Source organism: Somniosus microcephalus, chromosome 8 (assembly GCF_052327205.1).
Source record: "Somniosus microcephalus isolate GS21.2 chromosome 8, FLI_Smic_1.0, whole genome shotgun sequence".
Classification (NCBI taxonomy): domain Eukaryota; kingdom Metazoa; phylum Chordata; class Chondrichthyes; order Squaliformes; family Somniosidae; genus Somniosus; species Somniosus microcephalus.
In genome coordinates, this window is record NC_140994.1 from 154576239 (window position 1) to 154648327 (window position 72089).

The window sequence follows — 72089 nt, forward strand, 5'->3', positions numbered from 1 at the left end:
TACACACATTTGGCCATTAGGGCACCCCATCACAACCCAGTTGTATTTGTTAACCGCAAGGGCTTCCACTCCTTTAATGTCCAGCTGGTGTGTAACCACAGGAAGAACATTATGCATGTTTGCGCAAAGTACCCAGACAGTTGCCATGACTCCTTCATCCTGCGTCAGTCAACTGTGCCTCAGCTCTTCAATCCACCAACCCAACTTTCTCAATGGCTACTTGGCAACAAGTGCTATCCCCGGAAAAAGTGGCTAATGGCACTGATGAGGAGGCCATCAAACGAGGCTGAGGAACGGTACAATTTGGGCCACATTTCCACGAGAAGAACCATCGGTTTGCTCAAAATGCGATTCCGATGCCTCAACAGATCTGGTGGAGCCCTGCAGTACGCACCAGCCAGGGTCATACAGCAGCGTGGCTTAGCGCTGCCTGAGGAACAAGTGGCTCAGTGCAGAGCCTCCTCCTCAGAAGAGGGGGAGGCCGAGGAGGAGGAGGAGAATGAGGACAAGGCCGAGGAGGAGGAGGCTCACCTTGTGGGGCCGGGTGTTGCCAATGCAGCAGCACTCGAGCACATTGCTGGCCGTGAAGCAAGGGAATCACTCATCCATGCCAGATTCACGTAAGCTTACGCTTCAACCACAGGTGACTGGCATATGGCTATGAATGTGTGGATGACCTTCTTAACACGCCATGCATCATGGGTGCGATTTTGCCAGCCCTGGGGAGGCGGGTATGGAGGCAGGACTGCCAGGAAAATGGCAGAATTTGGGGGCGGGTGCCCAACCTGCCGCCAACCCGCCTCCATGCCATCTTGCCAGGAGGTGGGTAGCCTTCCCGCGCCGGGTCCCGTCTCCTTGGAGGCCACATTTTGCCCACACAAGGCTCCGAACCCCGCCAGAGTCACCGAGGCGAGTAGTGGGTCTGCGGGGGTCGGAGGGGTGCAGAAGTGTGCTGTGGAGGTGAGTGATGGGTGCAAGTGTGGAGAGGTGAGTAACTGAGGTAAGTGGAAAGTGTTAGAAAAAGTTTATTTACCTTTGTTTCTTCTTGCAGGCTTCATAGAAAAAGTTTACTTACCTTTGTTTCTTCTTGCAGGCTTCAGTCAGTGGGTATGCGGAGAGTCTCGCACCTCCGCGGTAGAGATGACAGATGGCTGTTGCATTCTCCAATGCAACAACCATCTCATTTCAGCAAAAGAAAGAGGTTTGATGAGGTCTTGAATTCAAGACCTCATCAAACTACAGAGAATATCACTGTTTGACAGCTTCACAGAGATTCACAGAAAAAATGGACCTTGCGCTTACCTCCTCAGCAATGCACAGCCAGGCTGCCTTTGTTTGCTGAGGAGCCTTCCACCGGCCATCGGGAGGGAACAGAATCTCCCGGTGCCCTCGTACTCCCTCCACAAGAGCTTGGAGGGAGTCCTCATTAAACCGTGGTGCAGCCTTGGCTTTTGCAGCAATCATTTAGCCTGGGCCCATTCAAACACAAGAAGAAACAAGAAATGAAAGGCTAAGGCTGCATGGGCTCCTTAAAAACAACTGCAGCAATGACATCAACAGAGGCGATTAACAGACCCGATCCCACTCAATGGACCGGGCAGTGCGCACAATGGGACTTAATAGGCCACTCAAATTAAAATCTCAATTTGGGAGCAGCTGAAACCAATAGTGGGGCTGGAACCCGCCCACCAGGCAACCCGACTCCAACCCGCCTCCTCTATTAAATTCACGGCCTAACGGGGAAAAATTTGGTTGCTTTGCGCCTCCCATTAGTGCCCAAAGCAACCAACTCCCGGGCGCGGTTGCGCTAACACCTCCCACGAAATTCAGCAGGAGGTTAGCGGCGATTAAGTTATCGCCATGCACAGTGCCCCTCTCGCACCCCGGCCGCAAACTTGGCTCGCGCCCCCTGACCTACCGCCGGACGCTATGCTCGACAGGCTCAGGGGGGCATTTTTGCGGCGGGGTGGCGATAATTAAAGGGCAGGTGCCAGGCGGCCATTTTTTTGTGGGCTGCCTGCCAGCACCTGCCCCCTCTGGCCTCCTTCTGCAGGGTGCCGGCCACGAGTTATCGCTCCAAAGGGGGCATGACCCAATTCCCCCCCTAAAAACATATTGGCCCAGAAATTCGGGTCCCCATGCGTGAATAGCACTGGGTACTCACGCGTAGGCCCAATGAAAGTGCCGGTTTTGTGTATGCACTGCGCATGCGCGGGAGACCGGAACTTCCGTTCCATTGAAAGAAGGGGTTGACAGGTGGAACGCGTATGCCGGAGAGGCTGCGCGTGCGCATTGAACTTACGTTTTTTTTGAAGGTTTCTCCGGGAGGGTAAGTATCCAGCAGTTACACTTTTAAAAAGCAGTCTCAAGGCCTGCTTTTAACAAGGTAAGTGGTGAATTAATTAAAATGAAAACATTTTTTCCACAGGTTTATTATTTTTAAATACTTTAAAGAAAGGTAAGTTTATTTTTAGCCCCGTTAGAAAATGTATTTAATTTTTTCAAAAATTTAAATTATTGTTTAAAATAGTTTTTTCATGTAATTTATAGTTATTTTAAAAATGTGATTTGTAAAAAAAAATTATTTGAGGTTTTAGTGATGTTTTGGGGCTTATAGTATTTGTAGGTTTGACAGCTCTTCCTGTCAAATTTATGAATGAAGCATTCCCTGCTACCATTGGCTCTCCATGGCCCACGTGATCCCAGGGGACGCTTCGAACTAACTGCGCCCCTGAGATATGCAAGCACTGCGCGCCGGTAGTTGGAGGAGGCCCAGGATCAGAATACCACGCGGGCCCACAGCTCAACGGCCGGCGCGCTGGGTACGTGCAGGTCGGAGGCTTGCACCCGCGGGAAGCCTCCGACCCGAATTTCTGGGCCAATGACTTACAACTTAACTTTGCCCTTTCAGAAATAGGTGATGATATTTCAAATGAAGCAAAGAAAAAATGTCACAAATTGACAAGCAAACAGAAACTACTGTACAAGAAACACCACATAAATTCAACCAAACACACAGAACAAGCTGGATCCTCAAATAGTACAGAGGCTAATCTATAGGGAACAGCCAAGGCCCTCTGAAAAACAAACAGCAATAATTCAAACCAGGTAGAAAGAAAGTACAAATGGAAAAGGCTAAAAACATTTCAACAGCTACAAGAATACGTCTATAAAATCAAAAAACCATTACGACTCTAACGGACTACACACCACAAATATTATAGAAGAATAGATCAGCAGAAACATAGCACATCTGAACTCTTCCGTATTATATTTCAAGGTCTGTTTTTCTTTAGTTCCGAGAAAATGAATTGCCTGCAAATATATCACGCTCAGATTAATTTTGCCCTGCAGTTAGTCGCCTTAAAACTATAGACATCATAAGTATTTGAAAAGAAAGCTATTTAACAGGGGAAGAAAAGCAACGTACAACAATCACCACAGAAAATCAGCTGAAGCATATAAAACAGAAAAAAGGTAAGATGAAACAAACAACACTTCACATTTAAACAAAAATCTTTAATAAATTCAGACACAGAGAGAAAGGACAAAACTATCTTCAAGTTTATCATAAATCTTTGTCGCTGCTTTGTTTTTATAAGTGACTAATGGTAACGTCCCCTTTAGTAAAAAAAGTCATGATTACTTGAACCTTTTCAATCCTCGATTGTTGGATCATACCAGCTATTCAACAATCAATGCATATTATGTGAATATTCTCAGTCAGAAAGGGAATATCAGATACCAGACAATGTTTACAAAACTGCAATTTGAGGACTGATTTTCACAGTCTCTGCCAACAGCAATGAGAAAGTAATGCTTCACACCTCACGGGGAAGAATATACTGCCCTGTTCCTACTTCTGATCCGCCCACTGCCATTTTTGTTTGGAGTGTTCAGGCAGTCCAGGCACCTGCCTGTTTCAGGCAGGAGCCTCATTTATGTATGTATGGGACCACTGGCCCCACCAAAAATCTTCCCATCCACTGCTGGCCCCCCCTGAGCCAGTCCCTTTAAGTCTTTACTTCCAGCTTGGCTTTGCATAGGAGCTGCTGGATTTCCCATCCCTCCCGAATGGTGAGGACATTGGCCAGACGGCATGATCATACATTCCGTTGCCTGCCCAAAGTTAAAATTGGCTCTCTCATCAAGATTCAGAAGCCATTCTAACCAAGTTCAAAAAGTTGTATGTCAAAATAAAATTATAACCTTATAATCACTTCCACTTAAGGCTAAAGGGATCAAGGGATATGGGGAGAAGGCAGGGACAGGGTACTGAATTTGGATGATCAGCCATGATCTCATTAAATGGTGGAACAGGCTCAAGGGGCTGAAGGCCTACTCCTGCTCCTATCTTCTATGTTTCTAAATAGTTATTATTAGCAAAATAATGCATTCTATTGTGCTGTTGTAACTGATTACTGACATATTGGTGAAAGTAAAAGAGGCCAGACTGGAACAGTACCATGCCAAGAGAAGATCACAATGGAGTGGGACTGAGCACACATTACTGGCGGAACACTAATAAGAATAGCATGAGGGCATGGACCAACTATGAACCAAGCGAGGAAGGACAGCACCAGAAAATAGGAGAAAGCAGGTTCTGGGGAGATGGCAGATCACCACGGAGGTAACGGAGAAGGAAACAAGCAGGTAGCGAAGGAGCAAAAAACAGAAACAGGAGGCTTGGAAGGGGGCAGCAACTTAACTTCCAAAAAAATAAGAAGTTTAAAAATATATTTAAAATTTAAATTTAAAAAGCAAATGACTGACTTCAAAAGAAAAAAGAAAAAGGTGGATAGAATTAGCGAGAGATTTCAGGGACATGGACTACAGTGTTATCTAATGGGAAAAGCATACAGTTATATCATAATAGACAGCAGCTGACATATCAAAATTGCATTATAAAAGTTGACATACCATTTTTACACTGAATATGTCGACAAAAAACCACGCCAGTGGAGCGTTTTCCCCCTGATTCCCATTGACTTCAGTTTTACTAGGGCTCCTTGATGCCAGACTTGGTCAAATGCTGCCTTGATGTCAAGGGCGGTCACTCTTACCTCACCTCACCTCTGGAATTCAGCTCCTTTGTCCATATTTGGACCAAAGCTGTAATGAGGTCTGGAGCCAAGTGGTCTTGGCGGAACCCAAACTGGGCATCAGTGAGCAGGCTATTGGTGAGTAAGTGCTGGTTGATAGCACTGCCAATGACACCTTCCATCAATTTGCTGATGATGGAGAGTAGACTGATGTGGCAGTAATTGGCTGGGTTGAATTTGTCCTGCTTTTTGTGGACAGGACATACCTGGACAGTTTTCCACATTGTCGGATAGATGCCAGTGTTGTAGCTGTACTGGAACAGCTTGGCTACAGGCGCGGCTAGTCCTGGAGCACAAGTCTTCAGCATGATAGCCAGGATGTTGTCGGGGCCCATAGTCTTTGCTGTATCCAGTGCGCTCAGCCGTTTCTTGATATCACGTGGAGTGAATCGAATTGGCTGAAGACTGGCTTCTGTGATGGTGGTGACCTTGGGTGTAGGCCGATATGAATCATCCACTCGGCACTTCTGGCTGAAGATGGTTGCAAATGCTTCAGCCTTGTCTTTTGCACTCATGTGCTTGTTGCGTCCATGTATAATAAGACACGGACTGCGGAGAACGGTACAACAGGTGTTTACTCAACGTGGCTCACACTGCAACTGACCTGTACAGATTACTACTCAGTGCTATATACAGGTGTGGTCACTGCTGGTACTGCAGTATACATGAGCTGTAAAACATAGTTCCCCCCTTAAAGGTATACACATTACAATTCCTCCCCTTTTAGATTAACAGTACCATAACACTCATTTAACAATTAAATATCAAACTAATTACAATTAACACTTTTAACATGCAACATTAGCTGAAAATAGTCTATTTATATATTCAGTCTTTGGGGAGGCTTCCTGATCCTTTCTGGATAGCGCCTTTCCCTGTTGTGTATGTACCTTTAAGGGGAGAACTACTTTTTACAGCTCCTGTATACTGTAGTACCGGCAGTGACCACACCTGTATATAAACCCTGAGTAGGGATCTGTACGTTTAGTTTTAGAGTAACCCTCATCCAGTAAATACCTGTTGATTGTTCCTGCAGTCTCGTGTCTAGTTATTGAAGGACACACTACATCAAAAATACACGGATCTAACAGTGGCAACGAGGCAGATTCGAACCTACCTGCAACTCTGCATTACCTCCCAGGGATTCGCTCCTGGAGAACAGTGGAAGAAAGTTGAGGCCAGAAGCACGGGCGTCGACCACGAGCAACCGCCCAGTCATCCAGCAGAGATTGAGCATCGCAGGGGAGGCTGTTGAGAGCTGGGCTTGGTTCTCCAGTCACAGTGGTCCAGCGAAACGGGCTGGCAACAGGTACGGCGCAGACCCTTCCCGGACAGCGGCGTCTAGAGCCGACCGATGGCACAGAAAAGGCCGAGCAGCGTCGACGGGAGAAGAGAGAGGGTAGAGCACACAGGGCGCAGCCGGTGTTCAGGACCGAACGGCGTCGATGGGAGAAGAGAGAGAGGCGTGAAAGAAAACGCGCAGAGCGCAGCCGGTGTTCAAGGGACGAGCAGCGTCAGCGGGGAAGAAAGGGAAACGCGCAGAGTGCAGCCTGTGTTCAAGGGCTGAGCAGCCGCAGCGGAAAAGAAGGGAGAGCGCGGGAAACGCCATTTTGAGCCGCAGCAGAGAAGAAGGGAGAGCGGAGGAAAACGCCAGTTTGAGCCGCAGCGGAGAAGAAGGGAGAGCGCGGGAAAATGCCATTTTGAGCCGCAGCGGAGAAGAAGGGAAGCGCGGGAAAACACCATTTTGAGTCAGTCTAACCACACCCAGGGATGCCAAAGAGTGTCAGTATCACAGCGTTCGACAATGAAGTCGAAGATTGGACGACATATGTCGAATGTATAGAAGTGTACTGCAAGGCGAATGAAGTGCCAGATGAGAGGAAAGCGCTGGTATTGTTGAATTCCATGGGTGCAAAAATGTATGGCTTACTGCGAAACCTAGTAACCCCAGAGAAGCCAGTGGACAAGGATTTTGGAAACATAGTGTCAACCCTACAGAACCACTTAAACCCCACACCACTGCTGATAGCAGAAAGATTTAAGTTTCAAAAAAGGAACCAGCATAAAGATGAAAGTAATGCTGAGTATTTAACGGAACTGCGTAAGCTATCGAAACACGGCCAGTTTGGAGCAGGACTGGCAGATACCTTAAGGGACAAGTTTGTGTGTGGGCTTCAAAGTGAAGGAACCCAGAAATGGCTTTTATCTGAAAAGGACCTTACGCTGGACAAGGCTTTCAGCATGGCAGTATCACACGAAGCAGCCGCACGGGGCGCTGCAGAGATACAATGGAGACCGCAAGAATATGGCACAAATGAAATGTCATACGGAACAGTGAAGTGTTATCGCTGCGGCAGAACAACACACGACCATAATGATTGCTGGTTTAAGCACAAAGTGTGCAGACAGTGCGGAAAAGTAGGACACATAGCAAGAGTCTGCAGGTCGGGAAAGAAAACTAGCAGCAAGAAATCTCCACAGGAGAAGTACAAGAAGGTACATAAGGTGACGGAGAGTAGTTCAGACGAACAGAAAAGTGATAGACTCCGGAAGCAAGGAGCTGGGTTGTCTGAAACTACATAAGGTGATCCAAATGGAGGATCATCAGACTATCTGGGTCACGCTCAAGATAGCTGGAGTCCAAGTGAAAATGGAATTGGACACAGGATCAGCCCTAATAGTCATAAACCGAAGGGACTACAAGCGGCTATTCTCACATATACCCTTGAGAGATACAGAGATTGTCTTGAAGACGTACACGGGGCAAAAAGTCTACCCCAAAGGAAAAATAAGGGTGAACATTGTATATAACGGTAACAAAACACCAAAAATGGACCTATATGTATTGCCAGATAGAGGACCACCACTACTAGGACGTGAATGGATCCGGAAGATACAGCTAGATTGGTATTCCATACAAGCACTGACTGTAGATGCCAAAAAGGATGACGGCGCCACACCTGGACGACTGTCAAAAATGCGAACTGATGCACAAGAAGTGTTCCAGGAGGGACTTGGAACACTAAAAGGCATAACAGCGACGATCAAAATAGAGGAAAATGCAAGCCCAATGTTTTTTAAGGCCAGACCTGTGTCTTATGCGATCCGCCCAGCCGTTGAAGCAGAGCTGAAAGGTTTGGAACATTCAGGAATACTGTCCAAAGTGGACTGGAGCGAGTGGGCCACACCCATCGTTCCTGTAATGAAGAGGTCGTTGAGTAATACGCCTGGGGAACCAAAGAAAGTTCGCATCTGTGGGGACTTTAAGGTGACAGTGAACCCAGTTGTTCACATGGTACAATATCCGCTTCTGCGGATTGAAGATATTTTCGCCTCGCTATCTGGAGGGAAACGCTTCACTAAGATTGATCTGGCCCAGGCGTACCTGCAAATGGAGGTAGAAGAAGCCTCGAAACAGTACCTCATGATCAACACTCATGAAGGTCTCTACCAATACAACCGGCTGTTGTTCGGGGTAGCATCAGCTCTGGCTATTTGGCAAAGGGCAATGGATCAAGTCCTGCAAGGGATTCTAGGGACCCAGTGTTATTTGGACGATATCCTGGTCACGGGCGAAAATGACAGTGCTCACCTTGCCAACCTGGAGCAGGTGCTCACTAGATTGAAGGAATATGGGCTCCGAGCAAATCGCCACAAATGCGAGTTTTTCCAGAAGCAGATCTCGTATTGTGGCCACGTTATTGACGAAGAGGGGTTACATAAGTCCCCTGAAAAGATTGAGGCAGTAGTCAAGGCTCCAGCACCGGAAAATGTTTCACAACTGAGGTCGTTCCTCGGGCTGGTGAACTACTACCATAAGTTCTTGCCGAATTTGTCTACAGTACTACACCCACTGAACACCCTACTGCAAATGGGGGTACCATGGAAGTGGAATGACGAATGTAAACGAGCTTTCCAGAAGTGCAAAGAATTGATCACATCAAAAGAGGTGTTGGCTCATTTCAACCCAGCACTACCAATTCGGTTGGTGTGTGATGCATCACCCTATGGCATTGGAGCGGTGCTTTCGCACAAGTTCCCGGACGGCTCGGAGAGGCCGGTAGCCTTTGCGTCTCGGTCACTAACCTCAGCCGAGCGTAACTACACCCAGATTGACAGGGAGGCCCTCAGCCTAGTGTGGGGTGTGAAAAAGTTCAACCACTATCTGCACGGGCAGAAGTTCACCTTGCTGACGGACCACCAACCACTTGTCTCCATCTTTAATCCAAAGAAGGGCGTGCCGGTGATGATTGCGCAACGGCTACAAAGATGGTCGCTTTTTCTAGGGGCGAACCAATATGAAATCGAGTATAAGGGCACGAAACAGCATGGAAAAGCTGATGGGCTATCACGCCTGCCACTGCCTACTGCGGAGGAAGCACCAGCAGTGGACCCTGTCGAAATATTTCATTCGACTATAATTGAACGCTTGCCAGTAACTAACGCTGATATAGAGAAGGAGATCCGAAATGACCCGATGCTGTCTCGGGTATATGACTTGACGGTAAAGGGATGGCCAACACATGGCGACTCACTGTTGCCAGCATTCTCATCCAGAAGAGAACAGCTGTCAGTATGCCAGGGGACCTTGATGTGTGGATCCCGAGTGGTAATTCCACCCAAGTTAAGGGAGAGAGTGCTCAATGAGCTTCACGAAGGCCATCTGGGAGGGGTAAAAATGAAAAGCCTTGCTAGGGCTTATGTGTGGTGGCCGGGGATCGATCAGCAAATTGAGGACCTGACAAAGAGCTGCTCAGGATGCCAGAAGGTCCAAAATGCACCACCACATGCCCCTCTACACCCATGGGAGTGGCCCTCATCTCCATGGCAACAGGTGCATATTGATTTTGCTGGTCCATTCATGGACTCAATGTTTCTAATAGCCGTGGATGCGCACTCGAAATCGCCTGATGTGATCAAAATGTCGTCCACCACCACGGAGAAAACTATTGCAGTCCTACGGACCATATTTGCCAGGAACGGCTTGCCAGAGCAGATTTGCTCTGATAACGGACCACAGTTTGTGTCCGAAGAGTTTCGAAGATTCATGAAAAGGAATGGGGTAAGGCATTACACATCCGCCCCTATCATCCAGCCACAAATGGATTGGCTGAGAGGTTCGTACAAACCTTTAAGGAAGCAGTAAGGGCCATGTGCGATGACGACATTCCACTGCAGCATAAGGTGGACAATTTCCTGTTAGCCTACAGAAATGCGACACATGCAGTCACCAACCAGACCCCGGCCATGATGTTCTTTAACCGAAGGTTGAGATCTCGTCTGGATTTGCTCAGACCAAATGTACGAAGAGATGTTGAGAATAAGCAATTCCAGCACATCAATGAGAAGCCGACAAGAAGCTTCAATGTAGGGCAACCAGTCTTGGCCCGCGACTACCGAACAGAGAAATGGCAACCAGGAACGATATGTACATGGCAGGGGCCACTAATGTACACAGTGGATGTTGGGGAGAACATTGTGAGACACCATGTTGACCAGATCCTAGAGTCACAGGAACGAGTCAACCCCATGTCTCGCGCACCTGGTGATGAATCCGACATACAGGTAGCCTCTACCCGAGAAACAGTAGCATCGGAAGCTGATGAAGCAACTGATGACAAGGGGCCCCCGCACCAAGAACAAGACATTCAGGAAAGGCGCAATCCAGAAAGGATCAGGAAGCCGCCCCAAAGACTGAATTTATAAATGGACTATTTTCAGTTAATGTGCATGTTAAAGGGGTTAATTGTTAAATGAATGTTATGGTACTGTCAATCTAAAAGGGGAGGAATTGTTGTTTATGTACCTTTAAGGGGAGAACTACTTTTTACAGCCCCTGTATACTGTAGTACCGGCAGTGACCACACCTGTATATAAACCCTGAGTAGGGATATGTATGTTTAGTTTTAGAGTAACCCTCATCCAGTAAATACCTGTTGATTGTTCCTGCAGTCTCGTGTCTAGTTATTGAAGGACACACTAAATCAAAAATACATGGATCTATCATTCCCGAGTGTCTTGCCCTTGGTGCGGACACGATTCTGGCCCCCTGTCGTCGGTTGGTTCATCAGCTTCTGATGCTAATGTTTCTGGGGTAGATGCGATGTGTACGTCTGGTTCATCACCAGGTACGTATGGGCGAGGCATGGGGTTGACTTGTTCCAGTGACTCTAGGATCTGGTCAGCATGGCGTCTCACGATGCTCTCCCCAACGTCCACTGTGTACATTAGTGGGCCCTGCCGTGTGCATATAGTTCCTGGCTGCCATTTTTCTGTTTGGTAGTCGCGGGCCAAGACTGGTTGCCCTACATTGAAGCTTCTTGTTGGCTTCTCATGGATGTGCTGGAATTGCTTACTCTCAACATCTCTTTGTACGTTTGGTCTGAGCAAATCCAGGCGAGATCTTAACCTTCGGTTAAAGAACAGCATGGCTGGGGCCTGGTTGGTGACTGCATGTGTCGCATTCCATTAGGCGAACAGGAAATTGTCCACCTTGTGCTGCAGCGGAATGTTGTCATTGTACATAGCCTTTATTGCCTTCTTAAAGGTTTGTACTAACCTCTCAGCCAATCCATTTGTGGCTGGATGATACGGGGCAGATCTGTAATTCCTTACCCCATTCTTTTTCAAGAACCTCCGGAACTCTTCGGACACAAACTGTGGTCCGTTGTCGGAGCAAATCAGTTCTGGCAAGCCATTCCTGGCAAAAATGGTCCGTAGGACTGCAATAGTTTTCTCCGTGGTGGTGGAGGACATTTTGATGACCTCAGGCGATTTCGAGTGCGCATCCACGGCTATTAAAAACATTGAGTCCATGAATGGACCAGCAAAATCAATATGCACCCGTTGCCATGGAGATGAGGGCCACTCCCATGGGTGTAGATGGGCCTGTGGTGGTGCATTTTGGACTTTCTGGCATCCTGAGCAGCTCTTGGTCAGGTCCTCGATTTGTTTATCGATTCCCGGCCACCACACATAAGCCCTGGCTAGGCTTTTTATTTTTACCCCTCCCAGATGACCCTCATGAAGCTCATTGAGCACTCTATCCCTTAACTTGGGTGGAATTACCACTCGGGATCCACACATCAATGTCCCCCGGCACACTGACAGCTATTCTCTTCTTGTCGAAAATGCTGGCAACAGTGAGTCGCCATGTGCTGGCCATCCCTTCACCGTCAAATCATATGCCCGAGACAGTGTCGGGTCATTTCGGGTTTCCTTTTCGATACAAGTGTTAGTTACTGGTAGGTATTCAACTATAGTCGAATGGAATATTTCGACAGGATCCACTGCTGGTGCTTCCTCCGCAGTAGGCAGTGGCAGGCGTGATAGCCCATCAGCATTTCCATGCTGTTTCGTGCCCTTATATTCAATCTCATAGTGGTGCGCCCCTAGAAAAAGTGACCATCTTTGTAGTCGTTGCGCAGTCATCGCCGGAACGCCCTTCTTCAGATTAAAAATGGAGACAAGAGGCTGGTGCTCAGTCAGCAAGGTGAATTTCTGCCCGTGCAGATAGTGATTTAACTTTTTCACTCCCCACACTAGGCTGAGGGCCTCCCTGTCAATCTGGGCGTAGTTACGCTCGGCTGAGGTTAGTGATCGTGACGCAAAGGCTATTGGCCTCTCTGAGCCTTCCGAGAATTTGTGCGACAGCACCGCTCCAATGCCGTAGGGTGATGCATCACATGCCAAACGAATTGGTAATGCTGGGTTGTAATGGGCCAATACCTCTTTCGATGTGATTAGTGCTTTGTTCTTCTGGAAAGCTCGTCTACATTCGTCACTCCACTTCCATGGCACCCCAGTTTGCAGTAGGGTGTTCAGTGGGTGTAGTATTGTAGACAAATTTGGCAAGAACTTATGGTAGTAGTTTACCAGCCCGAGGAACGACCTCAGTTGTGACACATTTTCCGGTGCTGGAGCCTTGACTACTGCCTCAATCTTCTCTGGGGACTTATGTAACCCCTCTTTATCGATAACGTGGCCACAATACGAGATCTGTTTTCTAAAAAACTCGCATTGGGGGCGGTTAGCTCGGAGCCCATATTCCTGCAATCTAGTGAGCACCTGCTCCAGGTTGGCAAGGTGATCACTGTCATTTTCGCCCGTGACCAGGATGTCGTCCAAATAACACTGGGTCCCTGGGATCCCTTGCAGGACTTGTTCCATTGCCCTCTGCCAAATAGCCGGAGCTGATGCTACCCCGAATACCAGCCGGTTGTATTGGTAGAGACCTTTATGGGTGTTGATTGTGAGGTATTTTTTTTGATGCTTCTTCTACCTCCATTTGCAGATACGCCTGGGCCAGATCAATCTTTGTGAATCGTTTCCCTCCAGATAGCCAGGCGAAAATATCTTCAATCCGCGGAAGTGGATATTGTACGGTGTGAAGGAACGGGTTCACTGTTACCTTATAGTCCCCACAGATGTGAACCTTCCTTGGTTCCCCAGGCGTGCTGCTCAATGACTTTTTCATCACAGGGACGATGGTTGTAGCCCACTCGCTCCAGTCTACCTTGGACAGTACACCTGAACGTTCCAGACTCTCCAGCTCTGCTTCGACGGCTGGGCGGATCACATAAGGTACCGGTCTTGCCTTAAAAAATTTTGGGCTAGCGTTTTCTTCAATTTTAATCGTCGCTGTCATGCCTTTTAGTGTTTCGAGTCCTTGCTGGAACACTTCTTTCGCATCAGTTAGGATCTTTGACAATCGCCCAGGTGTGATGTCGTTATCCTTTTTGTCAGCCACAGTCAGTGCCTGTATGGAATGCCAATCCAGTTGTATTTTCCGGATCCATTCACGTCCCAGTAATGGTGGTCCTCCATCTTGCAATACATACAGGTCTAGTTTTGGTGTTTCCTTACCGTTATATATAACGGTCACCCTTATTTTTCCTTTGGGGTAGACTTTTTGCCCGTGTACGTCTTCAAAATAATGTTTGTGTCTCTCAAGGGTATGTGTGAGAATAGCCGCTCATAGTCCCATCGGTTTATGACTGTTAGGGCTGATCCTGTGTCCAATTCCATCTTTACCTGGACTCCTGCTAACTTGAGAGTAACCCAAATGGTTCAGTGATCCTCCGTTGTGATCACATTATGTAGTTTCAGACAACTCAGTTCCCTGCTTTTGGTGTCGTTATCACTCTTTTATTCGTCTGAACTATTCTCCGTCATCTTATGTACCTTCTTGTACTTTCCTTTGGTAGGTTTCTTATTGCTGGTTTTCTTTCCCGACCTGCAGACTCGTGCTATGTGCCCTACTTTTCCACACTGTCTGCACACTTTGTCTTTGAACCAGCAATCATTGTGGTCGTGTGTTGTTCTGCCGCCGCGATAGCACTTCTCTGTTCCATATGACTTTTCGTTTGTGCCATATTCTTGCAGTCTCTGTTGTATCTCTGCAGCGCCCCGTGCTGCTGCTTTATATGATACCGCAATGCTGAAAGCCTTTTCCAGCGTAAGGTCCTTTTCAGATAAAAGCCGTTTCTGGGTTCCTTCACTTTGAAGCCCACACACAAACTTGTCCCTTAAGGTATCTGCCAGTCCCGCTCCAAACTGGCAGTGTTTCGATAGTTTGTGAAGTTCTGTTAAATAATCAGCATTGTTTTCATCCTTATGCTGGTTCCGTTTGTGAAACTTGAATCTTTCTGCTATCAGCAGTGGTGTGGGGTTTAAATGTTCCTTTAGTATCGTTACTATGTCTTCAAAACTCTTTTCCATTGGCTTCATTGGGGTTACTAGATTTCGTAATAAACCATACGTCTTTGCACCCATTAAATTTAACAATACCAACGCTTTCTTGTCATCTGACACCTCATTTGCCTTGCAGTACACCTCTATTCGTTCGACATATGTAGTCTAATCTTTGACTTCATTGTCAAATGCGGTGATACTGCCAATCTTCAGCATTTTGGGTGTGGTTTAAAATGGCGTCTCCCAATGGCTTAAAATGGCGTCTCCCGCGCTTTCCTTCCTCCCCCGCTGCTGCCAACGCCGCTCCCGGCGGTTCTCGTGGCAATGGTGGCGCCCTGTAGGTTTCGCGCGCTTCTCCTGCGCTGCTGCCAACGCCGCTCTCGGTGGTCCTCGTGGCAATGGCGGCGCCTCGCGGGTTTCTGCGCGTTTCTCTCTCCCTCTCTCCGACGCTGCTCGGCCCCTGAACACCGGCTGCGCCCTGTGCGCTCTGCCCTCTCTCTCTCTCCCCCGTCAACGCTGCTCGGCCCTTTGCTGTGCTGCTCGGTGGGCTTTAGCCCGCCGCTGTCCGGGAAGGGTCTGCGCACTACCTGTTGCTAGCCCATTTTGCTGGACCACCTCGACTGGAAAGCCAAGCCTGGCTCTCGACAGCCTCCGCCGCAATTTTCGAGTCTCTGCTGGTTGACTGGGCGGTTGCCCGTGGTCGACGCCCGAGTCTCTGGCCTTGACCTCCAATCCACTGATCTCCAGGAACGAATCCCCGGGAGGTGATGCAGAGTTGCAGATAGGTTCGAACCTGCCTCATCGCCAATGTTGCATCCGTGTATAATAAGACACAGACTGCGGAGAACGGTACAACAGGTGTTTACTCAACGTGGCTCACACTGCAACTGATCTGTACGGATTACTACTCAGTGCTATATGCAGGTGTGGTCACTGCCGGTACTGCAGTATACATGAGCTGTAAAACATAGTTCCTCCCTTAAAGGTATATACATTACATTGCTGGGCTCCACCATCATTGAGGATGGGGATATTCATAGAGCCTCCTCCTCCTGCTAGTTGTTTAATGGTCCACCACCATTCAAGACTGGATGTGGCAGCTCTGTCTATAGCATTCTGCTTCTGCTTTTTAGCATGCATGTAGTCCTGTGTTGCAGCTTCCCCAGGTTGGCATCTCATTTTTAGGTACGCCTGGTGCTGCTCCCGGCATGCTCTTCTACACTCCCTATTGAACCAGGGTTGGTCCCCTGGCTTGGTGGTAATGGTAGAGTGAGGGATGTGCTGGGCCATGAGGTTACAGATTGTGGTGGGATACAATTCTGCTGCTGCTGATGGCCCACAGTGCCTCATGGATGCCCAGTTTTGATCTGCTAGATCTGTTCTGAATCTATCCCATTTAGCACGGTGGTAGTGCCACACAACACGATGGAGGCTGTCCTCAGTGTGAAGACGGGACTTCATCTCCACAATTACTGGGGATGTTTGCTTATGACTGCACAGTGTTCAGCGACATTCACAACTCCTCAGATAATGAAACCGTCCGTGCCATGCAACAAGACCTGGATGACGTTCAGGCTTGGGCTAATAAGTGGCAGGTAATATTCGCGCCACAGAAGTGGCAGGCAATGACTATCTCCAACAAGCGAGAGTCTAACCACCTCCACTTGACATTCAACGGCATTACCTCACTGAATCCCCCACCATCAACATCCTGGGGGTCACCATTGACCAGAAACTTAATTGGACCAGCCACAGAAATACAGTGGCAACAAGAGCAGGTCAGAGGCTAGGTATTCTGTGACGAGTATCTCACCTCCTGACTCCACAAAGCCTTTCTACCATCTACAAGGCACAAGTAAGGAGTGTGATGGAATACTCTCCACTAGAGATGAATGCAATAAGGGCACAGCCGTTATCATGGGTGACTTTAATCTACATATAGATTGGGCTAACCAAATTAGTAACAATACTGTGGAGGAGGAATTCCAAGAGTGTATGCGGGATGGTTTCCAGGACCAATATGTCAAGGAACCAACTAGAGACCAGGCCATCTTAGACTGGGTATTATGTAATGAGAAAGGATTGATTAGCGATCTTGTTGTTCGAGGTCCCTTGGGGAGGAGCGAACATAATATGATAGAATTCTTCATTAAGATGGAAAGTGATGTAGTTGACTCAGAGACTAGGTAGCTGAATGTAAATAAAGGAAACTACAATGGTATGAAGCGTGAGTTGGCTAGGATGGATTGGGGAATGTTACTTAAAGGGTTTCTTATGTTCATTAATAACTAAACATTCTTATTATGAACACAGCTAGCTTCTAGCTAGTCATTTATTCAGTACACATTCTCTAGGTACAGTATCTGTAGAGATGCAGCATGTGTGCTCCTGTGTGCAGGCTGCCATCTTGACTGTTGCCTTCTGGGTAGCCTAGTGCCTCATGGGTAATGTAGTCTTAATATCTATACAGCTGGGTAGTGTAGTCTTATATACATACAGCTATATACAGCTCTACGGCTCCACCTAGTGTCCACTACAGAATGACATGTTATTGATCATTACTTCCCCCTTTCTTTGAGGTTTAACAAAATCAATATCAATCAACTTTCAAGAAAACAATAAAGATAATATCAGTAACATTTTTGTTAGTGCTCTATAAACATAAACATTTTCAAAACAGTCAACACATTTTCAAAGCTTTACATTGTACTCAAAGATTAAGTCTATCAGGCTCTTTTACTTCACGTGTGGATCTTCTCAACACGGGTAAGTCTGATGTGTCTTCATGAGATTGTTCTGGTGGTGAATGACAAGATGCAGTTGCGGCATTGTCATCAATCTGCTTTTGTATAGATCAAGGTCTCCTTGCGATCTTTGCTTGGAGAGGGTTTCAGTGTTTCCGTCACTCTTCATGCCATAACTCTCAATGTAGTCAATGCACTCTCGAAAAACTGCTGGCAGCTGGATCCCATCATACCGCATAGTCCTCTCAGCAGCCTCGGCTAATGGAACACCAAAGATTGGCCTGAGGGAAGAAGGAGTATCCACCGGAACTGCTTCCTGCTCTGGTGCAAGCTTCTTCTTTTTCTTTTTCTCTTTCCACTGCTTAACAACATCTGCTGCAGTTATATCTTTGGACTTTTTCTCCTTGTGCTTTTCCTCTTTGTGCTTTTCTTCCTTTGGCTTCTCTTTGACCTTAAAGTCTTTTTCTTTCTTCTTGGAGAAACTAGGCTTTTTGAAGACATGGATACCCTTTGGCCTTTTCATCCTTGATGGGCTCTCTGCTTCATCACCTGAGTCATCTGGTCTGCTTATGGCACAGTTTATAAGGTAGACTCTCTTGACCAGTTCTAAGTCTTCACAAGCTTTGTCACCTAAGAGTGAATCAAGTCTTTCAGCCACAACAGAAAACATGAGATGATGCACTTTGTCTTTGACTGTCACTTTAAGTCTGCATACACCTAAGCTATCTATTTTCTGTCCATTATAGCTCTTCAGTAGTACTGACTTTTTCTGTATTTTGGGCTTTTCTTTCATATTTTTTATGTCACTCATACTGATTAAGTTTGCTTTTGCCCCAGTGTCCAGTTTCAATGTAACTAGTGCTCCATTTATCTGCAGTGGGATCATCCATTTGTCCACTTTTACTGCATTGACTTTATGTTCAGCATTGTCCATTTCTGAGGGCTGCACATTTTCTGTATCTTTTTTGATATCGTCACATGACACCATTCCTACAAAAAATGTCTCACTTAAATCAGTGTCCTCAATTACATTAACTCGTTGGCCTTTCTTAGTTTGTACTTTTGAAAAGCATTGTTTGGCAAAGTGATTCTTTCCATTACACTTTGTGCACATTTTTCCAAACGCTGGGCATTGTCTTAACTGGTGTTTGTAACCACAGCGTTTACAATTAAAAATGTCATCCTCCGATTGCTTTTCATTTCTGTTCTGCCCATGTTTCTTCCCCTTATAGGACACAGCACTGACAGCAGCATTATCACTCATTACAATTGCATCATTATTGATTTCACTGAAAGTCTTCGCGTGCTTTCGAGCTAGCTCGCTGGCTTGGCATATTTTCACTGCATTTTCCAAATTTAATTCGGTTTCTCTCAACAGACATTCCCTGACTTTTTTATCATGAATACCAAACACAATCTGGTCACGAATCATGGATGCTTTGAGCTCAGAGAAATTACATGTCTGTGCTTTCAGTTTCAGATCAGTTATAAAGCTATCAAAAGTCTAATTTTGCTGCTGTGTCCGAGAACAGAAGATGTATCTTTCATAGGTCTCATTCTTTTTGGGAGAGCAATGTGCATCAATTTTTTTTAGCACATCTTCTAATTTTTCTCTGTTCTCCACTGGATTAAATACAAATGTATTAAATACCTCTATCGCCTGTGGGCCTGCAACCATAAGCAGCAACGCTATCTTCCTTGCGTCTGGCTTCGTACCGAATCCGATGGCTGCAATGTAGAGTTTGAATTGTTGTTTAAAAATCTGCCAATTGTAGTCGATTTTGTCCTCGAGATTCAAACGCTCTGGTGGCTTCAAATTCTCCATGTTGCTTTTCACAATTTTCAGCAGATCTTCACCACCCTGGTACCATCTTATGTTCATTAATAACTAGACATTCTTATTATGAACACAGCTAGCTTCTAGCTAGTCATTTATTCAGTACACATTCTCTAGGTACAGTATCTGTAGAGATGCAGCATGTGTGCTCCTGTGTGCAGGCTGCCATCTTGACTGTTGCCTTCTGGGTAGCCTAGTGCCTCATGGGTAATGTAGTCTTAATATCGATACAGCTGGGTAGTGTAGTCTTATATACATACAGCTATATACAGCTCTACGGCTCCACCTAGTGTCCACTATAGAATGACATGTTATTGATCATTACAGGGTTGATGGTAGATAGGCAATAGCAAACATTTAAAGATCGCATGGATGAACTACAGAATTTGTTCATCCCTGTCTAGCATAAAACAAAAAATAAAACAGAAAAGGTGGTGCAACCGTGGTTAACAAGTGAAATTAGGGATAGCATAAGATCCAAGGAGAGGACATATAAATTGGCCAGAAAAAGCAGTAAACCTGAGCATTTAGAGCAGTTTAGGATTCAGCAAAGGAGGACAAAAGGATTAATTAAGAGGGGGGAAATAGAGTATTAGAGTAAGCTTGCAGGGAACATAAAAACTGACTGTTAAAGCTTCTATAGATATGTGAAGAGAAAAAGATTGGTGAAGTCAAGCATAGGTCGCTTGCTGTCAGAATCAGGGGAATTTATAATGGGAAACAATGTGTCTTCACAAAGGAGGACACAAATAGCGTCCCAGAGATGTCGGGGAACATAGGTTTTAATGAGAGGGAGGAACTGAATGAAATCAGTATTTGTAGGGAAATGGTGTTAGGGAAATTGATGGGATTGAAGGCCGATAAATCCCCAGGGCCTGATAATCTACATCCTAGGGTACTTAAGGAAATGGCCCTAGAAATAGTCGATGCATTGCTGGTCATCTTCCAAAATTATATAGACTCTGGCACAGTTCCCATGGATTGGAGGGTAGCTAATGTAACCCCACTATTTAAAAAAGGTGGTAGAGAGAATACGGGGAATTATAAACTGGTAAGCCTGACATCGGTAGTGGGGAAAATGCTAGAGTCCATTATAAAAGATGTAATAGCAGAGCACTTGGAAAACAGTGACAGGATCGGACAAAGTCAACATGGATTTACAAAAGGTAAATCGTGCTTGACTAATCTACTGGAACTTTTTGAGGATGTAACTTGTAGAATAGATAAGGGAGAACCAGTGGATGTGGTGTATTTGGACTTTCAGGAGGCTTTTGATAAGGTCCCACATAAGAGATTAGTGTGCAAAGTTAAGGCACATGGGATTGGGGGTAAGGTACTGACTTGGACAGAGAACTGGTTGGCAGACAGGAAGCAAAGAGTTGGAATAAACGGGTCTTTTTCAGAGTGGCAGGCAGTGACCAGTGGGGTACCGCAGGGATCGAGTTAGGACCCCAGCTATTCACAATATATATTAATGATCTAGACGAGGGAACTAGATGTAATATCTCCAAGTTTGCAGACGACACAAAGCTGGGTGGGCGTGTGTGCTGTGAGGAGGATGCAGAGGAACTCCAGTATGATTTGGACAGGTTGGGTGATTGGGCAGATGCATGGCAGATGCAGTATAATGTGGATAAATGCGAGGTTATCCACTTTGGTGGCAAAAAGAGGAAGGCAGATTATTACCTGAATGGCAATAGATTGGGAAAAGGGGATGGGCAATGAGACGTGGTGTCCTTGTGCACCAGTCGCTGAAGGCAAGCATGCAGGTGAAGCAGACGGTTAAGAAGGCAAATGGTATGTTGGCCTCCATAGCGAGAGGATTCGACTACAGGAGCAAAGATATCTTGCTGCAGTTGTACAGGGCCATGGTGAGACCACACCTTGAGTATTGTGTGCAGTTTTGTTCGCCTTATCTGAGGAAAGATGTTCTTGCCATGGAGAGAGTGCAGCGAAGATTCACCAGGCTGATTCCTGGGATGGCAGGAATGACGTTAGAGGAGAGATTGGGTCGATTGGGCTTTTATTCGCTGGAGTTTAGAAGAATGAGAGGGGATCTCATTGAAACTTATAAATTTCTAACAGGACTAGACAGACAAGATGCAGGAAGGATGTTCCCGATGGCAGGGGAGTCCAGAACCAGGGGTCACAGTCTAAGGATAAGGGGTAAGCCATTTAGGACTGAGATGAGGAGGACTTTCTTCACCCAGAGAGTGGTGAACCTGTGGAATTCTCTACCACACAAGGCAGTTGAGGCCAATTCATTAAATATATTCAAGAAGGAGTTAGATATATTTCTTAAGGGTAAAGGGATCAAGGGATATGGGGAGAAAGCAGGGACAGGGTACTGAATTTGGATGATCAGCCATGATCTCATTAAATGGTGGAACAGGCTCGAGGGGCCGAATGGCCTACTCCTGCTCCTATCTTCTATGTTTCTAAATAGTTATTATTAGCAAAATAATGCATTCTATTGTGCTGTTGTAACTGATTACTGACATACTGGTGAAATGTTTATGTTTGCCTGGATGAGTGCAGCTGCAACAACAGTCAAGAAGCTCGACACCATCCAGGACAAAGCAGCCCATTTGATTGGCACCCCATCCACCACCTTAAACATTCACTCCTTCCACCACCGGCCTACTATGGCTGCAGTGTGTACCATCTACAAGATGCACTGCATCAACTCACCAAGGCTTCTTCGGCAGCACCTCCCAAACCCGCGACCTCTTCCACCTAGAAGGACAAGGGCAGCAGGCGCATGGGAACACCACCACCTCTAAGTTTCCCTCCAAGTCACACACCATCCTGACTTGGAAATATATCATCGATCCTTCATCGTTGCTGGGTCAAAATCTTGGAACTCCCTCCCTAACAGCACTGTGGGAGTACCTTCACCACACGGACTGCAGCGCTTCAAGAAGGCGGCTCATCACCACCTTCTCAAGGGCAACTAGGGATGGGCAATAAATGCTGGCCTTGCCAGCGATGCTCAGATCCCATAAGCGAATAATAAAAAAAAAATTAGTGGCAACAGGAAGTAAGACTTGAGGACAGGAAGTGTGTGTGTTATCGCAAGATAATTCTTGATGAGCATACCCATTTGACCTATCTTAATTCTATCTTTCCAGAAGCATCCTAAAGTCCTTCCATTGTCGCATCCAATTCTTTCTTGGGTGATTCCAAGGGCTTTTATCTACACTATTCTGTCTGGGAGTCCATTACACATATCGATCAATATTTGCGTGAAGAAGAATTTCATCTCATCAGTCCTAAAATTATCTTTTACTACTTTGAGCCTGTTCTTGTTCTACCCTTGCAATTTAATTTGAAGAAGTACTCTGGGTTTACTTTTGCCATTCCTTTAACAACTTTATATACCTCCAATTGATCACCTCCACGGTGCCTTCTTTCTAGGCTGAAAAGGCCAAGTCTCCCCAATCTTTCTTCCTAACTCAGACCTCTGACGCTAGGAATCAGTCTCCTGGCTCTTCCCTACATAGGCTCCAGTGCTTGAATGTTTCCCAGTGCAAGATCTTTTTCATAATATCTCTAGATATATAGCACAAAACATGGAAATATAATTTCAAAATTAAAAATCGTCAAAGCGGAAGAAAAAGATGAAACATTTCTCTCAAAGGGTTGTTATTTTTGGAATGAATTGGTAGCTGGGGTGGAAAGTGTTTGATCAGGTTTTTTCAGAAAACAGAACAGGTTTCCAAGTCAGGAGAAAATTAAGTGCGTGAACCTGATTGTAAGCCAACATTATTACAGCAAATCCAGCCTTAAAGTCTAGTGAAAAACTGAAATTTGACATGAATAATCAGCCGGCATTAACTGAGTACCCGTACTGTCTAACAATTTGAATTAAAATATTAAAAAATGCAGCAATCAAATGGACCAAAATATCTCTATTTCTCAACATCCAGTTTTCATTTTATGGTTCAAATCAGGATTGATTTACAGCACACCCGCAATGGCATGATATATACTCCTGGCAGGTGAGCATGTATTCAGGGAAATTGGTCTGATGATGTCCATGATCTACGTCACACAAAATACATTCTGATCTGCATATTTTTCACCCATGATTTATATATTTTATGAAAGTCAACCAGCAGTTAAGGAAAGAGACAAACATTAATAATAAGTTGTCTAAACTGTGTCAGCGATAGTTACCATTTATGTTTACAGCCACTTAAATACAGCTCCGAGTTCTGATAATTAAACAACTAAGCATTTTGAGTGGAATTATTTGTGATACTTTTGTTTACCTTGCAATTAAGTACTGGAAAATTCCTCTAGTAAGCCAAAATGCGTACATAATAATAAGCACTGCAAAGTTAATACCTAAGGCTGAATAAAACTCTAGAGAGCCTAAAATGCAGATTATCAGAGCAGCAGTCAGAGCTGGGTGTGTCTTGGGCCTTAAATTATTGTGGGTCTGGGAGTTAAATTCTAAAAGCATTGTGTTTTCTAAAATCATTCAAAGTAATACAGCTTGCTATTTGCAGACTTGCTGAATAGAAAGCACAATGTTCTAATTAAGAAAACAGCTCTATAAAACAATAGCATCCCTAGTGGAACACAACACATTGTTCGAAGAAGCCTAAACTAATCACTGTAGAAAGAATAACACTGCCCTATTTTATTGGTTAAAAAGAAAGGTTCAGTATCACTGAGGATCTCTGCAAATGGTCTTTTTAGATTGTATTAAAATGAGCCAGATTTCACTGATATCATTGCAGATCAGATTTACAAAACGTGAAAGATTGTGGACATGTTTTACAAGTGCGACTGTAAGATGCAATAGATTTGCATGGTGGCATATTTTTACCGCCGATAATGCATAATTTACAAGCTGTGTAACAAAACCTATGCAAACAGTATAACATTTTGAAGTGTCTGGGAGCAGTCCATGCAAATTTTGTACAACTTCCCTTGCAGTGCTATTTTGAAAATAACAATTTCCTACAAACCAGACATGATACAGGATGTCCCTATTCACAGGAAAGCACTGTGCATGAATTCACTCAGTACTGACAAAACCGTCCTGAATTTTATCAACTGCTTTGATGAACGTTTTGATGAGATGTAAAAAGTTGGTTTAGTTGCTAATTTATCAACAAGATCAGGACATTTCTCAACATTTGGCAATAGTGTCCCAACCTAGTGAATAAAGCTGTTGATAAGCACCATCAACAAGGTGTGGGTGTGTCAGTTTACATGGTGCTGACTTGTTGAACACAAACATTGCTGATACCAATCACAGGCTATATACCCGATGTTGAAAGAATCAATCGCGCAAATGCGACTCCAATTTTGAAAAAATCTTAGCAGTAAATGTAACACTGCATGAAAATGGTTCAGACTGACACCAAACTTATGTTGATGTGACCACTTTTATCAACACACCACTGCATTCATATAAATACCATCACTGAGTTACACCTATTATTCTCTCTCTCCCAACGCTATCAGAAGTGTTAATCTGCGAATGGAACTTCACAGTCTGTAGGCTGTAATGTTCCCCATCTGTACTGAAAATTACCCCACAATGTTACTGCAATAACATTTACACTGATCCTGTCATTTCAAACAACTCCAGTCATTCTCTTCACTGCCTCCCAGGACTGGTATTTCTTAATACTTGACGGCAGCAGGATCAACAGCAGGTGTTAGAATTCTTGTCCTGGCTGATTATCATATGGCTCAGAAACAGGGGGCTGGATTTTCCGGGGGGTCAGCGGGCGCGATCAGTGGCGGGTCGGGTGGAAAAGTGTTTTTTTTACCCAGCGGGACGGGAACCCGCTGTGAACCCGCCACCACGTGCCTTTCCCCGATGTCGGGTCTGTCAGCACTGAGCAGACCCGACACGCAGCGGAGGGGAACCCAATTCAAGTCATTATGACCTTGTTTAGAGATGATTAAGAACACATTTGAGCTCACCTTTTGATTTTACGTGCTCGCCCACGGGGCCCTCACTGCTCTGGGATCACGTCTGTGAAGCTGAGGTGGGAGTTCAGTGGCCATTGAATCAGCTGATGAGTTGACAGCTTCAAATGTACAGTAAAAGCTCCGAACTAACAGAGATATCTTCCCTCAGCTTCCTCACTGCATTTCCACAACAGATTTGCCATGCTGCAAGTCTTTACACAAGTCTCCATCCAGTCTGACCTCATTATCTCTCTTACCATTGAAAGATCGCTTCTGTTATCTCTACTTCACCTGCCATCTATTCCATCAGCATGAGTGACCTTTATACTCTCTCACCTTAGTCCTCAGAATCCCACCACGATCAGCCCCAACACCAGCAGCACCAGGCACACCAGCAGCACCAGCAACAACAACAACACCAACCTTCTCCGCAATCACCTGATGCTGCACAGGACAGAGGGCATCAGCACCTGACCACATTGCTGCCCGGGAGGCCAAGGATGGCCTCACCATGGCCAGATTTACTTCACTTGATGTCGTACATCCTGGCTGCCACATGATGTGCTAGGTTGGCACCACCCCACACCAACACCATAAAGCATCCCTATAATGCCCAAGCCATTCCTTTCACACTCATCGCTATTGCAGGTGGTACCATTATGTCTCAGCATTCACTGCAACTCACTAAGCCACTTCCAAAGGTGCACACAGCTCTGTCCAAGAATGCAAAGTGTTCAAAATAAAGGTTTCTGTCTTGTTTTGCACACTTTGTACAAAAATAATAAATTGCAGGACAATGGCGTATTACAGTTTAAACTCTTTTATGAAGCATCAGGTCTGTGATATCAATCATACAGCACAGTGGGGACAAGATGGAGTTAGCACCCCCTGGGTCTTCCAAACAATAGCAGTCCTTACAGATGCCTGCAGGCCAATGACAACTCAGCATGTGATCACATGTGAATATAATAGGTATTCCTTACAGATGCCTGCGGACCAATGATAATTCAATATGCAAATGTTACATCCCCTTTCTTTTAAAAGAAAAATGTTATGCATTACTTTTAAATCTTTCTTCTACATAATGTTCTCGGTAGCATAAACATATAAGTAAACTCAGCATTTAACTAGCACTGAAAACATCTCAACGTTTCAATAACAATGTACAGTATTTTTTTTTTAGGGCAGCGATCCGCCTACACCCTTTGACAGTTCACAAGTTAAGGATAACTCTAGGCTTGACCTCTCGTCCCGACCTTGTGTGGTATGGAACTGAGCATGCTCCTGAATTCGTCAATAAATCAGGTTCAGGTTTAGGTTCAGGTAAGTATGATATGTTTTGTGTATTGCTCTGTTCATCACACTCTGTTGAACTGATCCTCTCGTTGGAATGACGGTGTTGTTCCTTGGTGTTCAGGAGGTGCCTGTGATTGTGGCGGTACACCTGTCCTTCTGGAGTGCGGAAGTGATACGATCGTTCAGTGTCAGCTGGCTGGATGAGAACTGCTGGCTTCCAGTAGTCATGCTCCTGGATTCTGACGGATTCTCCATTGTGCAGCGGCGGCAGTAGTCTAGCTGACCTGTCATAGTATCTCTTTTGGTGTTGCTGTCTCTATACACGTTTTGCATGCACTTGCTTGCAGCTGACAACCTGCCAGGGCCTGTCTGGGATACGGTGAGGTATCATGGGCTCTGGCAGCCAGAGGTCGTCAGCTGCTGGTTGGTGCTTGGAAGGATTGAGCGAAGTCTGCAGCTCATCAACAGCTGTGCTGGTGACTTGAAGTTGTCAACCGGAGTGTTGCGGTACTCAAGGAGACTGATGTAGGGGTCTTTTTTGTCCGCTTTGGCTTTGTCCATGAGTGTTTTTGCAACCTGGACAGTTTTTTCAGCAAGGCCATTACTTTGAGGGTAATGTGGGCTTGATGTGACATGAGTGAAATCCCATGCCTTGGCAAACGACTCGAACATTTTTGATTTGTATTGGGGGCCATTGTCTGAGACTAAAGTTTCTACCATGCTATGCCTGGCAAAGGCTGCCTTTAGCTTGTGGATCACAGCTGCAGATGTGGTGCTGTGAAGCTTGTCCAGTTCAAAAAATCTCCTGTTATAACCAGTCCTCGTTGTTCCATGTGAACAGATCCGTTGCCGCGACCTGCCAGGGCCTGTCTGGGATACGGTGAGGTATCATGGGCTCTTTGACATTTGATGGGCGGCGTTCTAGACAAATGGAACATTTTCCGACAATGTCCTCAATGTGTTTGCACATTCCGGGCCGAAACATAATGGCCAAGAAATTTGGGTCCCAACGCATGAGTACGCACGGGGTACTCACGCGTGGACCCGATGGAAGTGCCGGTTTCTTGCATGCACTACGCATGTGTGGGAAACCAGCACTTCCGATCCTCTGAACGAAGGGGTTCAGAAGTCGAACACATGCGCGCGGGAGTCTGCGCGTGCGCTTTGAACTTAGGTTTTTTTTACAGGTTTTTCCGTGAGGGTAAGTCTTTGGATTTTAGAAATCTAAAAACCAGGTGTAAGGACTGCATTTTAAAAGGTAAGTGGTCAATTAATTAAAATTAAAACATTTTTTCCACAGGTTTATTATTTTTAAATACTTTAAAGCAAGGTAAGTTTATTTTTAGCCCCGTTTTTTTAATAAAATTATTTTTTCAAAAATTTAAATGATTGTTTAAAATAGTTATTTAATGTAATTTATAGTTTATTTAAAAAGTGTAATTTAAAAAAAAAATTATTTGAAGGTTAACTACTGTTTTGGGCCCTCAGCATTCATACGTTTTGACAGGTCTTTCTGTCAAACTTATGAATGGGCTTTTCCCTCCTCCGATTGGCTGCCCATGGCTCACGTGATCCCAGGGGATGTATTGCACTAACTATGCCCCTGGGACATGCCAGCACAGCGCGCCGGCCTCTGGGCCAGGCCCCGGAGAGGAATTCTACGCAGGCCCAGAGCTCAACTGCCGGCGCGCTAGGTAAGTGTAGGTCGGGGGCTTACACCCACGGGAAGCCCCCGACCTGAATTTCTGGGTCAATGTCATGTGCTCTTTGTTTGCATTTTTCCATGCCCATATGTCCAGCATGAATTTTTGTCAGCATCTCTTCCCTGAGACTGGTAGGAATGATGATTTTCTCCCCTTTGAAGACGATTCTGTTGATTTGTGACAGTTCGTCTCCGTGGTTCCAGAATTCAGATATGCTCTGAGGGCATTTCTTCCTTTCCTCAGGCTATCCTTCATGTATGACTTTGCTCAGCAGTGTGAGTTGTGCATCTTTCTCTGTTCCTGCTCGGATCTCCTTCAGTTTTGCGTCACTCACAGGTAAGCTGTTGTACACCATGTGCACCTGCACATCCATGCCTTCACTGAGGCTGCTGTCCTGGGAGCTAAGAGACTTTCTGGAGAGCGTGTCTGTGACAGGAATGTCTTTGCCTGGACGGTGAATGATTGTGAAGTCGTACTTCTGTAGCTGAAGGATCATTCTCTGTAGCCTTGGTGGGGCTGCGGCTAGTGGTTTCCTCATGATTGACTCGAGGGGCTTGCGGTCGTATTCCACAATGACTTGTCGGCCATAGACCTACTGGTGGAAATGCTTACATCCAAACAGAATTGCATATAGCTCTTTCTCGATTTGAGCATAGTTGATTTCACTGTCTGAGAGAGATCTGGAAGAGTAGCCGATGGGCTTTCCTTCTTGCAGTAATACTGCACCTAGTCCATACTTTGACGCATCCACTTGTAGTCCGAGCTCTTTTTTGGGGTCAAAGTAGGCAAGAACTGGTCCAGGTTCTCTGGTGATTAGGTCTTTCATTTTCTGAAATGTTGTGTCATGTTGTTTGTCCCACAGGAATTCATTGGATTGTTTGAGCAACTGATGCATGGGTGCGTTGATTTCGGAGAGGCTCGGGGCAAACTTGGCTAAGTAATTAACCATGCCTAGTACTGTTTCCAGCTCTGCACGGTTCTTCGGCGGCTCCATCTTCTTGATGGCGGAGATTTTCTCTGGATCCGGCTTAATGCCATCAGTTGAGAGGTGATGCCCGAAATAACTGATCTCGGTGAATCCGATTATGCTTTTCTCGGGGTTGAGCCAGATATCTTTCTCCCGTGATCTTTGTAGCATTGCATGGAGGTTCCTGTCATGTTCCTCTCTATTCCTGCCATAGATGAGGATGTCATCTACGATTGCGACTACTCCGTCGAGGCATTCATAGGTTTCGTCGATCTTCCGCTGGAATTCATCCTGAGCTGAGATAAGACCAAATGGTAAACGCAGAAATTGGTAGCATCCAAATGGTGTGTTGAATGTTGTTCGCTTAGATGACTCTTCCGTGAGCTTGATAGTCCAGTACCCTGATCGTGCGTCCATTACACTGAAGTAACGTGCTCCCACTAGCTTGGGTGTGATGTCATCTAGCGTTGGTAGAGGGTAGTGAGGGTGTTTGATAGCCTTGTTCAAATCTCTGGGGTCGAGACAGACTCTGACCTTGCCTGCACATGGTTTCTCAACCACTACTAACGCGTTGATCCACTCTGTCAGTTCTGTTTCCCAGACGATGATTTCTGTATTCTCCATGCTCTGCAGCTCCTCCTTCAGGTGACTACATAGGTCAAGGGGTATCCTTCTTGGTGGGCAAACCACAGGGGTTGCTGCTGGGTCAAGGTGAATAGTGCATTCACCTGGGAATAGTCCGATTCCTTTGAAAACGTCAGCAAACCCTTCCATGACTGTCTGCTCCTCAACTGGTGCTGTCAATGATAGCGCTAGCTTGACAAGGTCCATGTCTAAACATGCCTTTAGACCTAGCACTGGAGGTGCTCGAGTGTCAACAATGTAAAAATCCAGCATCATGTCGCTTTCTTTGTACTTGCATTTCATCACGCATGTGCCTTTTACAATGAGCTGCTCACCCCCATAGCCGGTCAGTCTGCATGGGGTGGGCTGTAGCTCACACTCATCCTTCAAGCTGTGATACTCACTCAGAGGAATTACATTAACCTGAGATCCAGTGTCTAGTTTCAACTTAAGCTCTGTGCCCTGTTTTCCTATCTCAGTATCGGCATAGGCTTGCTCAGTCTCTGAAATCTGTTTTTTCTGTGACACAGACTCAATAAACAGTTCCTCTGTATTTGGCTCTCTATCTGGCATTTGGCTGTCACTCACTGTGTGTACTGGTTTTACGAAAACAGTCCTGCAAACTTTAGCAAAGTGGTTCCGTTTACCACATTTAGCACATTGCCTTCCTTTGGCAGGACATTGCACCTTTTCTCCATGCATCTTGTTTCCACAATATCCACAGTTTTTGAAGTGTTTAATGTCTGTGTCGCCCATTTTTAGAACTCTCTCTGTTCTTTCTGTTCTGAAACACGCTCTCTGGGCAGTGTTCTTTGGTGTGAGTCTATTAACTGCGTGCACTGCCTGGTCACTCGAGCTGCTCGTGGCACCGGTTATGGTTTTCAACTGTGCTTGGGCTATCTCGTGCGATCTAGCTGTGTCCATAGCTTTGTCCAGCGTTAGCCCGGACCCAACATTCAAAAGTTTCTCTCTCACTTTAGCTGAATGTATTCCAAACACGATGTGGTCTCTGACCATCTCATCTTTATCTGCATATTCACAGACTTTTACCAGCAGTTTTAACTCAGTCACGAACTGTTCAAACGACTCACTAGCTCCTTGTACTTTCTTCTGAAACTTGTACCTAGCGAATATCGTATTTGTCTTGGGCATCACATATGCTTCAAAACGGTCAAAATAACTTTTCAGTACCTTTGCTTCATCCGCGGTGAGAGACCATGTGTTAAAAATGTCTCTCCCTTTTTCTCCGATCTACAGGAGTAGGTAGCTGCATCTTTCTTCCTCCCCTTTGCTTTTCAATGGACCCAAGAACATCAATTCCACGTGTTGCTTGAACTTGCGCCATTCTCTAGCTAAGTTCAAAGATTCCCAATTCATTCGAGGTAAGGGAGCTCCAACGATGTCAATTTCAAATCCCTGTTCTGACACCATGTCTTGTTTAGCACACTTTGTACAAAAATAATAAATTGCAGGACAACTGAGTATTACAGTTTAAACTCTTTTATGAAGCATCAGGTCTGTGATCTCAATCATACAGCACAGTGGGGACAAGATGGAGTTAGGATCCCTGGGTCTTCCAAACAATAGCAATCCGTACAGATGCCTGCAGGCCAATGACAACTCAGCATGTGATCACATGTGAATATAATAGGTATTCCTTACAGATGCCTGCGGGCCAATGATAAGTCAATATGCAAATGTTACAGTTTCAATGTTTGACATCACATTAACAGAAACTTTACATGAACATTGCTTAAAACACCCAAGTGCCTACCCTTGTGTGATGTTAGTTGGTATGATTGCACTCAGGTGAGGGTAAGTGTGAGGGGTGGCTAGTGAGATGGGGAAGTGATAATGAAAATAGAGTGGGATGGGTGGAGGTGCAAGGTAAGTTGGTGTGAGTAAGGATGTGCAGGAGTAGGGTAGGGAAGGCAGAGTGAAGGGGATGTGATGAGAGGCACAGCAGGATGAGGTTGAGTGTGGCTTTGTACTAATGTTTCGTGATCTACTGAGATCATTGAAACTCTTGCGGCACTGCACCCAGGTCCTCCTGACCACATCCCTGCATGTGTCCTCCTCTGCAATGTGCAACCAGGCTTTGTTGATCTCCTGGGGAGATCTCATACGCCCATGGGATGGGAAGTGGACCTCCCTGCGTGCTGTGACTCCCTCCATAAGCATGTGGAGGGAGTCATGGGAGAGCTTGGGTGCAGCCCTGCATCTCTGTGCAGTGCTTGTCAGTGTTTTCAACACTTCAATGCTGTTGAACACTGACAGCACAAATGTCAAAATAAATTTGGCCACGGTCCCTTTAAGGAAACTGGCTGATGACGCGTTATCAAATGACATCACCAGACCTGCTTCCTCTAATTGGCTGGCAAACATGCTGGGTGGGCTTAACAAGCCCAATCAAGGGAAATTCATTTTGGACAGCGGGCTGGAGACAGCAGTGGGGTCGGGACCCACCACCAACGTCGCCCGCCATGGACCCACCAAGGTCAGCAAAATCGCGGCCTCGGAATCTCTGAACTACTTCAGAACAATCTGGCTTAGTGGCAGAAGGCAGAGGGTGATGGTGGAAGGTTGTTTTTGTGACTGGAAGCCTGTGTCCAGTGGGGTACCGCAGGGATCGGTGCTGGGTCCCTTGCTGTTTGTGGTCTACATTAATGATTTGGATGTGAATGTAAAAGGTATGATCAGTAAGTTCGCAGATGACACGAAAATTGGTAGGGTGGTAAATAGTGAGGCGGGAAGCCTCAGGCTACAGGACGTTATAGATGGGTTGGTCAGATGGACGGAACAGTGGCAAATGGAATTTAACCCTGAAAAGTGTGAGGTGATGCATTTTGGATGGACTAACAAGGCAAGGGAATACACAATGAATGGTAAGACCCTAGGAAAGACAGAGGATCAGAGGGACCTTGGTGTGCATGTACATAGATCCCTGAAGGCAGCAGAATAGGTGGATAAGGTGGTTAAAAAGGCATATGGGATACTTGCCTTCATTAGCCGAGGCATAGAATATAAGAGCAGGGAGGTTATGATGGAGCTGTACAAAACGCTGGTAAGGCCACAGCTGGAGTACTGTGTGCAGTTCTGGTCGCCACACTATAGGAAGGATGTGATTGCTCTGGAGAGGGTGCAGAGGAGATTTACCAGGATGTTACTTGGGCTGGAGCGCTTCAGCTATGAAGAAAGACTGGACAGGCTGGGGTTGTTTTCCTTGGAGCAGAGAAGGCTGAGGGGGGACCTGATTGAGGTATACAAAATTATGAGGGGCATAGATAGGGTGGATAGAAAGGAACTTTTCCCCTTAGTAGAGGGGTCAATAACAAGGGGGCATAGATTCAAGATAAGGGGCAGGAGGTTTAGAGGGGATTTGAGGAAAAACATTTTCACCCAGAGGGTGGTTGGAATCTGGAACTCACTGCCTGAAAGGGTGGTAGAGGCAGGAACCCTCACAACATTCAAGAAGCATGTGGATGAGCACTTGAAACACCATAGCATACAAGGCTATGGACCAAATGCTGGAAAATGGGATTAGATTAGACAGGGCTTGATGGCTGGTGCAGACGCGATGGGCCGAAGGGCCTCTTTCTGTGCTGTATAACTCTATGACTCTATGACTCTATCATAAGACTATGGTTCACAAAAAAAAGATTGGAGGGTGGTGTGTGGGGCTGGGGGTGGGTGCAGTTGTGGGTGATTTTAACCCTACCCACCTGGTGGAAGCTGGGTGGGTGTGCAGTTAAAATCACTCACCCCACTGGTGCCGCCGGCCGCTGACAGTTTCCAATTTTCACTTGCTCACCTGTGCAGACAAGAAGTACACCTGCCCAAAGAGCTGGGTCCTTTTTTAAATATGCTTATCTGGTCCTGATGACATAATAGGGACCGAATTGCAATTTTTACTAGCAGGCCTGAGAGGAACGAGGCAGTGAGCTGGATTTTACCTGCCGAGATGACTTGGGGGCGGGACTGCTGCATTCCGGGTTCTAGTCCCGCCCCTAGCAACGTGCGATGCACAGGTACTATTTTCCCCTGATTGGCCTTGTTAAGCTCGCCCTGTGGGCTTTCTGGCCAATTGAGGGAAAGCCGGTGTCAGATGACGTCAGTTGATGATGCTTCATCTGCCGGTTTTCTCAAAGGGACATGTAGCATTTATTTTTGACAGATGATTTGTCAGTGTTTGACAGCATTGAGGTGCTGTCAAACATTGACAATTACTGTACAAAGGTGAGCCCTTGTACCAAGGCTCTCCAATGACTCTCTCCTTAGGATAAAACAGATGGCAGCTGCAAGTGAGGTTACAGAAGTGATCTGTCACTTCTTTCAATGAGGTGAGGCCACACAAAAACTTCAAAGCTTGTCACCTACAGAAACATCTAAACACATTAAAAATGACTTTCCCAAATTCTCCTTACCTCTGATGCTCACCAGTGTCCCAGTGGATCCTTCACACCACTTCTGCAGCTGTCATCTATACACAAACATTACAACAGACCCACAGCACACCTCACTTACCCTGGCAGGGTTTCCGGACATCAGGAAGCCCGCAGCAGAAGTCTCAAAATGGGAAAAAGCCTCTTACCTGCCTGTTAACTACCTGTTAACAGGCAGTTAAGTGGTTATAATCCTCTTCCCACTGATAGGAGTCGGGTCCCTGCGCAATTCAGGGACCCGACTCCCGGGAAGGTTGTTTGGAGGCTGGTTGGGGGTGGGTTCGGGACCCGCTCCCATTCTTTTTGATTTTGCCAGCAGTCCCGTCTCCAAACCCGCCTCCTCAGGGCTGGTAAAATCCAGCCCAGTGAGATTCCTGCCAGATCAGCTCAGCAGCAAAGAGGATCGATATCAGAAGAGGTTTATAAAACCAAAGTTTGATTTTTTTTTCTTTCCTTGTGGGGTCAGGGGGAGCAGGAGTCAAACCGCTGCTTACCTGCTGTTGGCAGGCAGCCTCCAGGCCAAACAGTTTTCCACCGCTTCCTGAGGACTTCCCAGCCAGAACAGGTGGGCTGTCGGCTAACATGATTTAAATGAGGCCTGGGAGATAAGATACCCTGGGCCTTATTTTTGAAGGAGCAGATGATTCTCTAACTCATACTGCTGCTCGCCCACCAAAATCTGTCCCACAGTAAAAATCAAGGCCTAGTTCTTTGCGATTTGTTTGTTGCATGTGTGAAGACCTAACACGCGCAACATGAAAGAATATGATGATCCTCTAGCTGATTTTTATTCAATTTTAACACAAAATTGCCTATTTTAAAGCTTCCAATTCTTCCAGTAGAAATAACCAAAGTTGCGCACAAAAATACTAGTGAACTTGATTTGAAGCACAAAATTGTACTGTATCTAACATTATAGAGTCATAAATAATTTGATAAGCTTATCCAAGTTTGATGTGGGTGCATTCAATCATTTTTTGTGAGCCCTTCTGTGATTTGTGTACAGGAGGAATCGATGCAGGCAGTATAAAAATGTAGGTGCTATTCATTTTGGTTCTCCGTCTGTTTTTTGGCCTGTGCAGCTACGGTGACTACTGTTCCGATAGAAATGAGAGATTATGGTCCTTGGGAAAAAAAAATCAAAGCTAGCATTATAAACAATAATTTTAAAAAGTTTAAATTAATACAACTTTACGACATATCTTGGAGGCCAAATATTCCTCTGCCCCCTGCACAAGAAATGCACTGCACCAGAAGGCATTTCAACCCGTCCATGGCTGATCTCTATCCTAACTTCATTTACCCGCCATGGCTCCATATCGCTTAATATCCTTGGCTGGCAAAAATCTATCGATCTCAGATTTAAAATTATTAATTGAGCTAGAATCTACTGCTTTTTGTGGGAGAGAGTTCCACACTTCTACCCCCCTTTGCGGGAATAAATGCTTCCTAACTTCTCTCCTGAATGGCCTGGCTCTGCTTTTAAGGTTATGTTCCCTTATCCTCGACTCATCCAACAGCAGAAAAAGATCCTCTATCTACACTATCAATTCCTTTCAACATCCTGAAAACCTCAATCAAATCACTGCTTAACCTTCTATATTCCAGGGAATATAAATTTAGTTTATATAATCTCTGCTCATAATTTAACCATTGGAGCCCTGGTAACATTCAGGTGAATCTGCGCTGCACTCCTTCCAAGGCCAATATATCCTTTCTTAGAACAACAACAACAACAACTTGTATTTATATAGTGCCTTTAACGTAGTAAAACGTCCCAAGGTGCTTCACAGGAGCGTTACAAGACAAAAAATTTGACACCGATCAACATAAGGATAAATTAGGGCTGGTGACCAAAAGCTTGGTCAAAGAGGTCGGTATTAAGGAGTGTCTTGAAGGAGGAAAGAGGTAGCAAGGCAGAGAGGTTTAGACAGAATTCCAGAGCTTAGGGCCTAAGCAACAGAAGGTACGGCCACCAAAGGTTGAGCGATTATAATCAGGGATCCTCAAGAGGGCAGAATTAGAGGAGTGCAGATATCTCGGGGGGTTGTGGGGCTGAAGGAGATTACAGAGATAGGAAGGGGCAAGGCCATGGAGGGATTTGAAAACAAGGAGATTTCTAAGGTGTGGTGCCCAGAACTGTACACAGTACTCCAGATGTGGTCTAACCAGGGCTTTGTATAGCTATAGCAAAACTTCCTCCCCTTTATATTCTAGCCCTCTAGCTATAAAGGCTAACATTCCATTAGCTTTTTTGATTATTTTTTATACCTGACCACTATATTTTAGCACTCTGGATACATGGACTCCTAAATCTCATTGGACCTTCACTGTTCCTAGCTTTTCACGATTTAAAAAATACTCAAATCTATCCTTTTTTAGTCAAAAATGGATGACCTCACACTTACCTGCATTGAACCCCACCTGCCACAGTTTTGCCCACTCACTGAATCTATTAACATCTCTCTGTAATTTTTATGCTCCTGTCTACACTACTTACTATGTCACCAATCTTTGTGTCATCAGCAAACTTGGATATATGGTGCTTTGTGTTATCTAAGTCATTAGTAAATATGGTGAATAGTTGAGGCCCCAGCACAGATCATTGTGGGACACCACTAATCACTTCCTTTCAATTTGAGTATCCCTACTCTCTGTCTTCTACCGCCTAGCCAATCTCCTAACTAGGTCAATAATTTGACTTCAATTCCATGAGCTTTAATTTTAGCTAACAGTCTCTTATGTGGAACCTTATTGAATGCCTTCTGGAAGTCCATATAAACTACATCCATAGTCATTCCTCTGTCTACTAATTTAGTTACTTCCTCAAAAAATTAAATTAAATTCGTTAGACATCACCTACCCATTACAAATCCATGTTGGCTCTCTCTAATCAGCTCAAATTTTGCTAAGTGCTCAGTTACTCTGTCCTTAATTATAGATTCCAATAACTCCCCCACAGCAGATGTTAGGCTAACAGGGCTATAATTTCCTGCTTTCGCTCCCTCACCTTTCTTAAATAATGGAGTTACTCATGTCATGTTGTTCTGCTGGCTACATTGGCCAACTGTTACCTGCATTTCTACTTATTTAAGTGGATTTTTGTCTGCTGAGCTTGGCACATTTCTTTTCCTTAGGGAAATACATTTCATATGCACCGAGGGAAGAAACTGCAAAATAGATGCACTAAAGGTCTTCATGTAAGTCAAGTGCAGCAGTGAAGTTTCATTCCCCTAGCATGGCTGCAGGGTCTCTAAAGGTACGGCACACAGAGCTTGGCAGGAGATAACCACCATTCAATACCACCAGCATTGTCCAGAAAATGTGACTGTAATGTTGAAAAGAAGTTCAAAACCCTCACTAGGAGAGCCATGGTAGGTGAATGGAATATCCCCTCTTCTCAGTACTCTTTTCAGTTAGAACTGGCATGATCTCCCATCTCCTACCCATGCATGCCTTCACTTTCTCTCTACCTTCCCTTGGGTACCAATGATGTTCCACTGCGTACGTGGCACCAACCCCTCTTGCCCAGCCTCACATTCATCTGCACAGAGATGCCTAGGACAATAGACTGACAAGTCCTTCTGTACCTTGCCCTGTATGCTGTATATTTATGTCTTCACAAGTACCAGTGAGTGTACCCTCATACATGGAGGAAGACACAGTTCCTGACAACATGGCTACCTAACCGATCCCTGCTTTCTCTTTTATAAAAGAAGACAGTGCACCACAGAAGAGAGATACCCATAACAGAAGGGGGCACAGCTGACCTCCGTGAATTGACTCCATTTGAGGAGCGTACCCAGCAGAATTAGGGTTCGAGGCTTGCAGGAGGAGGCAGGAGATGAGGAAGGAAATGAGGAAGCAGGAAACATGGCCCCAGCTCATGATTTGTATGACAACAAGCCTTCATTCACACTCTATCCTAGATACTCACCCTAAGATGCACACACAAGCTGTCACATATCAACAGCACTATGTCAGCTGCTTGGCAAAGTCATCTCTTCAAAAAGTTGCCCTGAGAAAACAATTCCTTTTTTCTATCTCAACAGATATGGCTGAGAAAATGCAGTGGAACCCTCAGACCAGGAGTTACACAGCACCTGACCTGGCATGTTGTCATTCCATTCACCCCAGCAAACACCAGCACAAGGACATCTATTCTGGGGCATTTAGATAACTAAATCAAAGATAGCGCACTAGGTGATGCGCAGAGCACAACTGAGCAAGCGGTGATGGTTGTAGAGCAGCAGGGAGCACCTCTACAGAAAATGAGGTTACTTCCCCTGACAGTTGGAGAATCCAGGATCCTGATCTCCAGGGTCTAATGTTTAAAAGTACGCTTTCTTTGCACAGAGATTATTGGAGTCACTGGGGAGGTGCCAGCTAGTGTGCAGTAGCCTACACACCATGTCTGTGCAGTATTCGTGCAGGGAGCATTGGAGCACGTTGCAGCTCCAGGGCCCTCTACAGTGTACCACTACCACCACCACCACTACCCTTCACAGGAGATAGAACACAGACAGAGCCAGACTGCCATAGCACCAGAAAATATTTCAGCAGCTTGTAGCATGCCCCTCAGAGGGTCGGGCTGACAGAGCAACTCCACAGGCTCCTATCACAGAGATTGCACTGTGAAGAAGCATCAGAATACATAATCAAACATAACACACACCAAAGCTTAAGAAGGGTAGGATCCATGGTACCATTAGGCTCAAAAACACTTCAAATTCTGGAAAACAAATGACATTGTGTGGAAAAGTTGTGGCATATAGACAGTCATAGTTGTGAGGCTAGATCAAGAAACAAAAGAGGAATGTTAATTCTGGAAGAGAAGTAACGGCTACTTTGATTTGTATTTATTGGCCGCGATTTTGCCGGTGCTCAGAGAGCGAGTTTGGAGGCGGGTCCCGAGTTAAAATCAAAATGATTGACGGTGGGTTGCGAACCCGCCGCCATCCCGCATCCACGCAACTTTACAGAGTGTCGGGTCTGCAAGTTCCGATCAGACCCGACACCAAGCGGCGGGAGAGCCACTTAAGGCAGTTAACAGCTTGTTAACTGCCTGGATAATCCTATTTTGAGAGGCTCTTCCTATTTTGCAACATTTTCAGTGTGTTGCATGTCGTGCGACAAATACGCCTGCTGATTGTGCCGGGTTCAGCAATTAGCTCAATACTTGACAGCTGCTCCTGCAGCATAAAAGCTGACCTGTAACATGACTCACTTTCAGATGCCAGAACTTTCTGCTTTGAGGCTTTGGAACACATTTTGCAGGTCTATTGAGGTTGTAAGTGTTTAATCTGAGATCCATATGCACTGTGATCTCCTTGGAATACCCTCTCCCCACACTGACTGAGCGCTTATAACATCTCTTCCTCAACTGAGATATATACCAGCGGGATGGGAACTATTTATATCCTCTCATCCTGGTCCTCAGAATCAGAGGAAGAGCAGCCGGGCAGTAGCAGAGCCAGGCACAACAGCAGCACCAACAATAGGAGCGGCAACCTTCTCCTCAGTCACCTGATGCTGCACAGGGCAGAGGGCATCAGCACAGGGTTGCACTGCGCTGCAGGAGATACCCCCTGACATGAATCAGTCATTCATGAAAGAAAGACTTATGAAATAATACTGAGCAGCCTACGGGTGGCGCTGTCCAGGGAGTGTATAAATACTCGGGCATGGGCCCAGCCTGCGCAGGACATTCTTAACAGGAACTAGTGAAGGACACAACTAGGCCTCCATGTTGTAAAACAGTTGATTAAAGCTTTGTTTAGCGCTTAGACCAAGTGCCTAGTAGTTTTCTTATGTCACGCCCAATACAGGGTTTACAGGCAGAGGATCAGCTTCCTCAACATGACTGAGCAGCAGTGCCAAAGGAGGCTGAGACTTTCACAAGAGTTAGTCTCAGACATCTGCGCAATGCTGTACCAACACCTGGAGCCCAGAGGAATGGGTGGACGCACCTTACCAGTGGCTATCAAAGTCACCACTGCACTCAACTTCTTTGCTTCAGGAGCCTTCCAGGGATCAGCAGCAGACAACAGTGGCATTTAACAGCCAGCCACACACAGTTACATTGCGCAGGTTACGGATGACCTCTTTGCAAAGTCGCACAATTACATCCACTTCTCCACGAATGAAGCAAGTGTTACCGTGCGTGCGGTTGGCTTTGCAAGTATGGCAGGCTTCCCAAGGGTCCAGGGCGTCATAGACTGCAGACATGTGGCCATTAGGGTACCCCATCAGCTGTATTTTTGAACCGCAAGGGCTTCCACTCCCTTAATGTCCAGCTGGTGTGTAACCACAGGCAGTCTACTGTGCCTCAGCTCTTCAATCTGCCAACACAACTTTCCGGATGGCTCCTTGGAGACAAGAGTTAACCCCTGAAGATGTGGCTAATGACACTGATGAGGAGGCGATCAAATGAAGCTGAGGAATAGTACAATATGAGCCACATTTCCACCAGAAGCATCATAGAGCAAACCATCGGCTTGCTCAAAATGCAATTCAAATGCCTGGACAGATCTAGTGGAGCCCTGCAGTATGCACCAGCCAGGGTGTCCAGAATCATTGTGGACTTCTGTGTCCTGCACAACATCACACAGCAGCGTGGCTTACCGCTGCCTGAGGAACAAGTGGCACAGCACTCAGCCTCCTCCTCAGAGGAGGAGTCGAATAAGGTGGCAGATGAGGAAGACCTTGCAGAGGTGGCTGTGCCAGTGCCACCAGCACACAAGCACATTGCTGGGCATGAGGCAAGGGATACACTAATCCATGCCAGATTCGCGTAACTTTTAGCAGCAAACACAAGTGGCTGGCACATGGAAATGAGTGTTTGTACGATCTTCATTACACACCATACAGCATCTTTTTATTTATGTGTTTATGGGATAGGGTGTTGCTGGCAAGGCCAGCATTTATTGCCCATCCCTAATTGCCCTTAAGAAGGTGGTGGTGATCCATCTTCTTGAACTGCTGCAGTCTGTGTTGTGAAGGTAGGGAGTTCCAGGATTTTGACCCAGCGACGATGAAGGATCAGCGATGTACTTCTAAGTCAGGATGGTGTGTGACTTGGAGGTGGTGGTGTTCCCATGTGCCTGCTGCCCTTGTCCTTCTGTACAATAAACTGTGAATTCCTATCCCTCTCCCCACCATTACTACAGATGAAAGGCGCCCTGACCACTCACTGTGCAACTTCCATTTCTGAGGACACATACGCCAATTCTTTGAATCTTTGACATCGAACTTCTTTAATACAATTGAAATAATGATGAGAAACTTAACTTTGTATTATGTCAAAACACCCAAGTGAGTAATCTTGTGACTATTTGTGTGTTAACTTTCTCTTACGCGTGCTTCTACGTGGTGCTTCCCCTGTGGCTTCAGCAGATGTAGAGGCAGCTTGCTCACTTCTCTGCTGTGCCTGCTTAGATGCCTTTGGCAGGTGTCACTGCGTTTGGGAGCTTGGAAGGGCTCCGCAACAGTCTGCTCTTCCTATGGCTCTGCAGGGGCTGAGATGGTCATCTCAGTTGGATGAGAAATCTGGGGCTCTGACCGAGGGCTCCGCAGTGGCATGCGAGTGGGAGCGCTTGGAGAGGAGTCCACACTTCCTTGTTGTTGACCACCAACATCCCTCTCATGGGTCACCCGCATTTCACTGCTAGCAAGTAGCTGGAGAGCACCTTGCTGCACATCAGTGGGGCCATGAGGACCCATTTCTGTGCTGACATTCCTCATAACAAGTATAGTGTATGTGCCTTTAAGAGCCCCCTGTGTACTGTAATGCCGGTAATGGCCACTCGGGCAATATAAGCCTGTATATTGTGTTGTATCAGTTAGTTGCCCTCCAGACTTTGTTCAGTAAACACCTGTGAAACCAACTCCTGTCTTCAGTGTCTCTATTAACACACAGACACAACAGTGGCGACGAATTGGAAACGGACTTACCTGCAATTCGGCAGCACCTCAAGGACATCGATTCCTCTGACGTCCAAAGTCAAAGAAAATCAAGAAAAAGAAAAAGCTGTGGTTTCACCAGCTAGCCGAGCTGGTGGCAGGTACTGCAATAATCCTTCCTGGGTGTCGGGCTGGGGCTCCAGCGGCTGGCTCTGCAGCTAGGCCAAGCAGCGAAGGCGGAGGCAAGCAGTAACAGATGGGGAGGAAGCACTCGGGAGACGGCCGGCGCTGCAAGCAGGTCGGCGTTCAGACCTAGCAGAGAGAGTCTGGCGGGAACGAGCCTCCACCTGTAAATAAATAAATAAAAAGAAGGGAACCCACGGGAAACAGCGTTGTCATCGGCAGCAGCGGCGGGGAAGCGCGGGAAGCGCCATATCTTTTCTGCAGAAAAGAAAGAAAAGCGCGGGAAGCGCCATTTCCTTTCTAGGACACCTAAGTCTGGCAATATTGATGCTTTTGATAACGAGATAGAGGATTGGACCACATATGTGGAAAGAGTGGAGGTATATTGCACCGCAAATGGAATAGAAAATGAAAAAAAAGCGTTGGTACTTCTAAATCTAATGGGCGCAAAGACATACGGGCTGTTACGAAACTTAATCACTCCAGCCAAACCAAAGGACAAGAATTTTAAAGAAATTGTTGATACCCTACAGGAGCACTTAAACCCAACACCGCTGCTGATAGCGGAACGATTCAAATTCTTCAAGAGGAATCAACACAAGAATGAAAGTAACGCTGATTACCTCACCGAATTAAGAAAGCTATCAAAGCACTGCCAATTCGGGGCAGGACTAGCAGATTATCTTCGAGACAAATTCGTCTGCAGTCTCCTAAGTGAAGGAACACAGAAAAGGCTGCTTTCTGAAAAAGATTTAACACTGGACAAGGCTTTCAGTATGGCTGTATCATATGAAGCAGCCGCAAGAGGAGCTGCAGAGATACAACAAAAGACACAAGACTTCGGCACCCATGAAATGACACAGGGTTTCGAGAGATGTTATCGCTGCGGCAGATCCACACATGACCAGAGGGACTGCTGGTTCAAGGACAAATCATGCAGGCAATGCGGAAAGATTGGACACATTGCACGGGTATGCCGCTCTGGACAAAAAAAATCCACGGACAGGAAAAAAAAAAATCAATAAAGAAAAGTACAGAAAGGTACAAATGATGATGGACAGTAGCTCCGAAGACCAGAAGAGCGATAATGACTCCGAAAACAAGAGACTAAGCTGTCTCAAATTACATAATGTAATTGCTAAAGAAGATTACCAGACCATTTGGGTTACCCTCACGATAGCAGGGTCCCCAGTTAAAATGGTGCTAGATACAGGATCAGCTCTGACTGTCATAAATCGATGGGATTACGAGCGTCTATTTCCGCATATACATTTAAAAGACACATCCATTATCTTGAAAACATATACGGGGCAGAAAGTATACCCCAAAGGAAAAATAAGGGTGCCTGTTGTATACAACGGCAAGGAAATACAAAAGTTGTATTTATACGTTCTACAAGATGGTGGTCCACCGCTGTTGGGACGTGAATGGATCAGGAAAATACGTTTAGACTGGCACTCCATTCAGGCACTGACGGTGACCAGTAAGGAAAAAATCAATGATGATGTCATACCTGAACGATTAAAAGACATCTTGGCCAACGCCAAAGAAGTGTTTCAAGAGAAACTAGGAACCTTGAAAGGCATCACCGCCTCAATAAAAGTGGAAGATGCGGGAATTCCCAAGTTTTTTAAGGCAAGACCGGTGCCATACGCAATTCGTCCAGCAGTCGAGGCAGAGCTGGAGAATTTGGAAAAGGCAGGCGTATTATCCAAAATAGATTGGAGCGAGTGGGCAACACCCATCGTCTCAGTCATGAAGAAAGCGTTGAATAATGATAAATCTGAAGAACAGAGAAAAATTCGCATCTGTGGAGACTTCAAGGTGACTGTAAACCCAGTCCTTCACACGGTACAGTATCCTCTTCCGAGGATAGAAGATATTTTCGCCTCACTATCCGGAGGGAAACGTTTCACCAAAATTGACTTGGCACAGGCATATCTACAGATGGAGGTTGATGAGGCCTCTAAAAAGTATCTCACGATAAATACACACAAAGGTCTGTAAAAGTACAATCGACTGGTTTTCGGAGTAGCATCCGCTCCAGCTATCTGGCAAAGAGCTATGGAGCAAGTCCTCCAAGGGATTCCGGGGACTCAGTGCTACCTAGACGACATCCTTGTAACAGGAGAAAACAACAACGAGCACCTTGCCAATTTGGAGCAGGTGCTCACTAGGCTGAGAGAATGGGGCCAACGAGCAAATCGCCCCAAGTGCGAATTTTTCCAGAATCAAATATCATATTGTGGCCACATAATTAATAAGGAAGGGTTGCATAAGTCACCTGAAAAAATTGAAGCGGTCATAAAAGCCCCAGCACCTGAAAATGTTTCACAATTAAGGTCGTTCCTGGGATTAATAAATTACTATCATAAATTTTTACCGAACTTATCAACTCTTCTGCACCCTCTTAATGAACTGCTACAAACAGGAGTAATTTGGAAATGGAGCGAAGACTGTAAACGTGCCTTCCATAAATGCAAAGACTTAATCACGTCCAAAGAAGTTTTGGCTCATTACAACCCATCACTGCCAATCAGACTGGTGTGCGATGCATCCCCTTACGGCGTAGGAGCAGTATTATCGCATAAATTCCCTGATGGCTTGGAACGGCCTATAGCTTTTGCGTCATGCTCATTGAACTCAGCTGAGCGTAATCATGCCCAAATGTGCCTTGTTAGTTGCTGTCATTGCATAACAGTGATAGCGAGTGTGAGGGGTGCATAGTAGAATAGTGAAGTGATTCTGTACATAGAGAGAGAGGGATGGTTAATGGTGCAAGGGATGTAAGGGTAAGTTGGGATGTGCAGGAGTAGGTTGACAATGCAGAGTGCTGGTGATGAGAAGAGATGGGAAGCAGGTTGAAGGTAAGTGTGATGTTATACTCACTTTTGCTGAGCGTAGCAGATATTGAACCTTTTCCTGCACTGGACCCAGGTGCGTGCACACAAAGACCTGGCGCTCACCTCCTCAGCAATTTACAGCCAGGCTGCCTTGGTTTGCTGAGGAGGCTTCCTCCGTCCATTGGAGGGAAACAGAACCTCCTTGTGCCCTCTCACTTCCTCCACAAGAGAATGGAGGGAGTCATCTTCAAATCGGGGAGAAGCCTTGGTTCTTGCAGCTATCATCTCGCAAACAATACCACTGAGGAGCATCATAAAGTGAATAAAACGCAAAGGCTGCATGGGCCCCTTAATTGCAGTTGAATCGAAGGCGCCAGCAGAGGCGAGCAGCAGACCTGGAGCCACTGATTGGGCCGGGTAACGTGTACAGTGGGCTTAATAAGCCCAGTTAAATAAAAATCCTTATCGTAGTGCGGCTGAAACCGGCAGCGGGACCGGAACCCGCCGAACAGCGAACCCAATGCAAACCCACCTCCGCTGGCAAAATCCAGCCCATTGTGTGAGAGGTGATGCAAGTGTTTTTGGCTTGTTCATGAAAACGAATCAATGTCTGCCATGTTTGTCCACCAACTGCTATGTTGCCTTGTGGAGATACTTCCTCAACCTCTCTTAAAGGAGCTCTATTGCAGCTTTCAACTTTAGCTCCACCTTCATTTGCTGGCATGCAGCAAACCATGACAATCAGGGAGACTGGCAGACTGGCACTACATAATACCCTCTGACCTGCCCAGGCACCATGTGTACTGCTTGAGAATGCAAATATCATTTCTTATAATTTCCCTAGTGCAGGGCTGGACATTGTTATCTCTCTGCTCAGCTGCTGTTTCTGGATGACATAGAGGATATTTTTACTTTATCTTGGGCACAGAAATGCTTTGGCTACATGCAGATAGCATTTGCACACAATTTTCAAGCGGAAAATGTGCTCCTTGTGATTTATTTAATTTTATGTACCTTTTACCTCGATAGTTGACTGCACTAGTTAACCAAAAGAAATATATACATAATCCTCAGGAACATTAACAACGCAGTTCTCAAACACCCTGAAATCACCTGCCTGGGGTTTTTGATAAAAACTTGTTAACATTAACATTCATCAGCACCTCATGAAAATGACATAGAGGCCGCTAAATTCAATAGCCCCCGAAAATGGGCGCGGGGTTCGCGATGCGTGATTAACCCGTACCCGTTGATTCCAATGCAGACAGCATGCTAACTGCGTGCTGCCTGCTCTTTTAAATGATTTTAGCGTCCAGCCAGCACCAACTGTGCTGCTCATTGGCTGGATGCTTCGGCAGGGGGCCAATGTCGCAAGAGGCTAGCACCAGTTAAAGCCAGCCTGTATCTCTTGCAGAGGAGCTGCGTTGTGGCTGCAGCAGGTGCTGGAAGTTGTGGTTGATGTGCTTCTGATCTGGGAGCGTGTGAGGAACGGCACAACAGGAGAGCGGCCGAGCTGCATTGGAGGTCATGGTGGAGGAGGTGGAAAGGAGGAGAGATGTCCTGTATCCGCGGCGGGGTGTGTGGGGAGTGGGAAGGAGGCCCTCCAGACACATGATCAGAAGGCCATGGGAGCAGATAGCCGTGAAGGTCAATGCCAGGAGTCATGCCCCAAGGACATGGATGCAGTGCCATAAGATGTTCAAAGACCTCACTTGAGTGGTCAAGGTCAGTGAATGCATCTTCAAATGCCATATCCTACCAACTGCACCACTAGCCTCAGCCACTGCTCAATGCACAACGCCCCCATCACTCACATATCAATCAGGACTGATACCTAACATTCATATGCTTCACCTTACCCTCACACACATAGCACTGCTACAAGCCTCACACCCACATCTCACAGCTTACACACACTGCCAGCTATTCAACCATGACAGCCACATCACCCAAATAGATTGCACAATACTCAGTGACATGCTTTCCTCTCTCTTGCAGGACAAGGTGGCGCATAACTGGAGGCAGCAGGCACTAACCGGAGGGGGGCAGGTGCGCCTGCATGTCCTAACCCCCATGGAGGAGACGGTGCTGACCATTTTTGAGATTGAAATTGTTGAGCCTGTGGCTAGCGATGAGGCTGAATTAATTGTAGATGACAGTATCCTCATACCTAACCCTCCTTCTCAAATCCCACTTCCCCTTCATCCTACAATTTCTTCTCATTTACAAGCTGCAGATGGTGTAAGCATGGACTTCTTACTTTCACCCCTTCCCTCATCACACCCTTACCCTTGGGTCTTTCTCCTTTCAGATACCAAAGAAGTGCAACCTGGCCAGGCAGTGGAGGAACAGCAAGAAGAGAGTGATGATGAAGATGCACCGTCACTCAATTTCACACTCACAGCCATCAGCTCAGATACTGATACTGCGCATAATTTAGAGGATAGCATAGAGGCGGGATTTGCACATAATGAGACACCAGGCACCAGTGGCCTGCAGCAAGGGCAGGGGGCAAGGATAGCTCAGGTGCCATCTCGCCAGAGGGTGAGATCGTACACCAGTTCTTCTGCAGAGGACTCTGATGAGGAAATCAATGGGGTGGCCTACAGAAGAACGTATATGGGTATATTCCCTTACAGGGAACATAAAAACTGACTGTAAAAGCTTTTATAGATATGTGAAGAGAAAAAGATTGGTGAAGTCAAGCGTAGGTCCCTTGCAGTCAGAATCAGGGGAATTTATAATGGGGAACAAAGACATGGCAGACCAATTAAATACATATTTTGGTTCTGTCTTCACAAAGGAGTACACAGATAACCTCCCAGAGATGTCGGGGAATATAGGGTCTGATGAAAGGGAGGAACTGAAAGAAATCAGTATTTGTAGGGAAATGGTGTTCGGGAAATTGACGGGATTGAAGGCCAATAAATCCCCAGGGCCTGATAATCTACATCCTAAGGTACATAAGGAAGTGGCCCTAGAAATAGTCGATGCATTGCTGATCATCTTCCAACCTTCGATGGAATCTGGAATAGTACCGATGGATTGGAGGGTAGCTAATGTTACCCCACTATTCAAAAAGGTGGTAGAGAGAAAACGGGGAATTACAGACCGGTAAGCCTGACATCGGTAGTGGGGAAAATGCTAGAGTCCATTATAAAAGATGTAATAGCAGAGCACTTGGAAAACAGTGACAGGATCGGACAAAGTCAACATGGAGTTACAAAAGGTAAATTGTGCTTGACTAATCTACTGGAATTTTTTGAGGATGTAACTGGTAAAATAGATAAGGGAGAACCAGTAGATGTGGTGTATTTGGACTTTCAAAAGGCTTTCGATAAGGTCCCGCATAAGAGATTAGCGTGTAAAGTTAAGGCACATGGGATTGGGGGCAAGCTATTGACTTGGATAGAGAACTGGTTGGCGGACAGAAAGCAAAGAGTTGGAATAAACGGGGCTTTTTCCGAGTGGCAGGCAGTGACTAGTGGCGTACCGCAGGGATTGGTCCTTGGACCCCAGCTATTCACAATATATATTAATGATCTAGACAAGGGAACTAGATGTAATACCTCCAAGTTTGCAGACGACACAAAGCTGGGTGGGCATGTGTGCTGTGAGGAGGATGCCGAGAAACTCCAGGGTGATTTGGACAGGTTGCATGATTGGGCAGACGCCTGGCAGATGCAATATAATGTGGATAAATGTGAGGTTATCCACTTTGGTGTCAAAAACAGGAAGGCAGATTATTATCTGAATGGCAATAGATTGGGAGAAGGGGAAGTGCAACGAGACCTGGGTGTCCTTGTGCACCAGTCGCTGGAGGTAAGCATGCAGGTGCAGCAGGCGGTTAAGAAGGCAAATGGTATGTTGGCCTTCGTAGCGAGAGGGTTTGAGTACAGGAACAAGGATGTCTTGCTGCAGCTGTACAGGGCCTTGGTGAGTCCACATTTTGAGTATTGTGTGCAGTTTTGGTCACCTTATCTGAGGAAGGATGTTCTTGCCTTGGAGGGAGTTCAGTGAAGATTCACCAGGCTGATACCTGGGATAGCAGGAATGACGTATGAGGAGAGATTGGGTCGATTGGGTTATGCTCGCTGGAGTTTAGAAGAATGAGAGGGGATCTCATTGAAATGTATAAAATTCTGACAGGACTGGACAGACTAGATGCAGGAAGGATGTTCCCGATGGTTGGGGAGTCCAGAACCAGGGGTCACAGTCTAAGGATAAGGGGTAAGCCATTTAGGACAGAAATGAGGAGGAATTTCTTCACCCAGAGAGTGGTGAACCTATGGAATTCTCTAGCACAGAAGGCAGTAGAGGCCAATTCATTAAATATATTCAAGAAGGAGTTGGATATATTTCTTAAGGCTAAAGGGGTCAAGGGATATGGGGAGAAAGCAGGGACAGGGTACTGAGTTTGGATGATCAGCCATGATCACATTGAATGGCGGAGCAGGCTCGAGGGGCCTAATGGCCTACTCCTGCTCCTATCTTCTATGTTTCTATATGCTTCTATGCACAACAAAATGTTTGGTGCACTGGGAAGCCTGCCAGAAATCCTGCGTGCAATGTCAAGGAGCATGGAGGAGTCCGGCACCAATTCGGCACAGGGCTTTGCACATAGCTTGGAGCCCATTCTTTCCAGCATGGAAGTGGTGGCCAACTTCATCAACACACTTGTGGATCCAACCATGATGCTGCATCTGATGGCCGACGTCTTAGCTTCCATTGCAGCACAAGCAGAAGCCTCTGAACATCTGAGTGCTGCAGTGGAAGCTCAGACTGAAGTCATGCAAGGTCAGCTGCATTCATGGCTGTGGATTACAGTGTGCAAAGGGGCTTGCAAGGTATCACAGCAGTCCTGCAATCTGTCCTCCAACAGATTACTCGTGTTGCTAAGACGCCGCCCCGAGGATGTGGCAGTGGCACCATGGAACATGAACCTGCTGTGCTATCTCAGGATGACAGCATTCGTCCTCCCACCAGTACCCATCAGCCAGCCAGCCTGGACTCCCGCCACCCATGCTGAGGTGGAGCAGTCTGTAGTCGGGCCTTTTTGGCCCAGAGCTGCTCGAGGTCATCCTCCAAGGCCATCTGCAGTCTCCTCCACTGAAAGTCAGCAGCCTTCCACCAGCCAAACTGCAGCTACTGGGGTAGTACTGCGTAGGAGCACTAGGACAGGCAAAGGCACATGGAAGACAGGCACTAAGGGAATGCACAAGTGATTAGTTTATGTTTGCATGCAATATGGCATGATTTTATTTATAAATTTGGTTTGCAATGTTTATTTTGTGGTGGCTTTTATTTTTGCATTGTGGCCAAGCGGACGTTGAGTTGGTCAGTGACAGAGGGAAGGTAAGGTATGGGACTGTTGGTGAATGGGGAATTAGGGTTGTGGTTACTGGTATCACACTCACATGAGTTCATCACAGACAGCACAAGCAGAAAGGGGCCATCTAGGTTGCACCCTCTCTTCCTCCTCCTGTTCATGCTCCTCAGCCGGTCGCCGTATAGCTGGTGGCAAGGGCTGTGCCCTCATGATGGCAAGGTTGTGCAGCATGCAGCAGACCAGCACAAATCTTGACACCCGCTCTGCCGAATACTGCTGGACTACTGCAGAGCGGCCCAGGCAGCAGAAGCGTTGTTTCAGCACACCAATGATCTGTTCTCATTTCGTATGGCAGTATAGCTTTCATTGTATACATGCAGCATACGTGTGTGTAGGTTGAGCACTGGAGTCACGAGCCACGTCGTCAATGGATAGCCCTCGTAGCCCAGTGGCCACCCTTTGGTTTGCTGTGGTGGCTCAAATGCAGCTGGCACAGCGGACTGCCACAGAATGAAGGCATCTTGACTGCTGCCAGAATATCAGGCATCGACCTGCATGATTTGTTGCCTATGGGCACACGTCAGCTGGACATTGAGGGAGTGGAATCCCTTTTGGTTGCGGTATACGGCAGTGTTCATATGCGGTGCCTGCAAAGTGATGTGTGTGCAGTCAATGGCACCTTGCACCATGGGGAAGCGTGCAATCCTAGCAAAGCCACGTGCTCGCTCCGCCTGCTGGTTTCTGGCAAGAGAGAATGAAATGTAGTCAGCTCTTTTTGAATAGAGATCCTCAGTGACCTCCCTTACACAACAGTGGATGGCAAACTGCGAGATGTTGCAACTATCTCCAGCTCCAGCCTGGTAGAAGCCTGACACATAAAAGTTCATTGCCACTGTCACCTTCACACCCACTGGCAATGTGGTCCTTGCCCTGCTCTGAGGTTGCAGGTGTGGCTGCAGCAGGTGACAAATTTTGCCATCCTTATTGAAGCACAGCTGTCTCACCTATTGTTCCTCGCTCAGGTTCAGGTAGGAGAATTGTTGCCTGACCACCCTAGGTGGATATCGCCTCCTGCTGAGAGCCCTTTGCCCCCTCCTCTTCCCTCTTCCAGCAGCTTGTCCTCCTCTGTGTGGCCTCTGCTCATTCTCCAAGTCATGTTGTATTCCAAGGGGAATGCCTACTAGTACACCCATGTCTGGCAGAAAGTGGTTTGTCCAGAAGTCTTGGAGTCAACAAAATGTCCTTCAGCACCTGCCACACCACTCCCTGTAGACTTTAGCAACTCTAAACAACTATAGAAAGCACCGAATACTTGTAGAATCATAGCAACAGCTAGTAGAAATAAATCATCAACTAACCTGTAAGTAGTTGATGGTCCCTTTAAGTAGCGCTGGTGGTGGGATCCTTCCTGCTGCTGAACACTTGTTCAGCTGTGCAACATTAAGAGAGAGCGTTAGCTGGAACATTGAACGCTGGCATCAAACAGTGTCGCACGCTGATTGACGTCATGATCTGCCTGCTCTGCATACTTCCGGTGGACGCACACAGCGTGCGTGCTAATGCCCTCACCAACATAGCTTCCAGCATGATTTGCGCCCCCCCCCCAAGTTTGCGTGCGCGCTGTGGATGCCATTTTGGAATCAAAATGGAATTTGTATCACAGAAAAAATGGGCGCTACCGACCCACGTTTGTGCCCGAAAACTCACAATTTCTTATCAAATAATAGATGGCTCAAGAGCAGAATAGCTCGCCAATTACAAATAGATGCAAAGACAGTCCAGTTATAAATATTAACTGATATATTCAGGAATTCTGAAATTTAACTCAGAAGGATATTCATCCACAGCAAAGTTTCCTGTTTACAGCAGCAAGGTTTTACTGGTGATTCTCAACCTGAATTTTCAATATCACGCAGCCTGCTCAATCCTGCCTGAGTAAAAGCTGCATCCGCAGGAATCAGAGTTAGCGGACAAAGTGTACAGAGAGACTGTAATAGTGACCATTTTTATGCATGTTGTGTTCCCATGGTGATGGTTGCAGGAACTGAAAATCTATGGTAGGTTGGCTTCAAAAAGGTTAGGAGGTGTTTAAGTAGCAGGTGTTCTTTCCTAGGATTTGTGCTACCAATTTTGTATCTGAATTCAAAATATCTTTTTTAACGTTACATTCAAAACCGTGGCTCATGATCAAACCAATAAAATAGCATTTTTTTGACAAACTAATTGAGATAAATTACATTTGGGGTTTGTAATGTAATAATATTATAAAATATTTGCTTACATTCAATACAAAATACTTTATAAATGAAGGAAATTTATTACCAATTATCCAGAAAAAAATAATTCTGGAAAAGTGGTAAGTGATATAATAACAAACAAGAATATCATAGAGCTGATAATACACTGTTTGGCACCATTACCTTTTGGGTATTTTATGGCAATTTTCCCACAGAAAAAGATTCAGAAACAAAATAATTACCTTTAATTATGTTGTTTATAAAGCACAGTGCATTCATGCAAGTTATAAAAAAAAGGCCCCGAGATGAAAGGTAGTTAAGATGCTAATGAGTAAGCTTTGATGTTTCCCCATAAACTGTAAATAACAAGCAACTCTTTAGCTTGTTTTGGCAATCGAAAAATCTCTCATACCCATTGTGTTGGAAAGTCTTTGATTTGTTTCTAGCTGTGAACAGTGTGAGATAAAGCACAGAGACAGATACACAGGGACAAAGTCAGGTTTTGAAACATAAAGCTGCGGCAGTCAGGAGCCAGCAAAGACTGAGATGAACCAATTATAAAAGCTGGTGAACAGCTAGAAGACATCTTGTTTAAGTCAAGTAAGATGACCCACTAATGTTGGGAAACATGATATGCACTTTATTTTGTATTGTTACACAACGATACGTTGTACTGATTGAATTAAGTGAATCAGATCACAACTGTACGTGCAACTTACTGTTAAATAAAGCAGCTCATTGATTTGTATCAAGCCTCATCTTGCCCTGTGTTTTCTTGGTCCACGTTCAGAGACACTGAAGAAGCACATTGTGAAAAATACAAGTATCTAGTCTAGATTACAAGGGGATACTATGACTACACCCCTTACACTATCACATAGCTAGATTGGCACACTTCAAACATTAGATGCTCAGACTTTTTACAGGAGTGACCAGCACTGATGCACATAAGAGAATGTTTAGGCCAACATCCTTACCTTGCAACAGGCCCCCATAACATTCATATGTGTTAGGTATTGGCACCCTGTAGTATCACACCCTGAAGCGAGTCATGGTAAATGGTTGTTTTTCAGACTGGAGGATGGTAGACAGTGGTGTTCCCCAAGGGTCAGTGCTAGGACCACTGCTTTTTTTTATATATATATAAATTACTTGGATATTGGAATACAGAGTAAAATTTCAAAATTTGACGATGATACCAAACTTGGAGGTGTGGCAACCAGTGAGGAAGATACCAATCGACTGCAACAGGACATAGAAAGGCTAGCAGAATGGGCAGAAAATTGGCAGATGGAATTTAATACAGAGAAGCCTGAGGTGATGCATTTTGGCAGAAGGGATAGGGAGAGGCAATATAGACTTAATGGCACAGTTCTAAAGAGTGTGCAGGGACAGAGGGACCTGGGGGTACATGTGCATAGATCTTTGAAGGTGGCAGGACATATTGAGAGAGTAGTTAGCAAAACATATGGGATCTTGGGCTTCATAAACAAAAGCAGGGAAGTTAAGCTGAACCTTTATAAAGCTCTGGTTAGGCCACAACTAGAGCGTTGCATCCAGTTCTGGTCACCACACTTTAGGAAGGATGTTAAGATCCTTGAGAGGGCGCAGAGGAGATTTGCCAGAATGGTTCCAGGGATGAGGGATTTTAGCTACAAGGTTAGATTGGAGAAGCTGAGGTTGTTCTCCTTGGAGGTTGACGGGAGATTTGATAGGGGTGTACAAGATTATGACAGGTTTGGATAAGGTAGACAGAGAAAGGCTGTTCCCATTAGCTGATGGTACAAGGACTAGAGGACACAGATTTAAGGTTTTTGGCAAGAGATACAGGGGGGATGTGAGGAAGAACTTTTTTACGCAGCAAGTGGTAATGACCTGGAACTCGCTGCCGATGAGGGTGGTGGAAGTGGAGACGATCAATGATTTCAAAAGGAAATTGTTAGGCACTTGAGGGAAATAAATGTGCAGGGCTACGGAGATAGAGCGGTGGAATGGGACTGTCTGGATTGCTCTACAGAGACCCGGCACGGACTTGACAGGCCGAATGGCCTCCATCTGTGCTATAATATCTCTATGAAGCCTGCTCCATGCCCAGAGTGCATATTGCTATATAATGTGTTCAGGAAGCGTCTGTAACATTGGCAACCAGTGTAGATGTTCACAAGATTCATAAAGGCCCAAATATTTTTAACACCATAGCCTGTGGTCAGTAGGTATGAACAGTGCTCCAGATGCTGAGCTTCCTTTTAAAATGGGCACTGCATGGGTATCAGGGTCACAATGTTGGCTCCTCTCTTTAAAAGTGGACTTATTTTTATTGTACTTGTTGCTCGATGCTGCCTTATTTGTTTGCACTGATTTTAATACTACATTTTTTGTTACTGCTTTGCTCTGTTACTCAGACTCTTAAAGCAGTACTCTACCTGCAATATGTGATTGAGTACTGCCTATATAGGAATTTTGGGCAACCCTCTGGCCATTCTTATCGATATACAGTTTCTGGAAGAAGATCAGAGAATGCATACAAGCCAGGTGCATTTGCACCTTAAGCTCCTTATTGGGACACACCCTTACAATGTCAATTTTCTATATAGGTCAAGGAGTAACCTGGATATATTCTTCCATGCAACACTAGCAGATGTGTGAAACTTTCCGATCTGTAGTACATAACCCAACATGCAGTACATAATTGTGTCATGCTGGTTACAGGTGTACATTTGCCTCACCCAGTGATCTACTAATGAGAAAAAAGCAGCAATATGAACCAGCTGACCCTTTAAACCAAATGTTAGTCATTGTAACAGAGAGTAGTACAGATATATTCAGTGCTTTCTCCCCCAGCCCTTTCCCTTTGTAATAATGTATGGTGTGCATTTTCCACTTTCTAACTATGCTTCTTTGAAGTGATTTTCCAGTGGGTGGAGGAACTGAGGTGAATGGCTTCATGTCAGCGTCTGCCTCTTGGGATGGAGGTGGTCTGCTACCTACTGCTGGGTCAGTAGATAGCCCTGCAACTACAGGGGCTATGGGTATTGCTATGGTGGTTGCCTGCGCTAGTAAGCTATCTGACAGATCTGCAGTTATTTGAGTAGCTTGCCTGGGTACTATGAATGTGGCAATGCCATGAGAGGCATTTCCATCTGTTCCAGCTCCTGCCATTCCCCTACTGCTGGGCACAGCCGCAGCAGCCACATGTGGGAGCAAATTGCCTCACCTGATTCCAGATAAGACAGACTGCTGTAAATTGGAGTCCCAAGATCTCTAGAGCCTCAGACAAAGCATTAGTTATGGAAGCTGTGCTTGAATTTAGGACCTCAGCCAAGAAGGAATCTACTACCGAGGAACCCGGAGTGTAATGATCTCCATGGAGTCTGCAGCTTGGTCAGACACTCATGCAATACTGGCTAGATGCAGGTTGTGGCCTCCTCAATACACTCCCAAACTGTGCAGGCTGCTTGGCGCATACTCAGGTGACTGCATGAACTGAGGCTATTGAGCTATCAAAATGTGTTTGTAGATAAGGGCTATGAGATCCAAGTCCCTGGGCAGAGAAGTTGAAGAAAGCCTCAAGCTGGCACTTCAGACATGCAGGTACTTCCTTCCCCAATTCCAATTGCACTTCTTCCTCTTTATTTTTCCTCACCAAGTGCTCCTTCATGCAATTTATTAACTGACCCCATGGAGAATGTGCATTTGTGATGATAGTTGTGACTGTAGGAAAAGGTGATGCAGGGAGCTGTGGGGTATTCGGTTCTTTTGCCTCATTGGGATTTGCCACCTCGTGCTCTTAGATATTTGCCAGAGCAAAAGATGTTTTGGAATGGTGGTAGTAAGTGACCCCTTGAAATTGAATTTATATGGCAAGATATTCTAGTGTAATATGCTGAAATTTGTGTTGAACCACATCCCAAACTCTAGTATCCTGACTTATACCAAGTCCCATTCATCCATCACCACAGTGTTCACTGACCTGCATTGGCTCCTGGTCCGGCAATGCCTTGATTTTAAAATTCTCATCCTAGTTTTCAAATTCCTACATGGCCTTGCCTCTCCCAATCTCTGTAACCTCCTCCAGTCCTACAACCCTCCTGAGATCTCTGTGCTCCTCCAATCCTGGCTTCTTGTGCATTCCCGATTTTCTTCATTCCACCATTGGCAGCCATAGTAGTTGACTAAGCTCTAAAAGCACTGAAATTCCCTCCCTGGTGAAGAAGAATTTTCTGATATCAGTCCTAAAATATCATATATTAATTATTAACCTATTCCTCTTTCCACACTCCTATAATTTAAAGTGATTTGATGGTTTTACTTTTCCATACCATTTACTGTTTTATATATTTCTAGAAGATCACCTCTTCGATGTCTGCTTTCAAGGCTGAAAAAAAGTTTCTGCCATCTTTCCTCAAATCAGACATCTGACCCTAGTGATCAGCTCATGGATCTTCTCTGCACTGCCTCAGTGGATGAATGTCTCCCTTGTTTCTCAGTGACCAGAATTGGATTTAGTACTCAAGATCTGACTTGCTTAGTATATTATACAGTTTGATCAATTATTTCCTTTGACTTGTATTTTACTGTGTTGACTACAGATTTAAAATTCTATTTGATTTGATGATCTGCATTGGTTGGACATGTTGAGCTTTGAGTCTACTAAGGTTCTTAGTTATGTTTCAACTTCATCACATAGCTATTTCAACAGCATTCATGGACTATTGGTCACCCATTTTTTCCTTCTTCTGTGAAGTACCATACACTAATCTACATTAAGTTTAATTTACCAATTTATCTGCTCACTTAAATACTTTATCAATTGCATTCTGCAGTTGCTGAGCTATCTCCTTTGATTCCAATGCCCCTCTGAGTTTGGGTACTCTCAAATTTATCCAATTCTTGTTGAATTCCTGAATCCAAATCATTGATGTAAATGAGAAATAATAGTGCTCTTAACTCTGATCCCTGGGCCACCACATTCAGTACTTCCCCCATCTCCAAAATAACTCCTCTTACAGGTGCTTGCTGTTTTCTACCCTTCAGCCAATTTCTTTTAGCTTCCTAAGATTTTTCTTGAATCCCCACAACTTTGAGCTTGAATGATAGGCTTTCATGTGGAATGCCAAGGTACAACACATCATAAGAGTCGTACTTTAGATGACCTCCTCCCCATGTGCATGTGCTGCCTCCTGTTATGTGCAGCTTTCTCTGGCAGGCAGATAGAAAATGTTGGAAAGAGATCAGAGGAATGAGTGCCACCCAGGTGTCCTGGCCAGCAGCCACCTTAAGCAAGTACACAGCATACATGTGACTTGAGTTGGCAGTGTGACTGCCTTACGTAATGGGCCACATGGCACACACACTGGCTTGGCAGCAATACATAGCACCTTGATAAAACATAAGTATGCCTAAGCATTTGCAAAGTACATGAACAATGATCATTGTTGTATAATCTCCCTTTGAGATGCTGACGAAACTTAATCTGTAAGATGAAGCAACATGAGCAGAATTCACCTTGGACAAGCTTGCTGAGACAAGCAAATGATTTTCCTCACCTGCTCCCAGGATCAGAGCAAAGTTGAGACAACATTAACTTGTTTCTCTCTCTTAATTCTGGCTGCTTTGGCGTTGCACTTTACTGGTTGCTGGCCCTCAACACTAAAAAGAAACACCCTTCTTTACAGGACCTCTTCTAGCATCACCTCTGATACGGTTTCATTAAGTGGAGCTGGCCCAGCACATGTGCTTGCTGCAGCCACTTCTCCTGCTCTTTAGTAACAGAACAGCTTTAAGGGCAATTGGCAGCCCAAGGTGCAGTGTTCTGCCTCAGGATTACATGATCATCTCCCAACAATAATTACAATAGTAATAGGAATGTCCGAATGCAGTTGCTTTCATACTTTAATGGTGGGATAACTTCAAGGTCCAACCAATTGATAACATTTAAGACTCGCATTTATCATCTTATCGGATCTCTCAGAAACATCTCAAAATACTTCACATGAATTCCTTGAAATGCAGTGACTGTAGGTAGGTAGGCAAATGCAGCAGACATCTTGCACACAGGACGTTCCCACAAACATCAATCTGATGAATGACTAATTAATCTGTGTGTTTTTTCAGTATTGCTCGAGGAAAAATATTGGACAGGAGAATAGATTCTGATCTCCAGTGTTCATCTGAACCACCAAAATATGCAGATAGAGTTAACAACTCATTTGAAGGACAGCATCCCCAACAATACAGTATATTCTCTAAACCACACTGTGACTAAGAATACTATTAAACTGACTATTGTTGGAAAATATAAATAATTAAAACTTTATTTTCACACAAAACATGTGGCTGACAGTAGCAGTGAAAAAAACTGAGAAGTATTTGAAAAATAGCATTCTATGTAAACACAGGATACTTGACTGGACGTCATGCCTCACTGAAAAGGACATTTCCAAGTAATGCCAAGCATTGGTTATTAGCCCAAAGTATGAGATTTGTGGCCTGTATATCACACTGACACTAAAGTGCTCTGATTGACTGCTGATAGCTGTCGTTATTCTGCTAAAGATAAGAATCGAACAAAGGCTGTTTATGTTGATATTTTGAGTGTGCATGTATGTTGGTGGGAAGGGGCTTGAAAGCTTACTGTTACTGTAACGCATGCATGTGTACATTACAGAGCCAATTATATGAAAATGGGACTCAAAAAACATTCTGCTTTAAGAAATGATTCACAAGATGCTTTCGACAATTGCTTTATACAGCTTGCATAAAGATTTGCAGGATGACCTCTACTAGAGTAGAACAGGGCTGCTCTCAATGAGCACTACTGTTATTGTTCAGGATTGTTTGCTAAACATAAAATAACTTCCAAGATTACAATAAAGAGCACAGAACAGCAAGTGTTCTATGCTGGTAATGTTAGTAATGCTGCAGCCTTTATTTGATAGCATATTAACTTGTTCTATTCCCCCCACCCCACCAAAAAATAACATTTTGATAAGAATATTATAAACTATTCCTGTAACCAGCGTGGCCTTATCTGAATCAGTATCTGAACTACAATTGGCTGCATAACATAATAATATTTCCATGACTAAAAGTGGTTATAAATAATACCATAATTTATTCATAAACATAATAAAACTGTAGATTTGTGGTGCTTTTTGATATTGTAAAAGGTTAGCAATGATTTTAGTCAGTACAAAACAATTTTGTAAACAGCAATCCTTCTTCCCTTACACAAACCACTAAATTTACCTATCCTTGAATAACAAGCAATTGCGTCTTGTGGTAAGGCTGTTTAATAGAGCTCCCTCTTCACTACCCCTGCCCAAAAAAAACCCAAAAACGTCTCAAGAAGCTAGAGTGCATGACATCTCAGTTTATTAACCATTATACCAAAATGAAAGGAAAGAAATACTGATGGTGATAATGTTATAGAAACACTACCCAAATATCACTTGGAGGAGGAAGCATGTACGAGACACGAAAGTCAATCTTCCTCTCCAGCAGCTGTCCAGAAGTAATGTGGTTGCAGATCAGTTCTGATCTCATTGTCTGAACTTCCTGTCAGGCCTCATTAAAATATAGTAAGTTTGGGCACTTTGCAGTCACTTCAATCAATGGACTGGGTGAGTTACAACATATAACTGTCCTCCAATCTCCTTTATCCAAGTTCTCCTATTCAAGTTTAGCTGGTTACTGCTGCCAATATTTTCTTACATAAGAACATAAGAACTAGGAGCAGGAGTAGGCCATGTGGCCCCTCGAGCCTACTCCACCATTCAATAAGATCATGGCTGATCTTCTACATCAACTCCACTTTCCCGCCCTATCCCCATATCCCTTGATTCCCTTAATATCCAAAAATCTATCGATTTCAGTCTTGAATATACTCAACGATTCAGCATCCACAGCCCCCTGGGGTAGAGAATTCCAAAGATCACAACCCTCTGAGTGAAGACATTTCTCCCCATCTCAGTCTTAAATGGCCAAATCCTTATCCTGAGACTATGACCCCTAGTTCTAGACTCTCCAGCCAGGGGAAAAATCCTTTCAGTATCTACCTTGTCAAGCCCTCTAAGAATTTTATATGTTTCAATGAGATCACCTTTCATTCTTCTAAACTCCAGAGAATATAAGCCCATTCTACTTAATCTTTCCTCATAGGACAGCCCTCTCACCCCAGGAATCAATCTAGTGAACCTTTGTTGCACCCCCTCTAAGTCAAGTATATCCTTCCTTAGGTAAGGAGAGCAAAACTGTGTACACTACTCCAGGTGTGGCCTCACTAAAGCCCGATATAATTGTAGCAAGACTTCCTTACTCTTATACTCCAACCCCTTGCAATAAAGGCTAACATACCATTTGCCTTCCTAATTGTTTGCTGTACCTGCATCTGACACTGCAGTTTTGTGCCGCATGGCAGGAAAAAAAAAGTTTAAAACATTTTGTGAAGCGTAAAATGTATGGGACTGTGAATTTTAAAAGTTAACTGTTGATGAATTTTGGAGAGTCTTGAAATCCCTTTCAGCCAGCCAGAAGTTATAATTTGCATTTCTGCAGTTCATACATTCATTTAATTTTACCATACTCTGTATGTTGTGCCATGGGTGGAATGGCAGCAGCACCCCAAATAGGATCTGGGCCCTCCTACAGTAAGTCTTGGAGGGAGTTAGTGAAAGGGTTGTATCATGGTGCCAGGCAGTAGGTGGAGTTACAGGGACGACAAGTTTAACTTCAAGGTACAGGGCTATTCTGGAGTAGAATGAGAGCAAAGGATTAGTGACCATTTTTTCTCTGCATTGTGCCTGATTTTCAGGAATTAATGGTGGAGCAGGGCAGAGGAAAATCGTCACTAAGATCTCAATATAACAGTTTGGAGTTCAGAACATTATGGTCTCACTTTCTGCATGAGAGTTAGTTGTATTAGTCAGACCATGGCAAGTTTCATGCAGATAGCCTAAATCTCAGGAAATAAACTTAACTCAGGTAATTTTGATGCAGATGCTGTGAACTGACAGCATTAAAAGAGTCATAGCCAAAGGATTACTTTGTCAGCTGCCAAATGACAAGTAAACTCAAATCATTGGGACTACATTAGTCTGTACTCTCCAGACAAGAGGCTAGTTTGCATAAATTAGTGGCAGAATTTACAACCTAATTCCCAGGGCTGGGTAAAATGTAAAAGTCAGATCATTGGGAAGTAGACAGGAGGGTCCTCAGCAGCAAATAGATGGGAGTTGTGGTGAATGGAAAGATGCGGACTTTTGTCAGAATGCCATTTTGCAGATAAAAGCCAGCCATAGCTAGAACAGAAATGTCAGATGACTGAGCCATTGCACGACCCCTGGGAGTTCATGAGTAAGGAAAGCTGTTGATTACAGCAAGGAAGTGACAGTTTAACTTCACTGCAAATTGAGGAACTGTCTTGCAGAAGCACTGAAGGCGTGATTGCCCTGGGCACAGTTACACCGATCACAAATGATTGTGCAGAACCTGCAACAAGAAACTAATTGAAAGCCCAAGTTTCATTTTTATATCAATTGTTTGATTTAGAAATTAAATTCAATGTGTAAAACAAAAAAGTGACAATATGAACACAAAGTTTAAATAGAACAAATAATGGCAATTATATTACTTAATGCATAGTTTCTTAAATATAAGATCTGTATCTACTACACTGAAAAGTATCCTTAAATTATTTATTAATGTCAATAATACTACACAATGAAAGAGCCCTCAATCACATGACACAAGAATTACTGCTAATGAGGAAACATTTGTCTACATTTTGTATTTCTCAAATTCTAGTACTGTAGTTACAGTTGTGAACTATATGGCAATTGCTAACTGGATGAACTAAAGACTCAATTACCATTGGTGGCAAAAGCCAATTTTCATTGCAAGAGAATAGAGATGAAAATATGAGTGACCAGCACCTTGAGATAGCCAGAGTGGAGGTCACATTCAGAGAAGTCAAAATAGGCTGTTGATCAACTGTTATTATTGCTAACTTCATTGGCTGTAAAGCACTTTGAGATGTCCGGTGGTCGTGAAAGGCACTATATAAATTTAAGTCTTTCTTTCTAACCTTTTACAACATCAATTCACTTGACTGGTGTTGGACGCACAAGTATATGGATGGTCTCAATCCAGTTTCCAAACATTGTAGGTCCATAAACCATAATTCAGCACAAATTACCATTAAATTGCAAGTTTCATTCAGACAGGTCACATTTCTTGTATGGAAAACAGAAATGTCATGCAGATGCAGTGGAGAAGTTTCTTTGAAGATTGAGATTGAAGGGTATTTTTGGGGCAGAGCAGAGAGTTTAACTGTGCAGAAAACCTGCGCTATACCTCACCCGAGAATGCTTGGTTCTGACAGATGCAAAAAGTGCAAAATGTTCGAGTCCCCATCACTGGCATCCTTCATTAAGATGTGCACAAAATACACTCCTGACAAAAAACAATCACAATTCAGTTACAAAACTGAATTCAGGCAACCAGACATATGCAGATACAATGAAGCAATAACAGCTAAGTTTTTACAGAGGTTATCAGACTATTATACCATACCTTGGCATAATTGGGAGCAGTATAGAATTTGCCAAAGAAAGTACTGAATATTGAGATGCATCAAGGTACTAATTATTGTATATAACTAGAAAAGGGATTTACCATATCTTCTGAAACAATAAGCAACATTTTATAGAACAAATGGAATATGGAATAAGTCTCAAACTTTTATGGTTGGTTATTGATTGAGTTGTGTTCAACCTGACTAGATACACAGCTTAGGGGTATCATCTCATTCCCCTTGGGATCAGCAGGCAGGAAACTGGCTAGGATCCTGCTCCTAAATAATATCTAGAAACCTGGCTAGAATTGCACATGTGTAACATTGGGAAAGGGCAAAATTGGGCTTGTGTCCATTGCCTCTGCTGATTAAAAACTGTACCTGCATTCACCGTCAAGGTTCACACATGAAGAATGGACAATTAGGCCAGGTACAAAAGGGTAACAGGCATTCATCAAATCGTGCTCCAACAAGAAGTCAAGACTTTGTGGAGAGGAAGGGAAAGAAAAAAGTTGACAGAGAAAATAATGAGACATAAAAAAATAAAACCCAGAAGTTATTGGGACCCGAGGGCTGGGTTACTGAATTGGAAGAAGTAGATTTCACTATATAACATTTCTTGTTAAAAGAGAAAATGTATCTTCACTAATGCACTCAAATCAGCTCTAAATTATTGCAAAAATGTTATAATGATCAGACAGAATTGCTACAAAAATTAGGTGCCTTCGGCTAGTAAACATCGGCAAGCAAACCTAGAGAATTATGCTTTGTTATTATGTACAGCACATCCACACAATGGTGCCAGATGAAGATAAAAATAATGTTGACAATTTCACATTCCTCAGGGCACAATAACTGCTGATGGTCATGTATAGGAGGAGATAAACAGAGAAAGCAGGAGTCACTGCAGTTTTTGAAAAATTGTAAAAAAAATATTGGCCAACAATCGTTATTAGATTTAATGCAAAAATCTGTCTCTCGAGAGTAACATAATAGATGTGCTTCTCATGGATCAGATCGGAGCAATTTTAACTCTAATGTTTGAGAAATATCTTGAGTGTTAAATATCAGGAGGTCCTAAATATAAAGATAAATAATTTAACTGATGGCCAGTGAAAATATTTATGCAGATATATTTTCAGTGAATTAGTATTATTAGAGCTTACTAAAATCAGCCATAGCATTTAGGAAAAGCAAATAGATACACTGCATAATCAACAGTATAGTGAAGAAGGGAGAACATATCCAAATGCAAACCATAATATTGCACTGCAGATTTATTTTGTATATTGAATTTATGGAGTCAATGTTCTGTTTCCATAGCTGCAATTGAAGATATTCTGACTGAACAAGAGGTAACAGTTTTTTATAACAGCACATCTAATAGGATTTTGATACAGCTTTAGGCAAATAACATGTGATTGTTTCAGTGATTTATTGAATATTAGTGCAAGTCTCCACTATAGGGGAGTGTTTAGAAGTGATTTCCTATATAATTTCTCAAATTTTGAGTGTTAGTGAGCACCTTGCTTCTCTTTTCCATATAGAGTTAAAGCTGAATTATATAGTAAAATATCTACAAAATTTACTTGGAAGTAAAGCAACATCTTTTCAGTTCTTTAAAGAGCCACTTGCCTGCAACCTAAAGACTTACATAAGAACAAAATAAATGGGAGCAGGAGTAGGCCATTAGGCCCATCGAGCCTGTTCCACCATTCAATAAGATCATTGCTGATCGTCAACCTCAACGCCATTATCTCCATATCCCCGAGTGTCCAAAAATCTATCTATCTCAGTTTTGAATATACTCATCAACTGAGCATCCACAGCTCCCTGGGCTAGAGAATTCCAAAGATTTACAACACTCAGTGAAAAAAATTTCCCTCATCTCAGTCCTAAATGGCTGACCCCTTATCTTGAGATTATGACCTCATGGCCTAGAAATTCAGTCGCGTTTGCGCCCACTTATTGGCTATAAAGTGGTTTGCGCCTGAAGTTTTTTATTGCCCGAAATTCAGATGGACCCTAACATCGGCGTTAGCCGGTAGCGCCGCGCCGACACCGATGACGTCATCGGTGTGCGCAGCGCCCCGGTTGCAATGCTATTCCGGCCCGATGGCCAAATTCAGTTGCGGCCGCCTCGCCCGTGGCAGCCGCAAACAGCGTTTGTGAAACAGGGTCTTGCAGCTCCGAAAGGCCGGCGCATAAAGGTGGAGCGGCGGCCGGCCGCTTTCCCGGCGGCCGCCTGCCCGCACCTCCCTCCCCGGACTCCTGCACCACCCCCCCGCGGCATTGATGTCTGAGTCCCGCGAGCCCGGCACTTCTCCGTGGTGCCGGGCTCATTTGCCGGGGGAATCCACCGGTGATCTGACGGCTGCAGGCAGCTCCTCCTTAAGAGAAGGAGGAGGCCTGCAGTACCCCAGCCTGCCGCACCACATCGGGTGCCGCAGCGGGAGCTGGACGCCTGAAAGTGACATTCATCGCCCCTAGCGAGGCGGCCAAACCCTGCAATAGCGCCCGCCGCCGTCTTGGCCCGTCGCAACTGAATTTTAGGCGGGCGCTACGGGAATCCTGGCGGGCGCAAAATTTCGGGCGCAAAAGACCTGGCGGGGCCATACCGAATTTCTAGGCCCAAGTTCTAGACACTGCAGCCAGGGGAAACAACCCCCCGGCATCTACCCTGTCAAGCCCTCTAAGAATTTTATACGTTTCAATTAGATCACCTCCCATTCTTCTAAACTCCAGAGAATAAAGGCCCATTCTACTCAATCTCTCCTCATAGGACAACCCTCTCATCCCAGCAATCAATATAACAATGCTCTGTTGCATCCCCTGTAAGGCAAATATATCCTTCCTTAGATAAGGAGACCAAAACTGTACACAGTACTCCAGGTGTGGTCTCACCATAGCCCTATATAATTGCAGCAAGACTTCCTTACTCTTAGGGCTCGAATTTCACAGGGCCGTTGAGGCGGGAATGGAGGCGTGTGGGGTGTTAAAATTGCAAAAAGTGGCGGGCGGGCCCAACCCCGCCTTCATCCCGCCTCCAAGCAATTTTAAGAAATCGTGTTTATTGCTCCCATCTCCATTCCGCCTCCAAGAGGTGGGATAGGCCCTTAAGGCTCTTAACAAGCACTAAATTGCCTCTATTATCCCATTTTGAAAGGCCTTGGTGATTTTAACCCTTTTCCGACGTGGAGCACGCCTGCTCTGAAACACGATGGTGAAACCTGGTGGGAGCACAATTGGATTGCTGACTATTAGCTGCAGCTCCACCTTTAAATAGGATATTTGATCAGCCATCATTTGCAGGTGGCAGGACTTTGTTGTCTCAGGTCTGGGGGAACTTTTAGAAGGCATAACCACAGCAGTGGAAGTTTGGAGCCTGACACCCATCTCCAGTGTGACGTCCTGGGAAACCCCTCTCGCCACCTTCACTAAGCGCTTCCTCAACTGAGCCATATACCAAGTAATCCTAAGCCCTCAATGTGGAAGTCCCATTAGCAAAATGACACACGCCACAATTGCAGCAGTAGCCATCAGAATTTTTATTTACAGTAACCATCTGATGGCTTTTTAATATTAAACATCAAGTTTCACCCAAGTGACTACCCTTGTGACTATTTGTGCAGTATCTTTCTCTTACGCGTGCTCCTACGTGATGCTTCCCCTGTGGCTTCAGCAGATGTGGAGGCCCCTTGCTCACTTTCTTGCTGCTCCTGTCTCAACACCTTTGGCGGGCGACCTCTGGGGTTGCAAACCTGTGAGGGCTCACCAACAGTCTGCTGCTCCTGCGGCTGTGCAGAGGTTGAGACGCCGATCTCAGTTGGGCGTGGACTCCGGTGGGGCTCTGACCGAGGGCTCTGCAGTGGCATGGAAGTGTGAGCGCTTGGAGAGGAGCCTCCACTTCCTTGATGTTTGCCACCAACTTCCCTCTCATGGGTCAGGTCCCCCTCAGCGCTTGCAAGTGGCTTGACAGCACCTTGCTGCACATCAGAGGGGCCATGGGGACCCGTATCTGCACTGGCAGTCCTACTCAGAAGGATTTCCATGAAGGTCTAGTTTCTCTGTTCAATAGATGACCATCGCTCCTCAAGAGATGTCATTCTATTCAGAACATTCACCATGTTTTCTGCACTCTGGTGACTTATCACCTCCATGGAGGTTGCCATCCTTCCCATGGTGATGCGTTCATGCGCCAATAACTCGAGGGTCGACATGCAGCTGAGCCGAGCTGGCAGAGTCCTGCGCCCTCCGATGAGGACTCTCCACTGCTGTCCCTGTCTCCACCATCTGCTGATGCTCACTTGTGAGCTGTGATATACCAGGTGACAACACTACTCTATCTCGTGAAGGTACCACTGAGGTGTGAGTGTCTGCGCCGGTGCTGGGTGTGCTGAATTCTGTTGACGCTGCACCCTCAGTGGTTACAGCTACCTCTGAGGACTCTTCCTCCTGGCAAGTGGGGACGGGTGTTGTCGATGGTCCTGTGGGGGAGTAAAGGAAAGAGTTAGAGATGTGATGCCAAGGTTACATGCACATTGCACATTGCAGATGATCATAAGTCCATCTGTTAGAGCTTCAGAATCATTATCAGCGACTCATGCAATGTCAATGAGAGAGATGGAAAACTATTCTGTCACCAGCTTGCTGTGATGCACCCATCTGTCCATCTCCCACTTGCGCATTGTCCTCCACTCCCACAATCTCCAGGACCGCCTCCTCCCAGGGGGTGAGCTGGGCTACTCAGCGTGGCCCTCCTCCTGTCCTCGCACTTTCCCTCTTTTTGTGAGCTCTCTTTTCCTGCAATGAGGGAGACAAGTGGAGGTTGAGTGAGAATGAAGGAGTGAGTGTAGAGAATCCATAGTATAGATGCTTAGAAGGAGACAAAGATGGAGTGAGTTGGCAAGACCAAGACCTCCCTGTGTTTTGTAAGTTGTTTTCATCGCATCACAGTGTTAGGGAGTTTGAGGGCTGCATAGTCGAACAGTTAGGTGAATGTAACCATAGAGAGAGAGGTAATGGGTAAGGGTGCATGAATGTCAGTGTCAAGAGGGATGTGCAGGAAGAGATTGCTAAAGCTGAGTGCTGGTGAGGAGAGGCAATAGGGATCAGATTGAGGGTGATGGGAAAGTCATACTCACTTTTCCAGTGCGCAGAAGGTCATGAAACCTCTTCCTGCACTGAAGCCAGGTTCTGCATGTTATCGACAAAGAGTTGACCTCCTGGGCCACCTGGATCCACACAGCCTTGGTCTGCTGGGGAGGCTTCTTCCTCCCTGAAAAAGGGAAGAGCACCTCATTATTGGCTCTTGCTCCCTCCACTAAAGCTTGCAGGGCGACGTCATCAAACCTGGGGGCAGACCTAGGTCTCTCGCTGGTCATTCTGCCTCCAGGTCTCTCTAACATGAAAGGCCAAAAGGTTGGCAGTCTGCAGAAGAAGCAAGGCTTGTTGCAGACCTTAAATGCAGCAGCAATGAACACGTCATCGGAGGCGAGTTTCAGACTGAAAAAACTATTTGGGCCATGGGTTCCCACATGCTGGAACTCAATTGCCCACTTAAGTTAAAATCGCATCATTCTCCCACATCGATTTAGAATCGGGTGGCTAACACGAAAAATGGATTACACGACCCCAGCCCGCCCCAGTAATAAAAATCGAGCCCTTATACTCCAACCCACTGTAAGGTTCACAAAATTTCGGCAGCCCCCGAAGATTATTTGATTAAAGAAAACCTGGTTGGAATGTACTTTAAAAACCCAGGACATCAAAGATGGCTGTAGCCGGCCCCGTGGCAAAAGAGAAAGACAGCCTGTATGAATATGAAAGGGAGGATCTCCCAGCGCTGGCTGATGAAAGGATTGGAAAAAAAACAGCTTCTGAGTACTTGAGTACTTGAAGCTGTCAATCAACTGCGGTTAGGAAGTTTCAACATGGAACAAAAGGACTCTGTTTACACAAGCCCTCAGCAGTGTTGACTCAAGTGCTTAAGTGGCTGCTGTCAATCAAGTTGCGGTTGGACTGTAACCACAAGACAAAGGATTGTTTACACGAGCACTCAAGGATTGTTTACCTAGCACTCAAGAAACCAGCGGGACATTTTCAAACTGGGACAGCTCCATTCACAAACCAGTTAAAAGAATGGGAAACGCATTATAGCCACATTCAAACCCATTATGGTCAATGGGGCCAGATCGGTCCCTTTTGTTTAACCCAGATACGTCCAGATTTGGGCACGAAGATAAGGGCTCCCAATGGGGTATAAAGGTAGCCCCTCAGGAAGCCATTCGCTCTCTACTGCCTCACCTCCGGTGCCCTGCCTTCAAGAGGACAGCCCACCCAAAGAAGTGGAATACCCGCAGTTACGTTTGAATTACTGGGGTATCTCTACTTTGGGCGGTGAAAAAATCCAAGGCAGACTGCAGGGCATGGAGCAGGTGTTTCAACATCGTAGACTGGTGAGCATAAACTTTCCGGCCCATTACAAGGCAACCTAGATAGGTATAAGGGGTGGGAACTAAAGGGGAATTTTGTTAAATTGTCATTTTAGTCAATTTTCCCTCGATGTGTCCATCTTTTCTCCTCCCCGTTAAGTAAAAGTGTGCTGTATTCATAATTATTTTCACTGAATAGCAATTCATTCTTTATTTCAATAAAACATTGGTTTTCTTTGCACCAAACCACTGGTCCCGTTTTGTCTATATCGCTAATGAAATAAGTCCGGCAGTCAGAACCAAAGGGGAAGTGATTCGAACTGCACGGGGCTGGAACAGCTCAGGCACACGGCTGACTGACCAAGCAAAAACCCCAATCCAAAACCACCCTCCTTACAAAATGACGACCGTGGCAGGACTGTCGGCGACAGTATGCGATGTAGCAGACGGTGGTCTGGGTCTGGAGAGAGCAGCAGTTATTGATTTTCTTTTTATCACACCACTGATCTGTTTGTGGTTAGGTACCCACAAGTTTAGGGAAGTTAAAGCAGAGAGTTGGGATAAGGAAATGGAGATTGAAGAATACCAGGCCAAGATAGAACGCCTGGTGGGCCAGTTTAGTGAGGGCAAAAGCCACACGAGGCACGAGTTAGAGTACTTGAAGTGCCTAGTTACAGAGGCCAAGACTAATGAGATGAGGATGTAGGAGGAGTACGCCCGCCTCATACAAGAAGTAAGAGAGCAGGAGGAAAAGGTTAGGGAGGTAAAGGCAGTGTATAAGCTGGCCTGCGACCAAGGGTTCGAGGAAGCAGATCATGGCCCCTGTAGGGAAGAGATAGAAAGCTTGAATATGGCTTTAAAGAGGGCAAATGGGATGATATGTCTTATCAGCCTGAAGATAGGCCAGTCGGACTTTACCAGCAACCCAAATAGAACCGTCCCACAGGCAACACCCAGAACAATGTTGGTTAGGGAATCCGAGGTCCCACGACCGCCACCCATAGCTCCAAGCTTTCAAGAGCTCTGGCAGCAAGGGGGGGTGGAGGATGAGGTGGTAGAGGAAGCACAGCAGGCCTCGCTAGATAGGCCGGGACCAGGACCAGTGTACTCCCTCCAACAATGGAGGTATGGTCCGCCCGTTGATGACGATGACCCAGGGGCCAACCAGAATCAGTTTGTGGTGCCGTATGGCACCCAACAGCTCAGGACCATTGTTAGCCACATCCCCAAGCTCACTAAAAAGGGAGACCCCTCTCTGCATTTCAGGGAGATAGAACAAGCAGCTTGTGTTAATGACTGCGATGACGCAGAGCAAGCTAAAATGCTGCTGTTTTCCCTGGGAGGTGATCTCCTCCAGACCCTATCTGGCGAATGCAAAAGGGGGCAGAAAGAATATGAGGATTTGAAGAACGAGATATTGGAGGCCATGGGACTCAATGATGGTAGTCCATTCGCCCGGGTAGAAAGAACGGTACAGCTCCCAGGGGAGTCCCCGCAGGCGTTCGCAGACAAGCTGTGGCCAATCTACCGGAGCGCATGCCCGGGAATGCCAGGGCGAGCAGCAGTGAACACAGCCCAATTGACTCACTGGCTCCATTGTCTTATGACAAACAGCCTACCCCAGATCCAAGCCCAGGCCGTGGCTTGGTTTAACCCCCGAAACCCCCAGACCACCAAAGAAGCGGTGATCCGCCGGCTCACAGTAGCATTTAGAAACATGAGGGGTACCGAGACGCACCAACCCAAGGGAAAAGTCCATGAGGTTAAATCTGGGGCCCCGAATAAGAAAGATTGACACCAGGAGGGGAACCGTCCCTCCCAGACTAAGTTAAACTGTTATGGGTGCGGGAAGGATGGCCACTGGTGCAAGGATTGTAGAAATCCCTGGGAGGACAATAAAGCAAAGAACCCAACAGCCCCAGCCCAAAAGGCAGAGCCAGTTATCCCTCCCGCTGCGATCGAGCCACTCTTGGAGTCGATACGATCTCTCCTCCTGACGAGCCAGGGGAGATTAGCAGCCACCACCAGTGCTTTGACCCCGTCTGCCCCACCCCACTCCCAGCAATGATTAGAGCCAATGCAGCCTGTCGACCTGTGTCCCCGCGAAAACGCTGAGGGGAGCAGGCCCTATGTTAGGATGGGGGTGAAGACGGTGCAGGGGAGATATTCGGTGGACACTGGAGCTTCCAGCATGGTTGTCCATTCAGAGGACCTGACCAATTCACCCCGGCCTAACAAGGTCT